Here is a 72,089-nt window from a genome sequence, read left to right as displayed (position 1 = left end):
CTGTGTTGGTTATTTTTGTTATAAAATGGTTGTAATAAATTATGTATTCATATGGTATGTAATAATTAAATAGATTAGCTTTTCTTGGTTATTTTTGTAAAGCAATAGATTAGTTTTTAGAATTAATTTATTTGTACAAAAATGTAACAAGAAATCAAGTTGGAATCATTTTTTGAAGACAAAAAAGCAATTTTCATGTCTAAAAGGTGTGCAGGATTTTCAGTGACATTTTTTGAAAGTGTCACTAATGTTGTTCACAAAGGGTTGTTGGCTTTTAGCGACAGTTGCTGAATTTTAGTCTTCAAGAAGTTTTTCCTATCTTTTGCAAAGCAATGAGTGTTTACTCAAGTGGGAGCTTCTCCAACAACATTACAAGAAGTTTTTGGTCCCCTTAAATGTCCCGTTAGGAATGGACTTTGCATTTTTGGGTTTGCTCACAAAAATATCATTAGTTGGTTATGTTTATGCACATATCTTTTTATACATGTTTGTGATGTTTATTTTATGCATTATTTTGTGTGGTTGATAAAATTAGTTTTTCACATGCTAAAATAATTTTGGACAAAAAATAAACATCACATGGAGTTTGGGTTTTCAAAATTGGACATAAGATGTAACAAGTTATTACTTTTAAAATAAAACCCGGTTTTATAAAATCGTTAATAACGACAAATTTTGAAATACTCCATTATAAGTTTTAAAATTGTGATTTTTATAACTTATACAAACTCCAAATATATAAGTAATAAAATGAGGTTTTATTAAAGATATAAATGATTCAAATGAATTCAAAGTTAATACCGGTTATTAAAATTGAATTGCGTCTAATTATATAAAAACTAGATTTTTATATAGAACCTTTAAAAGTGATTTTCTTTTGAAAGTTGATACCATGGTTTAGTATATGAATGTAATAACCATGATATCATATGTTTTTAAACTAGAATTATAAAACATATAAATGCCCTTTTTAAAAACATCAAATCTATGCAATCCTTTTGAAGAACGCTCGCACGTCTCTTGTATGCACTAGTGGGATAAAGGATACCTAACCGCTTAGTGTTATCTTTTGATGGTCGGGGTGTATTCGCGATTTCTATAACCAAGTTATAGGCCGATGACACAAGTTTTTCAAATTGGACGATTTGATCGGAAATCTTTTGTGATAAAGGATACCTAAGCAAGAGAGTTCCGAGGCATATATGGGATCAAACATGTCTAATTAAATTTGTTATTAGAGATCCCATAAATCTAGGAATTATATAGTAAGATATAATTGATAATGGATATCTACCGGGTTGAATTCAAATGGATGGGATAAAGGATACCTAACCATTTATTTGTTTTGCAACTTGGATCCTAGACTTTGATAATCAATGTTTTTGGACACTAAAAGGGTATTAATTATTAAAGATTAAATATTGAAAATACTAAATGAATTTTGTTAAATTTTGTAGTTAAGTAATCCATTCTCATTATCATGTATTTTCATTTTCTTTAATGACTTAATGAAACAATAACATTCAATAGATACAACTTCAACGAATGAGTTCATATCTTAAGAGACAGTCTCGTAAGAGATATGAAATTGTACACTTAAAGATCCTAGTCCTAAACTATTTGCTTTGAGCAATGAACCTGAACATGATACCTAGTAAAGGCATCATCGTGATGCTTAAGATGCTTCTAACATCAAGCTAGGAATAGTTATTCATGACTTCTAGGAAGTCTTGGATAATTTAAACATATATCTGATGATAAAACAGGTCAAGCAATATTCCAACAAATACAATGATATTTTATTTAAAACTAGTTTAAACAATGGAATAATGCAAAGCTAAAAGAGTCACCTAGTGTGATCTAAGAGGCCCATGTTTTATGGACTGAACACCTTTAAGCCCAAGAAATCTACTAAAGCCTACATAGATGGATCTTGTTTCTTTTGTGAAGAAACTGGACACTGGAAGAGGATTTACTCCTCTTATTTGGAAAGAAAGTCTGGAAGAGACTAGTACTTCTAGTATCTACTAGATAGAACTCATACTTTTCATATAACACTTAGGCACTTGGTACTTAAATGTTAATATAATATTTGTAAATGGCTTGCAAATATTTGTTGAAGAGTAACCAAGCTGAGCACAATCAAGTTGGAACTACACTCTCAGAGTTTAGCTTATTATTTATGCTTAGAACATAAATTACTTGTAATGTAAAACAATATTTGTTTTGGAACAAAGTATGTTTTAATTTGGCATGTCTAAATTTATGTCTCAGTTATTTTATTCAAAATTTTGATCATTTACTCAATCGTTTTTCATAACGATAATATTCATATTTTGAAATGATTAACTTCTATTTATGAGACTAGATCTCTTAATAGAATTATAGAGTAAATATCAACATTTTATAAATAAAATTAAGTTCTATGTGCAAACACTTTTGACTAAAACTTGTTTTAAATCAAACTCATCTTTGACATTGTTATCTTTATTATATAAAATGGCATTCACATATTCCAACTTCAAGAAAAGGATATTTGAAGGCAAATAATGTAGTTTATTTGACATATGTGAACCTTATTTATATGTAAAGAATTACTAATGATATTTTCACTAAGGTGTAGAGAAAATAATTAATGAACTATACACTTTGGTGTATGACTTCCTTTCTAATGAATGTCTGATATTAAGCACAAGATATCAAATCAACTTTATTAACAACTATAGTAGTTTTAATTATATTTTAGGTGGTAAAACATAATTATGAAATCTTGGTTGAAGGTTTCCAAAGGTTGAGATACAAACCAGTAAGAACCATCTAAGGCCTTAATGATAATAAATGATGAATTAAATCTTATTTGGTATGATTTACTTTCTAATTGGTAGAAATATCATCCTTTAATCTTTTTGGGATAATACTTCAATCACTATAAGTTGTATCTTGAATACAAATACCAAATAATAAGTAGATTAAACACTTTATAGGATTTAGTATGGAAAGGCTCCATCTTCATCTTACTTAATGTTCTATGGATTTGAAGTCGATGTTGGACTGAAGCTTCTAAACCCAAAATCTACTAAATACATATTTGTATAATACTCTAAATGTGGCTTAGATTATTATATGCAAACCCACCAAGAATAAGTTCTTTTATTCTTGTGAAAGCTAAGTTAGTAGTAAGCAAGCTTCTAATGGCAAAGCAAGTGGGAGGTACATGGAACTTGAAGCAGCTCAAGAACCATAACCTTATGTAGTAATAGTTGGCACTAGTTTTAACAAGGATTGTTAAACTTGAATAATAGCTATTCATAAACACAAATTGTTCGCATTAATGGCAGAATTCATCTATGATTTGAGAAATGTGGAATCTCTCATTGATGAACTTTTACTGATGGTGTCTGGAAAATCCATCAAATACCAAGATGCTATGTCAGATCTTGAATATGATAAATGAATTAGATTCATGAACATGAGATGTAATCCATGTATAAGAATCAAGTATGGGCTTGATTAAAATTTATCCCTATAGTAAGGCTAGAATGAGTAAATAATTCTTCTAGAAAGAATAAATTACATAGATTAACCATACACATTTAAAGAAAGACTTGTTATAAAAGGATTTTCTCATACTCATGTCATTGACTATGGTCCTCATCAAACTCATGACATTGACTGTGATCAAACCTTTTTCACAAGTAGCTATGACTAGATCAATAAGGATATTGTTTACTATAAATTTATATTCTTAATATGAGATATAGTAAATAGATTTCAAGAAAGACCGTTTTTCTTAATAGACATCTACTGGAAGATATCTATATAGATTAGCCTGGAGGTTTTCTTAATCCATGTTATCCTAAAAAAATGTGTAGAGCTTTAGATCCATTTGTGGATATAAAGCAAACATCTCAATGTTGCAATCATCATTTTAATGTAAAACCACAAGGTGTGTTTTTATATCAAAATAAATAGAACATGTGTGTTTACTAAGAACTAGTGGGAGCATAGTGAAATTCCTAATCTTGTATGAGTGAGACATACTTAATTATTTGAAATCACATTCGGACTAAGCAAGTTTATTTTCACCTTGACTCGGAAAGTGTTTCTAAAATGAAATACTTAGGAAGGAAAATCTATAAGGGATAGATAAAATGAATGTTAAAATTTTAATGTCCTTATACATATATAGGCAATATCTTGAAAGGGATCAAGACACAAGATTCTTTTGAAGAATTCTTGGCATTGTCATATGGCATCATTTTGAGCTAGCCTCAAAAGTACATAGCTCATAGGCTTGAACTAGATGAAATGATTTATATTCTATTTGTTTGGCAAATGAATTCATCATTTATGCCATATTACACATAGGATATGGTATTTGATCATGTTGTAAGCATGTCATTGGATGCTAATTGAATACATGGTTAAGTCATTGGATGACTAAGAAAACATTCTAAGAGTACTTTAGAAGAACTAAGAGGATGTATATGAGACAATCAGTTTAGAAATGATCTTTATGGAAAGAGCTACACAAGATGTTAATTTCTAAACAGAGATAAATAATTATGATTGGATTTTGACTTCATTATGGAATGAAAGGTAAGTTTTGTTGGAATGAGGTCCAAGAAAAACATAATGACACAATCTACTACAAAATAAGAATACACTACTTTACAAGTTGAATTCAAATATGATTGGATGAATGAGGTCATTGAAAAACTATGTTGATTTTTGCCATTCGAGAATCACATAGAAAATTTTGTGACTTTGAGAGTATACTTAATCAAGCTAAGAGACTCTATGTCACTAAAGAACACCAATCATATTCTCCAAGATATTTAACTATACTTAGAGTAAAGTTAAGTATGGAGATGAAAGTATTCACATAATTCACACAAATTAAATTTTGACAGATCCATTGATAAAGTCATTCTTTTGAGCTAAGTATGATTGGTCACACTTTAGCTATAAGACTTTATTATTCTAGAAATGGATTTTTGATTTGGATTTAGTATTTGGATATTGGAACATTATAACAACAACTATTAGATAATGTTATGATATATTGGGATATAGTCATCACATTAATACTTGTTGTGTTCTATATTAACATGTTTAATCCATGAATAATGTTATTATTCTAAAGGTTCATAGTCGGTTATAATTGTGGGAAAAATTATGAAGTAAGACTAATATGAATTGGATTGGTTGACTCTCACTAGATGAAAGTAGGCAAATGGTTGTAACTAAGTTTCATAGGTACTTGTCAGAGAACTAGTATTGAACTGACCTACATCAAGATTATCTCATGGATCGTTATCGTGAATGATACTTGATTAAAAGGTACTATCTTTGTATCCTTAATACTTGAGATACATAGTGGGACTTGATTGTAGGGAGTACTATGCTTTGATAATGGTCAAATGTTGTTCCTTAACCGGGCAGTTATAAAAGCCTTTTTCAGGTATGGTGTGAACTATGCAAGAGGCTTATGTAGTCAACATGGGATTTGTTCCTCTTATGTGTTGAGAGTTAGACATCTAAGGCGCCTTACCAAAAGTTGAACAACTAATGAGATTGATCGCGATCCGCATCTCATGTTCAACATGATGTCTGTAGCAAAGGGATAACTGATAAACTTACCTTATACACCAATTGTAGCTTTGAGCTTTTTGCGAATTGGGCGTTGATGCAGTGAAATGTTGTTAGACGTTCATGTCACACCCCAAAACCGTGATGGCGGAAACGTTCTGGGGCGGAGGACGTCATGCGTAGTATCACAACAATTGTATCATAGCAAGCATAGTAACACAACCAAATATTGAATACATATATGAAAAAGGTTTACATTGTCTTAATACATAGTTTAGTACATATCAAAAGTAAAATGGAAAGACGTGACTCTAATGCTCTGACTTCTCCAAATTCCTGGAAGTACCTGTCTACTAATTCCCTGAGAATACAAGCAGTTTTGAAAGAATGTCAGCATAAAGCTGGTGAGTTCATAAGCATTTAGTTTTGGTGGAAAATGTTCTTTGATCCTTTTGAAAAGTGTTCCTCAAGAAAATCCTATATTTTCTTATGAAAAGCAGGTTTGAAAACTCGTTCCTTCCATGACTTCCCGGTTCGCACCAAGTACGCACAATCCAAGGAGTCATGGAATGAATACGAACATTCATTAGTAGAAAATAAACCATCAGTTTTAGAAATGTCAGTGTTATCCTGGAAAAATCCTATATTTTCCCTAAAAAAACAGGTTATCCGTCCTAGAGGTAGAGATGCCAGTTTAGAAATCCGTGATTACTATCAGCATATATAAAAGTAGTTTTATTACTCAAAATAAAACAAATGAAGAATAGAGTCTGTAAACCAAAGTTAGTTTATACTTATTTGCGAGTCGTATAACCATACTTGATATGACCGAGAGACCTTTACAACGTTCTTCAGGCGTTAAGCTAAATGACATTTGTTCACCCCAGGCATGCATGCCTAACTGTATCTAGCAGTTCAGGTGTGGGATTGTCAGTCCCGAATAGATCTATTCACAAATCTCACGCTCTCCCTCCAAGAGACTCTGGTTATACTAAAAGGATTTATCCTTGTACACCTAAGGGTACAGTATTGAAGTAGAGCCTCACAATTTTGTATAATCTAGTTTACGCGCTAGAAACAGTATAAAACAATAAAATAATTGTATTTTATACTCCTGAGAAAAATATATAACATAAACTAAATCTGTCATAGTTTATATATATTCGTTAATGAAATCTGATTTGGTAAAAACTGCCTAGAAGGTTATCCCAAACTATACCCATTATAGTTTATTAGAGTTGATATGGAAAAATGTTTTGTAAAAACCTTTCTGAAATCATGAAGTTAGATTTCCAAAATAAAAGCTTCCCTTATGCTCAACTTAATACAAAAGGGGTAAAATATCAGAATATTTTATTGAACGTGGAAATCATTGAACTGTATTAATAAGTTTAAAACTTAATAAAATACTTTGAGTTTGGCTTGTATTCCACCCCTGAAAACATTAAAAACACGGAAAATGTAGGGGTATGAACTCACCTCGGGTTAGTGGTTTGATTGAAGGATCGATACGGAAGGCTGGATGTTCAAGTGAAGTCTTGAACACGATTTGATCCTAATTAGCACGTAATGACACATAAAGGAGTAAAATGAAGGTATTTCACCACTAGATGCGATGGAGAACCACTCTAGGGACTTGGTACTACTTGCACTAAGTGTTAGGACCTTAAAGGGTTGCATGAGGGAGGTGTATGGCCACCTTAAAGGTATGTGCGGCCATGGGTGTGCGGCCCAAGGGGTGTGCGGCCATCACTCATGTTAGAAAGTGTCTTTGAGGTGTTTCAAGGTCCATACTTGCATCCATGAAGTGTTCTAGGTCTATACTCAATTGTAGTGCAAGTTAAGGGTCATAGAAGTGGGTTTGCGGCCCTAGGATGAGTGTGTGGTCGCATACTAGAGTGTGCTGCCGCACACAAGGAGTGTGCTACCGCACAAGGGTGTGTGCGGCCGTACACAGGTGTGTGCGGTCGTACACCCTACAAGATGATGTTCAAAATGTCAATTCCAAGGTGCAACAAGGCTAGGGTCATGTCTATCTCAAATATGGAAGTCAATCTCTCACTTTGGAGGGTATTTTAAGAGTGTGTGGCCACCTTAAGCGGGTGTGCGGCCGCACTCACTTCCAAACACGAAGAACATGACGAATATTACACACTTAAGGCTTAGATAGAGTGGTCTTTCATGGTTTGCAAGCTAGAGGATAAATTACTCACGTTCTTGAAGCTTTGGAGGGTTCACGGTTGAAGAAGCTTGAGAGAAATGGTGTTGTGTGCTGCCAAGGTGTTAAAGGAATGAGAGGAAAGGGGGCTACCCTTTATATAGGGGTAAGTATGCTGCCTAAAAGTGAGTGTGCGGCCAAGAGGTGAGTGTGCGGCCGCACACCCATGTGTACGGCCGTACACTCCCCCTAAGGGTGTGTATGGCCCGGTTTTGACACTATACGACTTGCTGACTCATTCCTAAACTCAACCTTGGTCATACTCAAGCTTAGAACACTTAAATGAACCCTTAAGCAGCATAAGAAGTCAACAAAACAAGTTTAACATTGATTGAATTGACTAAGTGTACAAGATAGAAGTTCCAGGTTGTCACAGTTCACCACTGTCTATATTAGTCTAATATGAGGCTTGCACAAGTGGGAGATTGAAAGATCTAGTATGCTCAAGAGTCATATTAAAGTGATATTGATAAATACATATGATACTAATGAGTCATACTAACAACAACTTGATACAATTGATTATTTATTAGAAATTGATTTTAATAAATATTCAATAAAACTCTTATAATTAAATTGGAAATTATTTGTTTCATGGAAATAATAATTTTCATTAGCAAGTAACATTATATTATTTCATATGGTATGAATTAATAAGTCATGCATAACCTTTTTGGACTAGTTGAAAACCATTTGTCTTTTACTTAAAAGACAAAATTTATATTTTATAAACCTTGAGTTTATAAAATTTAAACTAACTTTTCTCTTATTTATGCAATTTTCGAGATTTGCATAAAAAGAAGAAGAGTATGGTTTTTTCATTAGTTTATTCAAAAGAAATCATGCTTTAGAAGCATGCTTGGACATGCTTATGACATGGGGACATTTTTGTCTAAAGTTGAAGGAACTAATGGTTATTAACTTCACTTTATGCATATGAATAAGAGGCTTGCATTTGGCTAGAAGGATCATCCCTCGCTTCTTGCAAGTGGCCGAAACTCTTCTCTCTCTCTCTCTCTCTCTCATTCTCTCTAGTTTTGCTTTGAAAACTTGGATATTACTTGCATTTATACTCTCTTGAAGTTCATACTTTGGTTATGAACTTCAAGCTTAAGAGTTTAAGAGTTTTGGACTAGTATCTACATCTAGTTGAGTCATTGTTGGTGTCTCAAAGGTTCCACATTCTTCATCAACTTCCAAGCCTCCCATGAGGATCCAAAGAACTACAAAAGTTGTTATTTATTCATCATTTCTATTATTTGGTGTTTTAATCTTTCTACAACTTGCAAAAAGATCATTGGTGGGTATAAAATATTTATGTTAATTCAAAATTAAAGTCTTCCGTTGCCATATTATTAAAGTTTTTTAAACTATTTTTAAACTAAAACTCTAATCATATTCATCTATAAAGTGTAAAATAAAAGGATAACATGTGAATCCAATATGTCTTAGAATATTAGTTATTTCAACTTATTGCCTACTCCTTTTCCATGATTTATGTTAATATACATAACATAAAGGAGGCATATTAGGTCACGAACAAGAATTGCGTCGCTACCATGTAAAAGGTGTACTTAAGGATCGAATTGAAAGGCATGAATAAGAATATAGGATGCCACATCACATGCAACTTGAGTCTTGAATAGACGTGTTTTTTTTTTCAAAAAAGAAGCCTCATATTCTTTCTTCAACAAATATATAAATTTTGCTCAAAATTAATTATGGCCACGCGTTTGACGTATGTTGATGCGTTGGCAACTTGGCATGATGGCTGCCTGCATGCACGTGTTTTCATGAGTTGGCACCTAAACCACATCTTGACGTTGACGGGGATACCACGGTTTTATTTTGGACGTACGTTATGTACGTACGTTGGGTTTTCAAGAATATGCATGGGCATGGCTATATATGATTACACCAAGAGGCATGGGTCCACAATGAGATGCGGTGGTGCTTACTTGGCATTATGGTTGATGTGGGACACAGCCTCATCTTCAAAAAAATCACCACGCGTTGAGGCCGTGAGGGTGGCCGCACAGGAGAAACCCACAAAGCTATCGCCTAAAGTTTTAAAAATCTGATTCGGACCGGTTATTGAACTGGTTCGATGGTTCAACCGGTTTAAACGGTCGGACTGATCCAAAAAATCGAAGACGTTATTATTACATCATAATTATTTTAAAATTATAAAATTCAGTGAGAAAAAAATAAATAAATAAAAGCTACCAATTAAAATTCCAAGTCGTCGATGTTGACTGTTGATCCCGAGAGGCTGATAAAATTAGGTTAGGTTTTAAATTTTAAGAAACTTATAAAAATAAATAAAGAAATAAAAACATATTTTTCTAAAACGGTCTTTTAAGTGGTCGAATCGGTACGGATTGAATAGAGTTTTTAAAAAGAAAAAAAAAATTAGCAACTTTCGGTATACAACCGGTTTTTAGCCTTAAAAAAGGGATCTGACGCAGAAGTTAGCATGAGAAGAAACTTAACGGATACATTTTAATTTTTTCTTATTTATGTCGTTACAAATACCCCTTCATATATATATATATATATATATATATATATATATATATATATATATATATATATATATATATATAAAAGAAGTAGGTTCATGCAAAAACATAAATATCTTATAAAAACGCGAAAACAGATTTTATCTTATAAAAATCAAACACATGTACTATAAAAAATAAATTTATTAGCAATAAATTAAAGATAATAAGTTTACATTGGATTGTGTTATGATAATATAGATTTAAAAACGTTTTTAATAATTACTTTTTTTTTCACGTCCTTAACCATTTTTAAATTCACGTCCCATGTATTTCAAAGTTTGGATGAATTATTGTCCAAAATATAATGTTGAGGTGGCACAATCTCATAGGTTTTTCTTGTTTTCGCGTTTACGCAGATTATTTGCATTTTCGCATGAACCCTCCCCTATATATATATATATATATATATATATATATATATATATATATATATATATATATATATATATATATATATATATATATATATATATATATATATATATATATATATAAGCTTAGGTTATTTTGTTTTTACTAACTATTGTGTGCCAGAATCCACAGATCTAGACCACCGGATGAATAGAATCAACAATCATGATCCGATGGTCTATGATATTACAATAGGGTAGCATGTATCATACAATCACACAAATTTCAGCAAAAGGGTATTTTGGTCAATTAACCTATTTTAAAAAGGGAAATCTTCGGATTTTAAGGGATCATTAATTCCCTCATTTTTTAAAAATCTGAGTTTTTTAAATTAATTATAATTAAATTTTAATATTACTTTTAATAATAACTGATTTTATTCTGTGAGAATGACAAAAAGTCAACAATAAACTAGTAAATATATATGCGGTTTTATTTTTGCAGAATATTGTTTCATTCAAGATACTTTTTATATTAAACATGCTTAAAGAATTATACAAAATATTATCAAGAATAACATTTTCTAAAGAATACGGATTTTATTTTTTAAGAATCACTATTTACATTCATCAGTAAAGAAAAAGACTATAAACAATTATTACAATCATTCTAAAAAAATTATGACTAATAATGGTTTAAGGATTACATTTATTCTTAAAGATTAAAACTAAAAATGGTTAAAAAACATCAAAATCTAACAAAAACATTACTTTATTCAGAAAGAATATTATTGTTTAGAAACAATTTATAAATTCTGACAGAATACATTCTGTTAGAATACAATATCATTCTCCATGTTTTTTTCATTTTCCACATTAATGACAACCTCTTCAAAACCTAATTTCACAAGGAAAACATAATCAACTTTCAAATATTAAAATTTTTAGTGCATTAAATAGAATAAAACAATAAATTCTAATAGAATGTGATATACGTTCAAATAGAATATAACTACAACTTCTACAAACCAACATTAACAATCATCCATAAACTTGCAATGTATATTATTCTAATAGAATGTAATGTTTCATTATTTAGGATGTCATTCTATAAGAATCAAGACCAATAACAAGAATAGAAACCAAATTTATTCTGACAGAATTAGTTACGGTAATTCACTGCTTAAGGTGACAAGGAATTTAAGATTCTATTATGACAAAAATTAGAATTCGATTTTCCATTCTAGCAGAATGATCGACATTAAGATGCATTAAAAAAACTTAACAATCTAAATAGAAAAAAGACTATGAAATTGAAATAGCAGGATACATAGAATGCATAAACATATACACTTATTTGTTGGTTAAAAAACTGATGATTGTGTTCTAGAATCAAAATCAAAAAGCAATTGGATTAAAATCTATTTTCATGATGTGACATCCCCTAATTTCTCGGCCAGAAAAGACCGATTTAATTTATGCTTTTTAAAATAAAATCAGAGAAATCTTTTCAAAAGATGTTGTGGAATTGGTCCCCAAACAAAATAAGATAAAAGTTTATCAAAACCCTTCATTAAGAAGGTATATATGTAACAACGTAATTTTTTTTTTCAAAACAATTTTTCATTTAAAAACATACATTCATTCACACGATAATCATAAAAACATAATGTGTCCACTGTAACATAACAAAACATGTCCCAAGATCTCGATATCATAAACTTCATAAGTGTGTACGGATCATGCCGGCGCCTTCCCGCGGTCCTCGCTAGTACCTGAAACACATCACACAACAATTGTAAGCATAAACGCTTAGTGAGTTCCCCAAAATACCACATACCCCACATACGCCTTTCCAGGCCACAACTCTGTAGGATCTTCCGATCCGTGTGTCTCAGGGGACTTCCGTCCCAAATCCTGGTAGACCTTCCGGTCCGTACCCTCTTGACCTTCCGGCCCATATCATCTCGACCTTCCGGTCCTTACCATACGTAACATACATAGCACATACATACATATCATCTTGACCTTCCGGTCCTTATCATTCATAGCATACATAACACATACATATCACATAACCGCATATAGCACATACATCATAGCATACAAGACCTTCTGGTCACACATAGGTACCCTTCCAGGTACAGTATAATGAGAAGACTCACCTCAATGAAGTCGGATAACCTCTCGTGCTCAACGTCCCGACTTAGCCTCCTCCTATTATTCAAATAACATTCCCGATCAATACTCTCTCATCATCTCATCTCTACAGACTGGGTAGAAGGCCATTCTACCCTTCCCTGAACTCTCCTGAATCAGCCTTGACCAGAACCCTAAGGTCAACAAAAGTCAACGGTCAACTTTGACCCGACTCGCCGAGTGCACTAGGGTGACTCGGCGAGTACACGCCTGCCCTCTACGCCCCTGGTCCTCCCTTGACTCGCTGAGTCAACCTTATACTCCACGGGTCGTCACAGTTCGCGAGTCGCGGGGCAACCCGACTCGACTCGTTGAGTCTGCTCATGGACTCGGCGAGTTCATTCCATGCTCACACTCAAATGACCTTCTGAGGTCAGATCTGATCCTCTAATCCATAGATCTAACCTTCCCAAGCTCAATAAACACGTAAAGGTTCGAACTTGATACTCATGCAACGTCCAAATGACTCTAATTGATGATTTAGCCCCAAATACAACATCCTAAGTCCATTTCTTTCATATCTCATCATAAAGCAAGATGGATAAGGTCCTCTGGACCACTATGGGTCCAGATCTGAAGCCTAAACATGATAAGGGACCATATCTCCAACAAATCATCCCAAATAAAGGGTATAGAAAACCCTAGATCCATGGATTCTTTATCAAAATAGAAAGAGGATCGATATGCTACCTCAAAGATGATGCCCTTTGCTTGAAAACCACAGATGTGCAACCTCCTTGGCCTCCTCTAAGCTGGAATCAACTTCTTCTTGCAAAATCAACCCACAAAGGTCCAATAATGGCTTCTTCTCTCTCTCAAACGCTCGAGCACTATTAGTGTTTCTCTCAAGGGTCTGGTAGCCGCAAATGGTGGCTATAAGGGTCCTTAAATAGGTCCCAAACCCGAGGAATTAGGGTTACATTAAACAGCGTGGACTCGCCGAGTCCACGAATGGACTCGCCGAGTCCTTCATTAAATCAGGCCAACACATCGCGATCCAACTCGGCGAGTCTGGGCGCCTACTCGCCGAGTCCCCCCTCTAAAACTCAATATAAAATACTTAAAATAGGATACCTGGGAATCCGGATGTTACAATATATTTTCCATATATATCAAAACCTCGGGATGTCATGTTCCGATACAGATCAAAAGCATAAACAAGACATTATAAGCCTTACTACAGTTATTTACAACTACTGGCCTATAATCCAAAAATCTCACGTCATCCTCCGACTATGCTCGGGGTCCACTACCTATAATCATAAAAAAACTGAGTGGGTCAGGCTTGGGAGCCTGGTGAGCATATAGGGTTTTCAACCCACAGTAATAATAAACTTATTAAATTCATCAATCAATAATAACCCTGATTACCCGTTCCCGTTATCCTCACTTTACGTCCCTAAACACTTTTCACAAGGGACCTAGCCTAAAGAATATCATCGGGATGGACACTACTGCTAAGGGGTTTCCTTAGCCATACATGTCCTAAAGGCAACCATGAGGGGGATTGGAGTACAGCGAATAAACACCCAAGTTCATTAACACCTACAGGTTGCGGACCTGCTAATGTTTCCCACTCGACTGTCTAGAAAGTCCGTGGTCGTCATCCAAACTCCGCTAGATGACTGAATCACAAATCACATCGAGGCCTCTCATCACTTTTATTTTATCACACATCACTATCTACCCATGTTCTACCCAACATATTTGTAGATAAAAATACTTATACAGTTTAAAACTTGTATAAAGCATCAACTCAACAATCACCTCAAATAAACAATTAATATATTTACACAGAGCACGTATTATAAGGTAAATACCTCATATCTATGTGTAAAATGAAAGTGAGTATACACTCACTTGATTTAATGAAAATCGGGCAGCAATTCGTTTCCTAAAAACGATCGTTTCTAATAAAACCAGGAGTTTTATTCAGAAACCGGGCTCTGCGAGGGTCGGGCTTCGAAACCGAAAAGATAAATTTTTCGGGCTTCTCGGGCTCTTCGTGGCGTATTCCGGGGGTTATGATCGATACCGGGGCTTTGGGGGATGCTAAGATGAAGAAAATATGAAGAAAGGGGCTAAATATGGCAAAATTCCAAATCTAACCGGGAAGGCTCGCATACCCCTTCTATTTATAGGGGTCCGAAGTCGGTTCCGGTGGTGGGGTCCGCAGGTGGATGCACGTGGGCTGCGCATGCAAGGCCTCGGTGTCGCCTCCTGATTGGACCGCGGCCTAGAGTCCGAAGCAGCGAAGAGAAGACACGTGTTACCATCTGCGAGGTTTGGAGGCTAAGGCGGTGCGAGGCTCGGACCAGCTGCGAGCTTCGGATTGGGCCTCCCTTCGGTCGAATCAGAATCCGACACGCGGCTACTGTTCATGCGAGGGAAGGCGACACGTGGCTTGCATGACTCACCAATTTCGGACACGTGGCACTCTTTCAGCGAAGGTGACGTGGCCGAAGCCACCTATGTGAAATTTCTCGGTTTTCGTGCCAAAACTTCTAAAATCCATAATTTTCGCATACGAGCTCCGTTTTTGACGTTCTTTATATGCACGCGTAGGTAAAATTACGCTCTACAACTTTCGTTTAGACTTCGTCGGCTAATTTTGAATTTAATTTTTATATTATTATTTTTAACAGACCGGGACAGGAAATCCGTTAAAAATTCATAACTTCTTCATCCGACGTCCGTTTTCGTTAGACTTTTTACCGTTGTGCTACTAATGACGAGACCTTCGATTCTCGATTAGGTCGTGTCGGCTAAAAATCACTCGATCTAAAATTCGAGTTTTTAGTTGTCTACTGCTAAGCTGAAACTTCGAAAAATCATAACTTCCTCATACGAAGTCAGATTTGGGTGTTCTTTTTATACTTACTCTCGGTTTAACGAACACTACGAGTTTTATTTAGATCACTAAGGCCAAAAAGTAGTTTATCGAAAACTCACTTTTTACGACATTCGGCCCCGTGCCGGTTTGTCGCGAAAGTTCGACAAGTCATAACTTCTTCGTTATAACTCGGATTTCGGCATTCTTTATATATCCGTAATCCTTGTCACGCTCACTACAAGTTTCTTAATAGATATCGGCTTTATCTAAAATTTAATTTTTTGACGCTTATTTTTATTCTTAATTAATTAAGCCCTAATAATTAAGCATAAAACACATAATATTCACATAATTCCTTTTCATTTCTTCAAAATGAGTTACAAAGGTTAACCTAGACTATAATGTCAATATTAATGCCTAGCCTAGAAACACGGGCATTACAATTCTCTCCCCCTTAGGATGATTCCGTCCCCGGAATCACACATCAGCAAACAAATGCGGGTAGCGACTCATCATGTCACTCTCCGTTTCCCAAGTGAGATTTGGCCCATTCGTATGTTTCCAACGAACAAGCACTAAATCGACCATCTTGCGTCTCAGCTTCTTAGTCTTACGGTCAATGATTGCCTCAGGTTCTTCGATCAACCTCTTGTTTTCATCCAACCTTAACTCAGAAATGGGAATTATGTCGGGCACATCTCCCGTGAACTTTCTCAAATAGCACACATGAAAGGTATGATGAATACCCTCCAGTTCTTCCGGTAATTCTAGCCTGTAAGCTTGATTTCCGATCCTCTGAAGAACTTTAAATGGTCCAATAAACCTTGGATTCAACTTTCCTCTTTTACCAAATCTTATAAGTCCCTTCCACGGCGAGACTTTAAGTAAAACCGAATCTCCAATATCGAAGGATATCGGTTGTCTTTTCTTGTCAGCATAACTCTTTTGTCGATCTTGAGCAGCTAACATCCTTTCCCTTATCACTTTTAACTTTTCAGCAGTCTGATGGACTATTTCAGGTCCAATAAACTGCTTTTCCCCAGCTTCCAACCAGCATTATGGCGTTCGACACTTCTCCCCATACAAAGCGTGATAAGGTGCCATCTTGATGCTCGAGTGGAAACTATTATTGTAGGAAAATTCTACTAGAGGTAAGTGTTCATCCCAATTACCTTGGAATTCTAGGGTACATGCTCTCAGCATATCCTCCAATGTTTGAATCGTTCGTTCGCTCTGACCATCGGTTTGAGGATGGTAAGCTGTACTCAAACACAACTTGGTACCCAATTCCTCTTGTAGACTTCTCCAAAACCTTGAGGTAAAACGACTGTCACGATCGGATACAATCGTTAACGGAACACCGTGTAGCCTCATAATTTCCTTCATGTAAGAACTCGCAAGTTTATCCATAGACCATTTCTCGTTAGCGGCTATGAAATGCGCACTCTTAGTGAAGCGATCCACGACCACCCAAATCATGTCGTGATCGTTCCTTGTCTTGGGCAGTTTAGTCACAAAATCCATGGTAATGTCCTCCCATTTACCCATGGGTACAGGTAAGGGTTCTAAACTCCCATACGGTTTCTGATGTTGTGCCTTAACCCTAGCACATGTTACACACTTGGCCACATACTTAGCAACATCGAGCTTCATCGTCGACCACCAGTAATAGGGTTTTAGATCCCTATACATTTTCGTACTGCCGGGATGAATCGAGTACATGGTTTTGTGAGCTTCTTCCATCAGAAGACCTCTTACTCCTCCCGTCTTAGGTACCCAAATCCTATCTTTGAATACCTTCAATCCCTGACCGTTCGTATCAAACACCAACGTTTTTCCCAAACGTTCCTCCTTTCGGTCATTCTTTTCTAAAGCTTCCTCCTGAGCTTTCTTTATACTTTCCACAATTGTCGAGACGACTTCAATTCTCAACGCTCTTGGCCTTCTCTTTTCAAGATTTACCTTCCGACTGAGAGCATCAGCAACAACATTTGCTTTACCAGGGTGGTAAAGTATCTCACAGTCGTAGTCCTTGAGTAGTTCCTGTTGGATTAATGTCTAAGTCCATAACTATATTTGGTATGTACTTGACCCGACCCGGCATGGTCCATTTGGGTTGCACTTCACCGGCACAATTTATATGGATAGTCTTTTAAGAATAGTATATTTATGATTTATATTAATATATTATAAGTTCTAATATATTAATATGGAATCATATTATTTAATTAGTATTGATCAAGAATTAATTTAGAATTAATTAAGTGATCAAAAAGAACTAATTAAATATGGACTCTTATATATATGGAATGGGCCAAGTTCATTTAGGTTGGGCTAAGCTTTCATGGATGGTCCATGGAGCTTTTTGTTGGATTAATGTCTAAGTCCATAACTATAATTGGTAAGACTTGACCCGACCCGGCATGGTCCATTTGGGTTGCATGGCATCATGCATTTGGATAGACTATAATGAGAGAAATAACACTTAAGGTTGGTTAATATATTATAAGTTCTAATATATTAATAAGGTTATTTAATTAGTATTGATCAAGAATTAATTTGGAATTAATTAAGTGATCAAAAGGAGACTAATTAAATATATGGGTTGATTGTGTAAATCATTCATTCTTATATATGTGGGCTTGTGATCCAAGATTCCTTATGTTGGACTAAGTCCATGGGGTGACCCATGGATACTCCATGGAGGTTAAAATCCATGGAGCATAAGGAATGGGTAAAGTTATGAGTTACATGGTGTAACCCTAATAGCCACCATATAAAAGAATCCCATGGCTCAAGAAATCGTGCACTAATGTGTGAGTGTGAGGGCTAGACGATTTCAAGGAGTGTTCAAGTTTCTCTCAAGTTATTCCAAGTGTATTTGGTGTTGTGTGAACCATTTGAGGTGTCCCACTTGGGGCACTAGGCACTCAAGCTTCATGAAGACATTCTACATCAAAGAGGTATGTATTCTATCTTGTTATATTTATTATTTTGTATGCTAGATTAGGATAATACCTTGGATGTTCATAATTGTATGTATAATAGAGAAAACATAGATCCAAGGTATTTAGGGTTGCATGTACACTTAGGAGTGTTAGAATGCTCATAACCCAACAGTAGTATCAGAGCCTAGGCTTGTTTTCTTGTTATACTTGCAAAAGTAGCTGAAAAATCGAGTTGGATGCATATATTCGATTGTTTTGGCTGGAATTGGACTAGGAACATTACCCTAAGATGTTTTTGGACTTATAAACTTGTTTTTGATGTGGTAATGTTCATGCTAATCCAATTTCTAAGATAATTGTCATAATTTCAAGATTTGTATTAGTTTGTATGTTCATGCTAATTTCTTGAAGATTGATGATTTGAATTATCTTGTTCTTATGAGGTTCTTAGATTAATAGAAAAGTTGTGTGAAATAGTTGTTTTCAATCCATTTTAATCTAAGAGTTGATTCCAAAGTGTGTTTTTGTAACTTGTACTCAAGTTATATGAAAAGTCACATTTAAGAATCAAAAACTCATAAAAGTTGGCAAAGGTTACAAAATAAAGAGTCTAGTTCTAATTAAATGGTTTTATGACTCCATAACTTGTCCTCAAGTTATGGAGGTTCAAGAGTCTCTTCATTAAATTAAAAAAAAAAGTGTAACCTTAATTAGTTCCATAAGTTACAATAAAAAAAAGTTATTTTTTTTAATTAATTAGTTTAAAGTCTTCCATAACTTGTCCTCAAGTTATGGAACTTGAAGAGTTTTTTTTTTTTTTTTTAATTAAAACTACTTTAAACTCATAAGTTATGGAATTAATTAGTTTTGAATAGTTTCAAAACTTGCCCTCAAGTTTTGGAATTTGAAAAGTTTTCACTTATGAATACTTTAATTCCAAGTTAGCCCTTAGAATTTTAAAAGTTAAAATTCAACCCTTATACTTTATAATATTATAAGTTAATAATATTTATATATATGTATAAGAGTAAAGTCAGTCTTACCGTTAGTAGGCCTCATTCACGAAGCCGGTCTATAAGGGGGTATAAGGTTACTGCCTATAAAATGGCAGTTTAATGGGTGTCCACTCTCACCCACCGCTTCCTTAACTGGTGGAGGGTCGTTAGCCGAACGGGTAGGACAAGGACTATAATTCTCCTTTCATTAAAAGTATTAATGATAAATACTAAGTAACTAAACTCTTATTAATACCCAATCTTAGTTACTTAGGAAAATATGAATTTGGTGCTAACCCATGAAATTACACTTTGCACTTTGCTTAAGTCGTTAGTGGAGCGTGTGTGGTTAACCGGCACACTAACCTGGACTTAACAAGGTAGGCAAAGGGTAACTTAATATTTATCATAGTATCGGTGGAGCGTGTGTGGTTAACCGGCACACTGATTAAGGGGTAAATATTAAGGGTACCAAGTATATTTGCATGGTTATTCACACCTTGTTTTGTGATCCTCGGCATCCCAGTCACAAAACCTGAAGGGCACACTCGAGATTGAAACATGCCTTTGAACAGTTCAATGAATCTCAAAGATCTAGGACTTTCAAATCCAATTAAAACCTAATAAATTATTTCATTTTTCATGGTGGAAATTGGTGAATCGTCATTCACCTACCTTCAAATATTTTATAGCTTGGATTACGGCATCCCTCTTCTAAGTTATAAAATAGTTTGTTGGGTCCTAGCCTTAATATTTCATATTGGGTGTCATATTAAGGACTTTAAATCAACTATCTTGAATATCTCCCAAAAAGATGTCTGGTCTAGACATTTATGATCTTCCCAAATCTCTTGAAACAAGCTTTCCTAAATGAAGATGATGTCCCATGGATATCATACTTCTTTCACCTCCTCCAATTATTCTCCCTAACCCACAAGTTCCTAAAAAGTTTAAGGTCACTCAAGCCCTATTGGCAAGGCAAGGTCTAGGTGTGATCACATCTTGGAGATGTAGTCACATATTGACAAGCCGGGAGAGTTGGGTGTCAAAGTCTTGAGAAAGTTGGTGGCTCAACTACTTTCTAAGTCACATAGTGAGTTCTTTTGGGAATCCTATGAAACAGACTAAGACAAGACCCTTAATGATCTTATCTATTTGCTAAGATCAACTTCCTAAAACGCTATGGACATTGACAATGATGACATTGGATATCCAGTAAAGCTCTCTATTCCCAATGGAAAGGGATCGGCCATAGTCAACTCGGTTGACCCAATGGTAAAGAGAGAGGCGAAGTCTGAGATAGTCCCATTATCAAGGGTCCATAGGTAACTATTGCCAAAGGAAGGGGCATTGGTTACGAAGCTGCCAAATTTACCTAAGGATGTTAAAGTCAATAAGTTTGGCTCTACTTCAGGTAAAGTCCATTGTCTAACTCTATTAAGTACATGCTGATTCTGATCGCGAAGATGGATTTCAATCGCATGGTTCGGTGATCAGAATTTTGGGCTATTACTTAAGAGTTATGATATTTATATTGCTTAGGAATAGATAACAACAAGGTTTTCATATGGATTGTAAGGATAAGTTTTTCTGCAAAGTTTTAAAATAAAAGAAAAAGGTTTTGATTTTATTTATTTTAAGTATCCTTACAATGACATTTGTGAAAAGTTGTTGCTTATAAGATTCCATTGATAGCAATATTGGAAAAATGGATTTGATTCTTTCGGTTGTGGTAGTGTCTAATATTACCAAATAAGGAAAGATTCTCATCACCCAAGGTTCAATTGGACCGAAACTTGGAATCATGCAAGTTGTATAGTATGATGAATGAGAACTTTCAGCTTGGAAAATTAAGACTAATTCCTTATGTGAATAAGGAAAGGACTAAGGGATCGAGTACACATTCTTGTGCACTGGTCAAGTCCACCACAAAAGATCAAGAAGACTATTCGTCATGATTTACTTAAGTTTAGTAAATATGGTTATACTTATAAGTTTAAGTATAAGTCTGTAGCATTGGAGAAGTTTCAATGTGAGACAGAACGAATAAGAAGAATCAAAGTATGGCAGAAAGATAAAAGTTTCTCAAATCTGAAAAGATGGGAGAGTACTTTAGTATCATGTTTATGATCATCTTAATGATTAAGATACCATATCACAATTGGTCCTCTAAAGTCATCTTAGTACATTCTTATGACTAAGAAGAGGAGTCATGAATTGTTGAAATGGTTAAATCAAAAAGATGAGTCATACTTCGTTCCAAAACAATTCTTAGAGTCATACTCCAAGATTGTAACTTGAGTGACATATCTTAAAGAGGGTTTGTTAACACTAGTCAAATGTAAGAGTAAAAGGTTATCTACTCTTGTACATTTGAAATTGGTAAGTTGTGATGTTTTGGATAAAACAGAGACCAACTTAGGCCAATTGTGTAAAGTGTTAGTCTTGATAAAGAATCCGCACTATCTCTTGAATATTTGACAAGGGAGTCTTATATGTCAAGAGGACAGTGGGAGTCTTAAAGCTCTTGAAAGTTTCAAGACTTAATCAAGAATAAAACCTAAAGTCCTTCACTAGCACACGACTTGAGGTTTATAACCTATCGTGTTGAAATTTTTGTGCCTATTCAAGTTGGCTTTGCATAGGAGTTATGAGAGTTCTCAATTGGTTGCACAACTACTTGGAAGCAATGGCAGGCACCTGAGCTGCCAAATGGCAAGAATTTAAGATTGCACAAGTTTAATCAATATGAGTTTGGATTTGTCACTAACCTTGTCTTGTGATTATGGTTTTGACAAATTCACATGGATAAGAACACATACACTATTAAATCTAAGTGTCATAAGGTTTCTCTCCGATTCATGAAAATGACGGTGAGGAAACACTTTCACTAAGTAGATTTTAGCTAGATAGCAATTGTGATATTTGCATTCTCAAAGTCGTTAGTGGAGCGTGTGTGGTTTACCGGCACACTAACATGGACTTGTGAGAAGTGGCAAAGGTCTAAACAATTGAGACTATGATTACGGCATCCCTTTTCATAGTTCTAAAATTGTTTAGACACACATGTGAGCTAAGAGAGGTGTATGATTTTGATAAAGTTTTATCAAAACAATCTAGTATCAGAAATCTGAACTTTGGTAAGAAAGTCAGCTGATTTTTGAGTACATGTCAAAGCTAGTGGGAGCATAAGTGTTATGCTAATAATCATCATGTTAGTGGGAGCATGATAATTATGACAAAGGTTGCAAGTTAGCAATGTTAATTATAGAAAACAAAAGTTTCAATTCGTGAGGTTGCAGGGGTTGAAAAAGTTGTTTTGCTATAATTAAGGGAGAGGAAATTATACTTCATTTCAATTCTAAAAGCTTAGATTGAGATTTTAATCGTATTTAATCAAGGATATATATAGGAATTTCATGTTGGAATGGCTCAACATAAGGAAATTCTATATATGGGTCCATTATTTGCGTTCTAAAATTCGATTACGATTACGGCATCCCTTTTCATAATCTGAATTTTGAGAACTTGGCAAATTGAAATGGAAATATTATAGCAAAAGACTGGTTTAATCTTTATGTGAGACATCATGAATCGTGTCCCATATGCTTCGGATATAGGATCGATTACATGTGCTATATTCATCCTTTCTAAAATTTTCCAAATGCCTGGGGCATTATGAAGGAAAAAGGTCTAGAATTGGATATGACTAAAATGATTAAGCAATTGTCGAGGACAATCTAAGGTTTACCAAAGATTGGTTGCACAAGGACAGTTGGAAGTATAATGTTAATTCTGGAAGGACCATATTGACATAATCTGTAAGGAGGCAACTCTTGTTCAGAAGTGATAGTCAAAATGGAATATGGAAATGTTTCAAAGTTAAAAATTATTCAATCTGTGTAAGATTAGGAAACTTAATGAAAGAAGGATGTTTCCAAGGAGCTAATCTCCTTTGGAATGCTCTGTAATGATTGTTGTCAAGTCTTTCTGACTTCGTGCATAATCATTAAGAGGATCAATGCATATAAGTTTAGAATCTAACAGATTTCAGTAAATGGCATGAATTTGGAATTCTTGCATTTGCAGTAAGGATTTGGGACTGTGAAAAAAGGATCATTGGAGTGATGTTCAATTGATATATTTTACAAAGTAAAGATCATAGACAAACATAGTATGCATACTTGGTGTATGGCATGACTAGTGTTTAGAAAACATAGTGTACATGCTTGGAGCATGGGACAACTATTGTTTTAAATTCAAGTATAAAGTTGATAAAACCGAAACAATGAATAATGAGTAATCAGTATGGTGATAAATAAAAGTGTTTATTTATATTCATAGGGTTTGATACCATATTTGATTCATTTATTCTTGTGTTTCACTTTGCATGTTTTGACTTCCAGAATAACTAAGTCGCTCTTCCTGAATGATTAAGTTATTCAAACCATCCACAATCGGTCATATGTTGGAAGTAGATATGAATCAAGATTGTCATGGGTTGGTTTGTAGAGGTCCAAGTTGGTGGACAAAGTGGTGCTACAACACTCATGAGTGTTCATAAGTTCTGAGTATTGGATTCAACCCACGCTCATTTGAATCACTTCATGGATTTTATCACGAGTGATCATGAGACGATAATATCTTATATTCTTAAAACCTAGAGATATGAGTTGTTACTATGAGTTGGTTATACATTGATTGCACGAAAACGCATTGGTAACTCGATGTTATAAAACGTGCCTTTGTGTATGATTCAACAAGTAGTAGAACAAGCCATATGAGTCGAAGTTTATCCATTCCTTTTACCTTCGGGATAAAAGCGATATCTGTGGGCCCCTCGATGATTTAGCGATGACACATGTGAGTGCTTGGCCAAGCCAGGACTGATTTGATTTGTTCAATCAGTCAGTCATCATAAATCGAAAATCGGGAAACAACAAATGGACAGAGAGTGGGCCGATTTTAGTGTGCATACATATTCTCTCAAGTTCTTCCAAGGTGTTTGGTGATTTGTGATTCCATTTGAGGCTTCCACACTATTGGGGCTAAGCTCTTAAAGCTTGAAGACATCAAGCTACATCAAAAGGTATGTCATCTAACTAGAACTTTGTAGTATATGTGCTTCATAATATGCTAGTTAGGATGAAACCTTGGAATAGTTAATATTTGCATGTATAATAGAGAAAACATAGATCCAAGGTTTATAGGGTTGCATGTACACCATAGGAGTGTTAGAATGCTCAAAACCCAACAGTTCCAGCCAGCGCCGCTGTCTCATGTTCAATTCCTTCTGATTAAAGAGATATTGAAGATTCTTATGATCAGTGAAAAGTTTACACTTAGTACCATAAAGATAATGCCTCCATATCTTTAAGGTGAATACTACCGCTGCCAACTCCAGATCATGAGTGGGGTAGTTCTTTTCATGCTCTTTCAACTGCCTCGATGCATACGCTATCACTTTATCCCTTTGGGTCAGAACATATCCTAACCCAACTCCAGAGGCATCACTATAGACTGCGAAGTCATCAACTCCTTCAGGTAAAGAAAGAATCGATGCTTCACACAGTCTCTTCTTTAACTTTTCAAAGGCCTCCTTATGCTTTTCATTCCAAGCATAAGTAGCTCCTTTGTGGGTCAAAGCTGTTAATGGAGTAGCGATCGAAGAAAAGCCTTGGATAAATCGGCGATAATATCCGGCTAATCCTAAAAAGCTTCGAATCTCCGTAGGACTTTTTGGTTGTTCCCACTTCATCACAGCTTCAATCTTTGTTGGGTCAACCATTATTCCTTCTTGGTTAACCACATGACCTAAAAATTGGACTTCTTGAATCCAAAATTCACATTTGGAGAACTTTGCATACAACTTCTCCTTTTTCAGAACTTCTAGCACTTCACGCAGATGCTTGTCATGCTCCTACTTGCTTTTCGAATAGATCAAGATATCGTCTATGAATACTATCACGGATTTATCAAGGTATGGTTTACAAACCCTGTTCATCAAATCCATGAAAGCTGCTGGGGCATTGGTTAATCCGAACGACATAACCAAAAATTCATAGTGTCCATATCTTGTTTTGAACGCAGTCTTTTCGATATCCTGCTCCCTCACCTTCAGTTGATGGTATCCTGACCTAAGATCGATCTTCGAGAAGTAGCTCGAACCTTGCAACTGGTCGAACAGGTCATCGATCCTCGGCAACGGATACTTGTTCTTTATTGTCGCTTTATTCAGCTCTCTGTAATCGATGCACATTCTCATGCTCCCGTCTTTCTTCTTTACAAACAACACAGGGGCTCCCCAGGGTGATGAACTAGGTCGAATGAAACATTTGTCCAATAACTCCTGAAGTTGTGTCATAAGTTCTTTCATCTCGGTTGGCGCTAACCGATACGGTGCTTTTGCTATCGGCGTCGTTCCTGGTAACAAGTCGATACGAAACTCAACTTGTCGATCAGGGGGCAATCCGGGAAGATCTTCGGGAAAGACTTCCGGATATTCACACACCACCGGAATATTCTGCACCTCTTTCTTTTCCTTCTTAGCATCGATCACGAACGCTAAATATGATGTACACCCCTTGGCCAAACACTTTCTGGCTTTCATTAGGGAAATGATTCCAGAGTTTACTCTGCGTTTGTCTCCGTACACCATAAACGACTCTTTCCCTGGCGGGTTTACTTTTACTATTTTCTACCTACACAATATTTCGGCATCATTGGCGCTAAGCCAATCCATTCCTAAAACTATGTCGAAACCATTTAACTCGATAGGCAATAATTCCTCGTGGAACTTATTCCCATCCAAGTCAATGATGATGTTTTTCATACAATGGCTAACAAGTACAAACTTGCCACTAGCAATTTCGACTAATAAGGCATTAACTAGTCTATCAACAGGCAAAGCTAGTTTTCTACCAAATTCATGCGAAATAAAGGAGTAATTGGCTCCAGAATCAAACAAAATTTGGGCAGGCAATTCATTTACGAGAAAGGTACCTGAAGCGACATCGACTTCTTCTTTTGCAGCTTCAAGGGTCATCTGAAAGGCTCTCGCCTTTGGCTTTGGTGGTAGATTGGGCTTTTCTGCATCCTTCCTCTTTGGACAGTCTTTAAAAACATGCCCTTCTTCATGGCACTCAAAACATACCCTCTTGTCGGATGGACACACGTTGGCATAATGCCCAGTCTTTCCACATTTGTAGCAAGTCACCCCCTCGCTACATTTCCCAGAGTGCTTTTTCTTGCACTTCTCACACCATTTCACTTCGCCTCCTCCTCCTCCAAACTTCTTGGACTTAGAAAATTTGCTTTTCTTGTTGGAACCTGGAGTTCCTTCAAATTTTCTCTTTTCACCAACTTCTGCCCTCTCCAGACCCTTCTCCCTGATCTGAACCTCCACATTCTTAGCAGCCCAGATGGCGGCTTTCAAAGTGGTTGCTTGCTTAACCATCGGACCAAAGTCCACTGGTAATCCAAGGGCAAACTTGTTAACCTTAGAGAGTTCAATTGGAACTAGGTAAGGAACAAGCTTCATCTTTTCAGTGAAACTAGCAGCGTATTCAGTAACGCTCAACTTTCCTTTTTTCAAATTCTGGAACTCATTGTTGATTTCCAGAAGATCCTGCTCAGAGCAGTATTGCAGTTTCAGTTGTAGCACAAAGTCTTCCCAAGACGTCTTGTTAGCTTCTCCCTTGAGCATGGAATCAGCTAGTAACTTCCACCAGCTCAGTACACCAGATTTTAACAGAGGAATTGCAAGTGTGGTCTTTTGTTTGTTGCTGCACTCACAGCGTCGGACTCCCAGATAGACACGGTGGTTTAGATGCCATGAAATCTTTGTATTTGCACCCGCGTTCATCAACTCCTCCATCCGGGTTGTTTTGTCTATCTATCGGTGGGTTGGCTTGACCAAGAGTCCCACTATAGTTCCCTCCTACTGATTGCCCTTCATTCAATACGGGTTGTTCAACAGGTATCGTAGTTTCTTCCCTATTTTGTTGTAGTAATCGCCTCGTCTCCTCCATTTGGCGATCCAACATCGTCTGTATCATTGCTTGTACCCCAGCCATCGTCATTGGCTCAGGTGCAGCTCCTACAACAGGTACTTGCTCAACTACTTGAGGTTGAGGCTGTTGATCCCTATTTCCGTTTGCATTTGCAACTCCACTGCGAGTTCTTGCCATTACAATCTATATACTAAATAAGGCGAATTTAGGTCTTTATCCTTGTTAGACATTTCAATTCCCTTATCACTCCGAAACGTTTACATGTTAGTTCTAATCTCGTAATAATACGCTTAGAATCCTACACACATAAGGTTTCCAGATCCGGTCGGCAACAGACCATAGATCCGAACAATTAATGGCACACATGGCAAACACATAGCATTTAGCACATAAGGGCATTTTAGGCATCTTTCCTAAAATAACTAGTGCTCGTGTCTAAAATATGGTAGACACTCATCTCACAATCATCACTTAGCATTCTAAGTTTAAGTCTAGAAATCCTACAATTTCTTAGTTCGCTTAAACTAATGCTCTGATACCAATTGTGACATCCCCTAATTTCTCGGCCAGAAAAGACCGATTTAATTTATGTTTTTTAAAATAAAATCAGAGAAATCTTTTCAAAAGATGTTGCGGAATTGGTCCCCAAACAACATATGATAAAAGTTTATCAAAACCCTTCATTAAGAAGGTATATATTTTCCATATATTTCAAAACCTCGGGATGTCATGTTCCGATACAGATCAAAAGCACAAACAAGACATTATAAGCCTTACTACAGTTATTTACAACTACTGGCCTATAATCCAAATATCTCACGTCATCCTCCGACTATGCTCGGGGTCCACTACCTATAATCATAAAAAAACTGAGTGGGTCAGGCTTGGGAGCCTGGTGAGCATATAGGGTTTTCAACCCACAGTAATAATAAACTTATTAAATTCATCAATCAATAATAACCCTGATTACCCGTTCCCGTTATCCTCACTTTACGTCCCTAAACACTTTTCACAAGGGACCTAGCCTAAAGAATATCATCGGGATGGACACTACTGCTAAGGGGTTTCCTTAGCCATACATGTCCTAAAGGCAACCATGAGGGGGATTGGAGTACAGCGAATAAACACCCAAGTTCATTAACACCTAAAGGTTGCGGACCTGCTAATGTTTCCCACTGGACTGTCTAGAAAGTCTGTGGTCGTCATCCAAACTCCGCTAGATAACTGAATCACAAATCACATCGAGGCCTCTCATCACTTTTATTTTATCACACATCACTATCTACCCATGTTCTACCCAACATATTTGTAGATAAAAATACTTATACAGTTTAAAACTTGTATAAAACATCAACTCAACAGTCACCTCAAATAAATAATTAATATATTTACACATAGCACATATTATAAGGTAAATACTTCATATCTATGTGTAAAATGAAAGTGAGTATACACTCACTTGATTTAACGAAAATCGGGCAGCAATTCGTTTCCTAAAAACGATCGTTTCTAATAAAACCGGGAGTTTTATTCAGAAACCGGGCTCTGCGAGGGTCGGGCTTCGAAACCGAAAAGATAAATTTTCTGGGCTTCTCGGGCTCTTCGTGGCGTATTCCGGGGGTTATGATTGATATCGGGGCTTTGGGGGATGCTAAGATGAAGAAAATATGAAGAAAGGGGCTAAATATGGCAAAATTCCAAATCTAACCGGGAAGGCTCGCATACCCCTTCTATTTATAGGGGTCCGAAGTCGGTTCCGGTGGTGGGGTCCGCAGGCGAGGGTCCGCAGGTGGCTGCACGTGGGCTGCGCATGCGAGGCCTCGGTGTCGCCTCCTGATTGGACCGCGGCCTAGAGTCCGAAGCAGCGAAGAGAAGACATGTGTTACCATCTGCGAGGTTCGGAGGCTAAGGCGGTGAGAGGCTCGGACCAGCTGCGAGCTTCGGATTGGGCCTCCCTTCGGTCGAATCAGAATCCGACACGCGGCTACTATTCATGCGAGGGAAGGCGACACGTGGTTCGCATGACTCACCAATTTCGGACACGTGGCACTCTTTCAGCGAAGGTGACGTGGCCGAAGCCACCTATGCGAAATTTCTCGGTTTTCGCGCCAAAACTTCTAAAATCCATAACTTTCGCATACGAGCTCCGTTTTTGACGTTCTTTATGAGCACGCGTAGGTAAGATTACGCTCTACAACTTTCGTTTAGACTTCGTCGGCTAATTTTGAATTTAATTTTTATATTATTATTTTTAACAGACCGGGACAGGAAATCCGTTAAAAATTCATAACTTCTTCATCCGACGTCCGTTTTCGTGTCGGCTAAAAATCACTCGATCTAAAATTCGAGTTTTTAGCTGTCTACTGCTAAGCTGAAACTTCGAAAAATCATAACTTCCTCATACGAAGTCAGATTTGGGCGTTCTTTTTATACTTACTCTCGGTTTAACGAACACTACGAGTTTCGTTTAGATCACTAAGGCCAAAAAGTAGTTTATCGAAAACTCACTTTTTACGACATTCGGCCCCGTGCCGGTTTGTCGCGAAAGTTCGACAAGTCATAACTTCTTCGTTATAACTCGGATTTCGGCATTCTTTATATATCCGTAATCCTTGTCACGTCCACTACAAGTTTCTTAATAGATATCGGCTTTATCTAAAATTTAATTTTTTGACGCTCATTTTTATTCTTAATTAATTAAGCCCTAATAATTAAGCATAAAACACATAATATTCACATAATTCCTTTTCATTTCTTCAAAATGAGTTACAAAGGTTAACCTAGACTATAATGTCAATATTAATGCCTAGCCTAGAAACACGGGCATTACACATGATTGAGGTAAATAATTTCTACAGTTAAGTACAAGTTACTACATCACATAAACAATCTTTTGTTTTCCAGTTACAAATACCTAGATTTCAACTATGCATTTTATTGAACACGTGGTGTGCTTCTTCAGTTTCTTCAAAAAAAATAAGTGAGAGTCTTACCAATACAGTTTCTTGGTGGTCGGGAACTGGAGATACGGAATACGACTTCTACGACTTCGGGTCTTCAACAGTGGTAAGGTAATTTGATAAGGACCTTTTGAATACTCCAACCAACATTAATGGGAAAAGAGCGAAAGAGTAGAAGAGATGGCAATGGGTTAAGGGTACTGAATCGAAGATGACGAGGGTATACGGTTAATGATGTACGACTGAAGCCCTTTAAACAAAGTGTTTGGATAGAATTCAGGGTTTTGAATTCCATCGCATTTTTTTTTACAAAAATCAAAAATTAAAATTGTCTTACCTGGTAAAACTTTAGAAACAGAATCTGGAACGAAGCCTCATCATGAACAAATTCGAGAGGGTGGGGGAGGCAAGAAAACAAGAGACGATGTAAGAAAATAGAGAGCGTTACCTGAGTCGGCATCGGCGGTGATAGATGCAACGTGAAGAATTTGTTTCCTATTTTTTTAGGTCAAACTTAATTATTTTGTTTCCTTAATTAAATGGATTTAATTAAATAATTCTATTAATTGAATGTGTCAAAAGCCCAAAAATACCCTTATTCATTTAATAAATTATTTAATTATTTGCTAAATTGTGATTGGTGTATTTAGGCACACAATATTTGCTAGAAACATTTGAACCTAACTCTCTCTCTCTCTCTCTCTCTCTCTCTATATATATATATATATATATATATATATATATATATATATATATATATATATAAGGTTAATTACAACAATAAATAAAATAAATAATAGTACAAAGGTTTTAAAAAATATATTTAATTTTATTTATATGCAATTAGAATATGAGGGTAAAACGGTTTTGAAATACAAATCGTCTATCTTATCGTGGAATTAATATAGCTTCGGTGGTGATTTGCAGGGAATGTAACATAGAAGAGGAATTTACTGGTTTGGTTCATTCACTAGAGTTACTTAGGAGTGAATTTTTTATATGGTGTGGTATATCGGTGCCCCATTCCGGTAAAACAAATGAGGTGTTGGAGTTTACTACAGCTTGGGGAAACTACGCAAAAAAGAAAAAGGTTTTGGTGGGTATTTGTTACGGAATTATTTGGTAGCAAAAAATGAAAGAACTTTCAATCAAACTCGGATTAGTCCTACAAAGGTTGCGGATATTATCAAGTCAATAGTGTTCATATGCTTCAAACATAGAAGCAATGGAGACGCTTATAGTTGGATAGATTGGTGTATAAGTCCATGCATGTAATAATCTTTTTGTCGAGGCTGTGACTCGTGATTTGTTTGGTTTTGCCTCTCTTCTTCTCTCACTTGTTGCTTGCTAGGTGGAGTTCTTTCTCTTTCTTATAAAATTTGTTGGTTAAAAAAAATGATATATAATATGATAAAATAATCATTTAATCTCGGTTTATTCGGTCTAGAAAATAAATTGGCCATCTACATGACCCTCGAATAAACTGAACAAATAAAAACCATAAAAGCAACTTTCTGTCAATTTTAATACTTGATATAAAGTGATACGCACATTCATTATGTGCTGGTGGGATCGAGTAATGGTATATGCCCATAGGCCATAGCTATATGGTTATGAAAAATTATAATTCCAATTGACGACGCATCAAACAATCTCAAAATTATCATAAAGAATATAAATGTCAAAAATGTTAGCAAAAATTAAGATGAAAAAAATAATAATAATAAAAATAAAAAACTCTTGAATCTTGAAGAAGCCGAATATACTACTCTCTTGTGATGTAATGTCACCAGATTCTTATTCCAAGCAGCGCATAGATAAAGGTGGAAGCTGATGCAATTAATGATGTTCATCAACCTCATCAAGTCCATCTGGAAGTCCACCTGGGCCCACCACTTCCAACTGTCAAACATCACCATGACAAAATAACATTTATGAATGCCACGTGTCTTGAGTATTTTTCTTCATTTTCAAGTAAGTACATAAAACGAAAATGAATAAACTCACCTTGAAATATTGTGAGCAAACTGGGCATTCATGTGGTTCACCTTTCTTTAGCCAGAACCAAACAACATCATGCTCATCCTCTGTTTTCAAAACATCCAAAATAAATTAATAAATTAAATTATGTTGCTATTTCTTGTATTTAACCTGATAAGAGTTTTAACATTCATTATCATGAAAAAAAGTATGAGTAGGTGACTCACCACCTTCAGCACCAGGGCACCCAACAATTCTTTGGTCATAGTATGATTTTACCACTGCAGGTGCTTCCTACATGACACATGAAATCTTTAGCAAAATCAAAAAAAAAAGAACATCAAGCATAACTGTTTTTAGCAAAATAAGAAAAAGATAAAGAATAAGTGTCTTTAGCTAAATCAAAAGAAACTTTTAATGGGCATATAGTATATGGGTCTTTAGCAAACTGGTTGAAAGTAAGAGAAAAACACGCATTATTAAGAGAAGCTGATATAGTAAAAGAGTTTATGACAGAATCAAAAGAACTTTGTGTGACTAATCTTTTAGACTAATATCTGATCTGGGCATCCTAAGTTTCTAACTTTGTGTGTATATAATATCCTGCATAAAAAGAAAAACATGAAAGAAGATATACATACAAACTTTCTTCTTTCTCTGTGATGATGATGATGATGATAAATTTAATATGTAACATTCAGTAGCTATAACATTACATACAGAAGATACGACATTGAAACTAGCCTCTATGATCAAAAGAATGAAGGAATCCATTATACAGTGTCATTAAATCAAAGAAGATACAGCATTAACACAAGTCTCTAGTCAATGAACAGAAGCCCTTACAAAACCTGGAATTGTGTCATGGTTATTTATTTGGATGGATATTCTTATTGATTCTAATAATAGTTCTCTGGCATGAAAAACTTTGTATAATGGATCATATTCCAGTAATTAAGTTTATAAAACATTGTAACAGTAATTGTTTCCATAAATTAAATTCGAATACACATCAGAAATGATATGACCACCAGAATTCGACAGAAACACCATTTTTCTATGCCTACAAGCGAAGAAACTTACCTTGGTACCGAAAGGACCTTCAGGAAAGTTGATTTCCAGAATATCCCGTCCCTAATTGTACAATAAAATACACAACCAATGGTAATTTTAATCAAAATAGAACTGAAACTGAACATGCAGCTACACAAACTGAATCGCAATACAGAAACTGACCTCAATCTCAGCTTGAAGCTCCTCACGCTCGTGACCAGTCGCAATAGGCACTATAGCTTCAACTCTCTTATTAGAAACATTTCCTACCATTGATAACATAAGTGGTATCAGATATCAATACAATCTCAAAAACGACTGACATGTTGACAATTAGATAAAACTTCGGACTGCAAATCAAATTACGGTCTAACGAGATGAAAAATGCACCTGTTACCGAAGAGATGTGACGAGAAATAAGAGCGGAGGATGGCCTGAGAGTCACAAGCAACGGAGACGAAGTGGTTATGGCATTAGATCTCTGAACAGATCGGAGAATACGAAGTTGAGAAGACAGTCGTCTCCACATGGTTTCACCACCACCGGAACACTAGGGTTTGGTTTGTTGAGCAAACGTCGGCGAAGCGCCTTCGTTTTTAGGAAATCACCAAAGAAAAAGTCTATCAATCTCCTGTTCTTGAAATTGGAAATGGGGGAATATGATCGGTATTTGCGACTTGCTAGACGACTGTGGTGGCAACCGGGTAATGCGCATCATAGAACCCGGTGATGTTCACCCGACAGGCCCAATGGATCCGGTAGCTCTTTTTCTATATATAGTCACGTGTTAGTTTCCAGGGAAGAGTAATCTAACTAAATTTTGAATGTTTTTTTTTATAAAATAATAAATTGTTTTTGCATAATAACCATTTATTTAGAATGGGTATTTCAGAGTAGATAAAAAGGACCAAACCCAATCTTATAGCCCGATTGTATATATATATATATATATATATATATATATATATATATATATATATATATATATATATATATATATATATGGACTCACACATTCATATACCTCACAAACCATTTCGGGTCATTCCGAAATTCCTGCAACCATAACATCGAATCCTTTTTTAGCGTTTTCTATCATAGATTCAACAACCATATTAGTTCTATTGATTAATGTATTTGCATTTAAGTTTATAAACGGTTTTATATACTTAGGAATGCGTATAACTATTACGGAACGCGTGAAACATCTTTGGGATGACAAATTGCATGTAGATTTATTGTACTTTTAGTCATTATGGCCATATAAGTAGCTTATAATCAGGGGTGGTTCTACTATGGTGCTCATAGCGGCACCGACAAGCTATGTTTTTTTCGGACGCAGTGTAAAATTTTTGGATTTTTCGTTTTTTCTACTATTGTGTCATTACGTAAAAAAAAATATGCTACTGGCAACACCTACTACGAAATCTTGCGTCCGCCCTTGCTTATAATATGTTAGTATTACTCTGTAGATAGGAAATAAGTATTATGGATGGTCCAGAGGAAATAAGTCTACATTACTTATTGAATTTGATTCTGGAAAGTGAATAAGAGTTCAGAATGCCTACAACTATTATGGATTGTCCGGAATACAAATAATTTATCCAAAATGTCTTTGTGGTACGTTTGCTTCCTTTTGTTTGTGACATCTTTAAGTTAATAAGTAATATTGTTTTGTATTAAACCAATACCTCTGAATAGTTTGGAATCAACCAGTGTGTTTGAAGATTGCCATTTTGTGTGGATGTTGCTAAAAAATATATATCATGTCCTTAATTATATGATCCTCTACTCTAAATTCACATATATATTACTTGCATTATTAATAAAGATCAATTAAGTGTTCAAAGCTTTTAATATACAAAATAACCTTTAATATACAAAATAACAGACATGAAACCATTTGTTATACAATCTCATCCAAATTAGTTGACATAGGACATTTGTTTCCCAAACCCTTCAAAAACACCATAAACATCACTAGAAACAAGAACAAACAAATTATGAGACAAAATAAAAAAGTTTGTACCAAAAAAAATGTTTGTTGGATAAGAGTTCTTTTAATAAGATATGTTTTTTATTGAAAAAAAGTTGTTAGTTACCAAAATATTAACGATAAACCTGCTAAAAGAATCGGACGAAATTTTTTTAAAATTAGGAGGTTTTGTTGAAAAAGAAAAGAGTTATGTTTAGACGGACAAAATACAAAAATATAAAATCTTTTATAATATTAATAAATTTATTTTTAAAACATATTCATGTTTGTGTTATAAAAAATAACTTATAAGACCTATTTTGCTTCAAAAATTAAAGTTTAGGACTTATTAGTTATTTATAAGAAAGTGGAGTGCATGAGCATGATTGGTTATACAACAAAAGGGGTAAATCATAAATGTAAACAAACAAAAACTAAACAATACAAGTTTTGATGCGTAAATTTTTCCTCCGTATTTCAATATTTTAATCCCTCTATGTAATCTCTGAAATCTGAAGTCACAAGTTAGTCCATCAAATCAACTTCTGTTTGAGTCTCCTGGAATCGTTCCCTTGCCCTTGATCTTCCACAAGTTTTCTCCTTAATTTTTTCATGTCTTCATCGGTCACCACACCGTTCGTTTTCTTGTTCAACTCGTATGCTGCAGCCAGCTTCCTCTTGCATTCTTTGATCGCATCATCATGACAAATTACTGAGAAAGCACAAATGATCGATTTGAATTCGAAAAGAATCGATTAAGCAGAGGAAATAATCACTACATGAAGGATTACACATTTACACTGACCTGGTTTTGGATAATCTTTTCCGATGATACATTTTGCTTTCGTTTGAACGCTTAAAGGAGCCTTCCATGGTTCATAAATATACTCCTTCGGCATATCTGTATTAAAAACGATGAGAAGTTTAAAGTTTCCTACTAAAATTAGCTAGAAGACCAAAGAGTACTCTCACCTTTTAGAACCGGAAGGAAGTGTCTGATATATGCGCCAGTCGGATCGTACTTCTTCCCAAATGAGATCGGAGAATAGATGCGATTATACTGACCAAATGGTAAATATACAGTTTTAGATCGATATTGTTTGTAGTAATCGGTTGAATTTAATGCGTAATTGATCATATATATACCTGGTAGAAGAACGACGAGCACGAGAGCCATAACCAATTTCCATTGTTAATCGCCCAATCTGAATCGATGAGGAGTCTCTCGAAAACATCACGACCTTTTTCCCAATGAACAAACTGTGAATACAGAGTTAGGGTTAGCGATTAGAAGATATACGAAGATGAAAGATGAGGGGATGATATAGAAACTCACCAGATCTCCACGAGTTAGAAAACATGCGACGGAATGGCGCGCCAGATGATGAATCCAACCCCATTTCCGAAGCTACATCAACATCAATAATCTTCAATTCAAAATTACTGGATTTAGCACAATTTCAACAACTTTCGACACAAGATTTGAACCTGAACCATGATGGCATCGATCCAAGGAAATCCAGTCCGAGCATCCCGCCATGCTGCTAACAGTTCGTCATCGTCATTCCAAGGTATCTAACAAAATTGCATTCATATAGTAATCAAAATGCAGAAACTGTATAAATCAAGTTTGTAAACAATGGCAATCAAACACGATGATTATCTCCGATTTCAACTTTTTCCTAAAATTTTGAGATTTTTACAATTTTCTTTCTGGTAGTTTCTTAAGTAAATAAATAAAATTGAGGATTTCATTTTTTTATTATTACTATTCAAGCATTGTACTTTTAATCTCGTTAGGAATTAGGATATTATACTTTGAAAAAATTACACAATCATGGCAATGAAAATTATTTTGTATCAAAACGACATTGCTATAACTGGATAGATTTTTCAATATAATAACACAAAATAGTAGGATGCTATAATAAACAAATATATGAATGTACATTGTTAAACCAAACAAGTGATTACCTGTTTGCAAATCGTATTACCACTCATACGATCAAAATTAGGAGTACCAAAACCAACAGTATAGAAAAAATCTCGCCATAACAACTGTATTATATAGATATCAAAATCACAAATCAAACCACTAAATTTGCAACCATTAATCTCTAAAAACAGATTGATTCACATTCACCTGCCCAATAAGTGAAACCGGTGGAGAGGTGTGATTTTTGACCTCTTGTTGAACCTCTTTGATGCACTGATAAAAGTACCTAGTAGATAGACAACCAAACTTCCATACAAATTGTATATAAACAATATTAGAAACTTACAAAGATTATAATCCAAAAAATAAAATAAAACTAAATCACTGACCCACTTTTAAATAGGGAGATAACATTGTTGTTGCAGGCTTTATAAAAGCAGAAGGATCACCCTTCGGTTTCTCAAATTTCGCAACCCATTCCTGAAATTATGCAATTATAAATCCCAAAAGGGAACTAGTGTGGGAGTTTCAGTTCCAATGTGTATTCTTGTGGCCATTGGGCTCTTCTGGTAAGGCAATTTACTGTGTATTCGATTTACATCCAGGACAGTGTGGGCCAGCTCAAGGGTGGGTGGCATAAGATATAACCCTTTTGCAGAAAAAAGGGTGCAAGTAGAAGATATCTCATTTTTACAAAACAAAAATTTACTAAAAAGATTGTGACCTTATTATTAGTTGATTCTTGCAGCCTCCTTAATGCTTCGGATTCACCACCTTTAAATAGAGGTGGGTCCGGGTCCTCCTACAAGATAATGATTCTTGTAAGATGAAAAGACTAAAATGGGTCTGTTAATAGGTAGGCTAATTGCTAATATCCATACCTCTTGAAAGTGTTCATACCCAAGTTGTTCAACTGTTGGAACTTCTGAAACCTCACAATTTCCAAGATCCCCAATTGGAGGAATTGTAGCGGGTGTGGTACATAATGAAGAAATCAACCAATGAGGTTCGCCAGCGAGTTTCAGAAATGATTGGTAACTCAGTGGTGGCTTTCCTCCATTCTGTTTGTTAAATCACACCATGAGGACAAAATGGTCATTTACCCATGCACTAAATAAGAAAAAAGAAAAGGGAAATAGGCGCTTAATAATGAGAAGCACCTTTTCGATAATCTCTACAGGATTGACCAATGTATGAGTAACCGGAGAGAATACTTCTATGCCATTCTCTAAAGCGTAGTTCTGAGGATAAAATGTCTTTTTTATTCATCAAAATCGAAATAATTTCAAACTAATATGAGAATATAATAAATATAAGGTTTGTAGAGATGAGATTAGAGAAAATGTTACCTTAACTTTAGCATCTAAAGCTTGATAATATGGTTCAGTGTCATACTCAAAGCACAACCTTTTTATGTCCCACTGCAAAAATAAAACGTATCTTAATGGACTAAAAGCACAAAATTGTTAAAATCTAGGTTCTGAATTTCAGATTTGCGAATTAATTTCTATTTGTCATGTTAAAAACAGGCATCTTATATATCATCTTGAAGCACTGAATCTCATACAAATCACAAGTAAAACCTAATTCTAACACTTTAAAAACTTGATTACATAATTACCTGCTTTAAGCAACGAATCAAAACCTCGCTAGGTTCGCCATGTAACACCAACAAGCGTGAACCGAGTTTCTTTAGACCGGAGTCCAGATCAAGTAGACTTTCGAGCAAGAACCGGATCCGGTTCAACCCTGCAAGGTTTGAACCGGGGGAGAAGGAATTCGGGTCGGGTTTCATGTAATGTGGGTCGATGACGAAAACAGGGTAGACGTGGTTAGAGTTTTTTGCAGCGTATTCAAGGGCTGGGTTGTCGTGGATCCGAAGACCCTTTCTGAACCACATCAAGGAGTTCGACCCGGATGTCATATTCGTGTTTCTATGAATAATGGGTGAAAGAGAGAAGCGGGTGAAGAAGGTGTGAGATGTGGGAAGGAGTTGCAATTGCATTTAAGAAAATGGAGGGAGAGGTGACACGACGAGGATTTTGAACCACTTTCTTTAAATTAGTTGAGAGAGTGACGTGGCCTTCAGCGGCTAACGTGCGTTATGGGATACATCCACCAATACAGAAATCCATCGATTGGTGAATGATGAAAAGAATAGGGACATATCCCGACCCAAAAAGGTGCGACCAATTTAAACCGGAGAAGAAAAAAAAGAGAGACAAGTTTACTTTAATTTAATATTTGCTATAAATAATTTTAAAACTTTCTTGTGTTGCAAAATAACCACAAAAATGGTCTATTGTGAGCTCAAGAACTAAGTATTGAACATGAACTATTTCAAAATAACTTCATGAATTACTATTAGGAATGATACTTGATAAAAGGTATTACAATTATATATTTTAGACCTGACATATATATATATATATATATATATATATATATATATGAGACTTGAATGTATGGAACATGATTTGATATGGTTAAAAGTTGTTTTTTTGACCAAACAGTTATGAAGGCCATTATTAGGGATGTTGTAAACTATACAAGAGGGGTATATGGTAAAGATGATATTTGTTCCTCCTATGTGTTAAAAGTTAGACATCTAAAGCGATTTACCAAAAGTTGAACACGAAAATGAGATTGATTGCTATCTATATTTCATATTCAACATGTTGTCTGTAACAAATGGATAACTAATAAACTTACCTTATACGTCATTTGGAGCTTTAAGCTTTTTTCGGAATGGGATGTTCTTGAATGACACTTCGTCATGTGTTGTTAGGTGCAGTGAAATGTTGATTGACAGTTCATCGTCCTTTATATCAATCTATAATGAGGTTGTGTTTGATATTGGTCTAACTGAGTCGGCTCAGACCTTTTTGGCTGACTCGGTCAGCTATATGTGTTTGATAAACATTTTATGCGGGTCTGATTCGAAAATCTAAAGCTGATTTGGAAAGAAGTTGGAAATCAGCTGACTGAGAAAAAGAGAAAAGTTTCCATCGGTGCCATTTCTTCTCCCCTTTCAGCGACTCCTCTTCTCCAGCAACCAACAAGCAACATCGACCTATTTCTTCCTCTTCCAACCGCCGATCGAAGCTCATTCCTCGTCTATCAGGTACATTTTTGTTGTTCTTTTCTTCTCCAGCTGATCAAATCTCCTTGCCCTAAAACTTTCGATTTTGGCCATAGTCAACCCCAATCTTTCTGTAAAAGTTTCAATTTATGTTGTTGAGATGGATACAAGTTTCGATTTTTGTTGTTGAATATTCTTTGGCTGTTGAGAGAGATAAAAGTTCTGATTTTTGCTTCAAGTTTCAATTTTTGTTATTGTTAGCTGTTCCTCCATGTTTCCTGTTGAGAGAGATATGTATTGAACTGCTTTTGAATCAAAATTGATATTCAAAGCATTAGTCAAAGCAGTTCTTGCATATATTTTGGAAATTATTTGTGTCTTTCAGTAAAGATTAGGGGGAAATGCTCATTAGATTCCCTTTAGTGGATAAATGCTCATGGGTCTAACTGGTTCTTGGTCTTATATTATAAAAATAAAAATTATGTCTTTGAGTCAAGATTAGGAGCAAATGTCTCTTGAATTCCTTCTCATCATAAATGCTAGTATTGTATTTTTTTTTTGGTGGGTCAAACCTCTTATTGCCTCATATATTATTCCAGTTATGTCTTTGAGTTAAGATTAGAGGCAAATGGTTCTCGGATTCCCTTTAGTAGATAAAGGCTAATGTTGTTGTGCTATCTTGTCTATGTCAAACTGGTTATTGCTCTTATCTTATGGAAATTATATATTCGGGTCAAGATTTGGTCCAAATGTGCCTTGTATTCCTTTAACTGATCAATGCTTAAATTATTATTCTATTCATATTGTAAACATTCTAACAAAGTATATGTAGGTCATATTTTAACCCTATGTATAACATGTATGAGATGTGTGGCATATGTGCTCAAATGGAGTGTCGAATATACCTATCAATGCTTATATTTTAGGTTGTTGTGTTTGATATTTATCTCATAGATAGAGTTATGGATGACAATTTTTATTTGGGTTTTAAATAATTTATGTGTAATTTATATTTTGTATGACAATTTGTATGTTTTTATAATTATTCAAAACTACATCCATCACTGTATAGAGTAGAAGGGTAAAATAGTCATCTTTCATCAGTCAGCACATTCAGTCAGATGTACAATCAAACAGTATGGTTTCTTACTCACTCAGAATTTATTACCCAGACAGACATTTCTCAATCAACACTTTCTCAGTCAGCAACTATCAAACAGGACCTGAGTCTTGTGCAAGTGAGAGATTGCTAGATTATATGCACAAGAATCATATTAAAATGATATTTGCTAAAAACATATTATCTTATAGGTCACACCAATAACAAGTTGATATAAATATAAAATTTATAAGAATTTGATTTTTGATAAATAATTATAATTCTTGTAATTAATTAGAAATTATTTGTGGTTTATATCATAAGGTCTGATATACAAAGTCATGTATATTTTTTTGGACTTAAATGTTTTTTTGTCTTTTAATAAGATGCCATGGGTTTATAAAATATAAAGGTTTGGAAGAATTTTTTATAAAACTCTTTCGTTCTTTTATATAAAATCCAAGATGTGGGACAAGTTAAAAGCCAGTTTCTTTAATAAGAAAAGACAAAACTGTACAAATGGTCGTGTGGTATGTTGAAAAATATCACTATGGTCCAAAAATGTTTGGACTAGCACCAGTAGTCCAAAACTTTCATTTTGTTGCGTTTTTGGTCCAATCTTTTATGATTATTTTCAAAATGACGGATCTACCCCTGTTAACATAATTTTTTTTCTTATTTTCTGATTAAAAAAAAACAAAAAAAATAATAATCAAAATAAATCTCTCTCTCTCTCTAAAAAAAGAAAATAGATATAAAAATCTCCCCTCTCTCACGCTTAGAAAATCTGCAACAAGACCTAAACATGGTTTTTGAAGATCTGGAGTGTCGTCCCTTCTCGTTGGACATCCCTTTCACAGATCGGAGGCATCAAACTCTCCACCTCTATGCCCTAGCTTCCTTCGTCGGAGGAGACGATCTAGTATAGCCGTCAGAGGAGTCGATATAGCACCGCCGTCGAAGGAGACGATCTAGCACTAACGACCGGAAGGGGAGAGACCACCAGTGTAGATCAAGCTTCGATTAGGGTTGTCGTCTTCAGCCTCATCGTCTCCGCCACCACCAACCTCTTATTTCAAAGCCGTCGTCACCTACATAAAACCCTAATCGATATGAAGTCGCCGCCATCTAAATAGCTAGGATTTCGTTGCCATCGGTAATCTGTAACCCATGCACCTCCTCCCACCTCTATGCTAGTTAGCTTGTTATTAACATTAACAGCTTAAATTGTAGGGTGGTGGGTCTCGATTTACTCGATTTATTTGAAGATAGATTTGCAGGTGGGTCTCGATTTATCTCTCTTCTTTGCTACCAGATTACCCAAACAAGGAGACCCCCAAAATACCTAGTTCCTTCATCTGATTTTGAATGTTTATGTACTTCAAAATCGATGAACATTCATAGATAGATTGGTGATTTTGAGTTTTGAATCAGATTTTGGTTATGAATGCTAAATATTTGATGATTTAGATCAAATCAACTTTTTCTTTTGCAGGAAGTTGAAACAAGAAACAAAAACGATTTTCGGTTTCTGATTTTTTTTATAGTGGTGGCATCCGGTGGTGGTGGTGGTGAGAGGTGGTGATGGTAGCTGTAGGTGGTGGTTAAAGAAGGAAGTGGTGGACGGTAGTGATTTAGATAGTTGAAGCAGATGAAGACGAGCACATCTGTTGTTTCCAATGGAGAGAGAGATTTATTTTTACTTTTTTGTTTTAGAGAGAAATATTTATTTTTATTTTTATTTTTTTGTTTTAGAGAGAGAGATTTATTTTTATTTTTATTTTTTTGTTTTTTTTAAATCAGTAAATCAGAAAAACAAATAAGAAAAAAGAGAAAATCATATTAGCAGGGGTAGATCCGTCATTTTGAAAATAATCAGAACAGATTGGACCAAAGACGCAACAAAATGAAAGTTTTGGACCATTGGCACTAGTCCAAACCTTTTTGGACCAAAGTGACATTTTTCGACATACACCATTTGTGCAGTTTTGTCATAAGAAAACCATTTTTTAGAAGCATGGTAAGATATAATGATGAAAATAAGGTCTTAAAAGTGTTAAAACCAAAGGATAATGGTTTGGTAAAAGATTTAAGAAAGGCTTTCATTCTCCTCTTTTATTTTAAACCATTTTTTAGAAGCATGGTAAGATATAATGATGAAAATAAGGTCTTAAAAGTGTTAAAACCAAAGGATAATGGTTTGGTAAAAGATTTAAGAAAGGCTTTCATTCTCCTCTTTTATTTTAATGCTAAATGATGTGAGTTTTCTTGGATTTTCTCCCATCTCTTTTGTTTTTAAAGTTTTAAGACATAAGTAAAGATTGACTTTTGTTTTTAAATGTCGTAAGAGCTCATTTTGCAAGAAGAATGATTAGCATCCAAGCCAAATTGGTTATTATTTGTGGATTACTTTTAGAGGAATTATTTTTTGAATTTTTATCATTCACTCCATCAACTTCTAACCTTCCAAAATGATCAAGGTTTTCAAATGTAGTAACTCTTTCTTTATATGGTTGTATTAGTATTAATCTTTCTATACAAGAAATGATCATTGATGTGAATAAAATAATTTTATCTTTATACAAGATTTTAAAGTTTCTTTTGCACTTTTTAGTGTTTCTAGAAACCAAATCTTAATATATATATATATATATATATATATATATATATATATATATATCTTTCGATGCACATTTTTCACCCGGGTTCGAAAGTAAATTCACCGCCTTGGAGACAACAAAAAGGAAACAAAGTGACGTCGTCATCATCAACACTAAATGAAATCGTTGATCTCATCAACGAAATTGTCAGCATCCACATTATAATAAAGCATATGCGAAAGAGAAAAAATGATATTGCGATGAAAAATTGTGTATTGTACAATAAAATGAACAATGAAAAAACATAATTGTTAGAGGTGGAGATACATGAGACAGATATGTAGTTTTTTCTCGGCCTACATGATCACCTGATAGGAGGGGTTCTTCAAATGGTACTTAAACGGGAACGATTAGTTGCTACAAAATATGGTCGAGAGGTTTAGAATATCATGTATTTTTATGGGTGTTATTGTATGTAGCCCTCATGATTTATGAAATTCCTACATCTCCGCCCCCCTCCACCCTTCCCTTTTTGTCATTTTGTTGTTTTTTTATTTTGTTTTTGTTTTTGTTTTGTTTTTTTTGTTGTCTTTCATTATTATTATTATTATTATTTAATTAAATTTATAATAATTATAGTAATTTAATAATAATAAAAATTCATTTTTTTAAATCTTTATTTTACCAACTACAATAATTAAATATTCCTTATCTCGTTTGGTTTCGTGATGTGGCTCTCCGGTTATTATCTATCGTATTATTTCATAAATAGTTGATTTGATGTCACTTTAATTTTATCTTTAATAATAAAGAAATTGATTTGATGTTTTGTTTTCTTCTATTACTACGTATATATAACACGATCAATCGATCGATTGAAATCATTCAAAAAAAATTCGTATCCCATATCTTTGTCTAAGTCAACGTATCTACAACGATTGAATCATATGGCGGATTATCAGACTAATCAGGTTTGTTTGTTTTTAGATAGTTTTAGTATACTAATACGTTGACACAATTACCAAACTGAGCATGTATGTATTTTATTTGTCAGGTGTTTAGTACTCGTGAAAATCTAAAGGAGTGGGTTGACAATGTGGCACGAATTCTCGGATATGTGGTCATTACAAAAAGATCAAAAACGAAAACAAGTGGTGGCTATGTTTCAAAACAAGTGGTGACAATGTATATGGAGGGTCATGCATTTGGAAAACGGCTGACTATAGATGAACGTCGTATGGTGGAAGACATGACAGATAATGATGTCCGTCCACGTAATATTCTTTCGATCTTGAAGAGTCAAAATGAACACAATGTAAGTACAATAGACACCATTTATAATGCACTAGAAAAATATTGATCACAAATGCGTGCAGGTCAAAGCGAAATTGCAAGTTGTATTCGAAATTTTGCAATTAAAAGGATATATATATATATATATATATATATATATATATATATATATATATATATATATATATATATGAGTATCATATAGATGATACGACAAATGAGTTGGAAGACTTGTTTTTTGTTCATCAGACATCATTGAATATATGGCGTGCATTTCCACAAGTGTTAATGATGGATGTCACGTATAAGACAAACAAGTATAACATGCATATTCTTGAAATTGTTGGTGTCACTTCAACAAACAACACATTTTCCATAGCTTTCGTGCTTATGGACGAAGAGAAATAGGCAAATTATACTTGGGCATTAAATTGTATGAGGACCACATTGGGTGGATATGATGAGCCATATGTAATCGTCACAGATAGAGAATTAGCTTTAATGGATGCATGTGAAAATGTATTTCCCGCTTCCAACCGGTTACTCTGTAGATGACACATATCTGAATGTATAAAGAAACATTGCAAACCAAGTTTAAAGTCCAAGGGTATTTGAGGATCATATAAGAAAGTATGGGCGAATCTAATTGAGTCATCAACAAGGAGATCATATTTAGAAAATTATGATCGACTTCAATCAATACTGGAAGACTGTCCAGGTATTATTACGTTATTAATAATTACTAGTCCACTAGTTTTACTGAAAGATAATGAAAAGTTCGTCATACACTGAAGTATTAATAATTACAATTTTTAATCATCATGAAACCAAACGGGATATACACCGAAGGAATATTACTTTATTAAGACACACATCAATATCTTTCGGCTCCTAAAACTTACATTTTCAATCCCTCAACTTTTATGATATATTTTCTTTGTATCTTTTACTTTTATGATACATTTTCTTTGTATCTTATGATATAAGCTTTAGGGGCTGAAAATGAAATTTCTTTAAGAAAACGTTGATTTTATGTGAGCCGAATTCATTTTACAGTGAAAGGAGCATATATAACTCTATGAATTACTTTAAATATGTCTTTTTTGTATACGTTATCAATTGTTTGTTTAGTTTTTTGTTTTCAATTATCTTAATCAAACTTGGTTGGATAAATACAAAGAAATGTTTGTATCATTATGGACAAACAGAGTTTTACACTTCGACAACCACACGAATAATAGAGTTGAAAGTCAACATGTGAGATTTAAAAACTACTTGGATTCAAATCACTCAAAGTTGCATAGATTTTTTGATTATATTGACAAGACAGTTGAATCACAATACACATCCATAAAAGGACGTCTTTGAAAAAGCAGAATCGAAGTAAAAGCATTTCCATAACATAGAAATTTTCAGAAACTTATTACGTAAAGTTTCACATCATGGTTTACAAAAATGTTGCAAGAATTAGATTGGCCCAATTTTCAAAATATAACTGAGACAAACTGTGGGTGTAAACTACGTCGTATTTGTGGGTTGGCTTGTACCCACAAAATTTTAGTTTATTACAATACATGATAGCAAATACCTTTGGAGTCAAATGATTTTTTTGGAGAAGACTTGATGTAGAGAGAGTAGTGTCGGTCACTCAATATGATGAATCAACTTTTGATGGTGAAGCAAACCTTTCAAAAAAAAGCTACAATAAACAGTCAAATGATGTGAAGACTAATTATCTTGAAAAAAATGATGAATATATGGAAGTCATCACCTTCTATGGCTTCAGAGCTTGTTGTTCATACAAATACCCATATACGTCCATGTGCGAGTACAAAACCATCAAAGCAAAACCTCCGGTTCGGCCAACTCAATATCCATCAACTCAAGATCCTCATAGAGGTAATTTTTCTTCGTATACAACAGATTATATGGGGTCTAAAATGTTTGATTTAAACCAACAACCGAAACCGGAGAGACACAACACATATTCGTTTGGAGAATCTTCAATGTTCAACCAAGAACCAACATATCAAAGATCCTACTTCGAACATGCACTTATGAATGAAATTCCAAGTGAATTTCAACCATACAAAATGTGGAAAAGTGAATTTCAACCATACAAAATGTGTCACACATACAAAATGTGGAAGGAGATGGACACTGTGGATTCCGAGTAATAGTTGTTGTTCTTGGTTTTAGTGAAGACTATCGGTATCAAATTCGGACAGACTTATACGGAGAGTTATTGATGCACATTGATGATTATAGAGTGGTTTTTGAAAATTACATAAACGTCATTAGTGAAGCGTTGAATTTCTATGAAACACCTGTGATTCGAAAACATTTGATGATTATGTCTGGTATTTTAATTGCTAATAAGTATGGTGTTATTGTTCATTTCTTAAGCAAAGACGAATCTTCAACGTCTTTCCCACTTTGGAGTGGTCCACAAGATTTCTCAAATCATCCAATTATAAATATCATCCTCTTTAACGGTTGTCATTATATTAAGGTTGATTTACAAGAGGGTCATCCAATGGCTATTGTTTCTTGGTTATGGAACATGCACAAATCAACACGTTCTACTAGATGGCAAACATAGCTCGATTGTCTGCTTACGTTCGACCATATAGACAATTCAATAATCGTCGTACCGAAAGAGTGAACGTATCATATAATTAATGAAATGTAAATTTCAATTTGTTTAATAATAACATTGTATGTTTAGGTTGTATCACACTCGATTGTAGTTATTATTATTGTCATTATTTTTAAATCAATTAATTAATTAATAATAGTAATAAAATAATTATTATTATAATTATAATAATAAATGTAAAAAAACAAAAAGTAAGAAAAGACAAAGAGGGGGTAGAAGAGAGAATTTGGGGGTACATACAAAAAACCTCATTTTTTATATTATCGTGAAGTTTTTTTATTATCTTGTATTTTTTGTTTTTTTTCTTTTAATTATGGTGTATTTTTTTATTTGTACTAGCTTTTTTTTAATAAAAAAGTGTTATTTTTTATTTAATTTTATATTTCTAATTTAATTAATTTAAAAATAATGATGTGGAAAATGAGTTGAACGAGGTTTTAAGACCGCGCGTTGCGGCGGATGTTTAAACATTTTAAGACCGCGCGTTGCAGCGGATGTTTAAACAATGCTTTTTGTTGAAACTGCATTGCTCTAAATGGAAAAAGTAAACTCATTCATGGTCATTTTAATGAAGTTTGCAAATATGTTTATAACATGGATCTCAGTAAAATGTTTAGCTTCCTTTCCTTCCTTTCCATAAGGATAACCGGCAACTTCATTGTAGAATGATGTTATAGGGCCACAATCTACTTCTTCGCATTGCCATTTAGTTGCTTAGATATTTTGGTTTCAGTTTGTTGTTCTTCCCATTGATGGCGCCTAGTTAGCAATCAAACAACTAAATTAAGGGAATTTGAAAAGTATAGCAACATACATTACTTTTGAGCTTTGATTACTAATATAGGTTTATCCACCATATCATTGTACTTTCTAAGTATAATAGTTTAATAAGAAAAAAATATATAAATAAGAATAAGAAATGAAAATAACATGCTATATTAGACAAAAAAAATAAAAGTATAATGTTATTTCTTGCATTTGGCCCTGATTGGGCTACATGCAAGAAAAAAACAATTTACTTTCATTATGTTGTCTAATATAGGATATTACTTTTATTTAAGCTTGTTTCTTTTAGATTGATTTAATGTGTACTATGCTAGAATTAGTTCCATTGCTATTAACTCATTGGACTTTGAAAGTACAATGCTAGAATTTGGAAAAAATTTATAAATCATACTCTTTTTAGAATCCTATTTTATTTTATTTTAGTTTATTGAGTTTTGACAACTGATGACGTCTTACCCACAAATCACAATAGCATTGTACATCCTAAGTATAATGGTCTAATAAAAAATAATAATAAATTAGAAAAGAAAATAAGAATATGAAATATAAGTAACATGTTATATTAGAAAATAAAATGAAAGTATATTGTTATTTCTTGCATTTGCCTCGTGATTTGATTGGGCAAAATGCAAGAAAAAAGCAATGCACTTCCATATTTTTGTCCAATATAACATCTTACTCTTGTTGTGATTCTTTGATAAACATAGCACCGAATCATTTTCACTGCATAATTTTACTCAAAATCCAAAACTCGACAAAAGTAGAAGTTTAAAGATTTACTTGAGAGTAAAATACAAAATGGTCCCTGTATTTTTTTTTAATTAACTGTGTTTAGTCTAAAAATTGAATCTTTTTTTTTTTCAATTCACATCCTATTTTTCAAAATTGAATAATTGTTCAAAGTAAAGTGCTAACTATTCCCTGCTATAATGAAGTGAAAGAATGGGGCTCTAATGCATAAAAATAAAATTGTAAGTTGCTATTGCTTGCATTTGACCCAAAAAAAGTTAAATAGTAATTACAATAATAGTAATATTTTTTTGTTATTTTAGAAAATAAAATTGTAATTTAATTAAAGTAATAATCTTCTTTAAAAAGATGCACGCCACTTAAAATTACACAGAAAAAACAGGTTATATTGTAATTTTTCATTCAATTCCAAGATGGAATGAAAAAAAAACACTACTTGCATGACAGTGGCATCCAATAATAGACAAATAAACAAAAGTACATTGTTATTTATTGCATGTAAACCTAAAAAAAACATTATGTGTTAACATTTTTTACTATTAAGACATTTTATTTTGAATAGACATTTCATTATTAAATTCTAAACATTCATTTTACTATAGCATTATACTTTGAAAACAATTGTATTATGAAAGTATAGCAAACCAATAGTTTTGGTAAATACTTCTTGTAATCCTATTACCATGGCTGCGATGGTTGTTGTCTAAATGAATTAACACTAACCATTAGAAAGTTTCATATAATACCGACCATGATGTACAACTCCATGGCCATACCAAGGACTAACAATGTGATGTTGCATGTCGTACGGACTATTAGGTACAAATGATCCAGACCCATAGTATAGATCCACTCCACTCTACCCTAGACCTGAAATGTGTAAGTTGTAACAACGGCATACGTGTAATAATTACATACAAAAATTAATAATTCATATTTGATATAACTTGCAACTAATCCATCACATACCTGATGTACATGCCAGGTTATGAATTTCTACTATAACCCTTGTCAAGGTTTCCAAATTCTTTAGTATATCGTATTGGTGTTTCAAAATAAAAAATTAATACAAAGTGGAAGAATATACTACAAAACTAAATAAATATATAAATAGAGCCTAAACGACTAAAAAGTTATTAGATGTAATATAATATATAATTAAAGTATGTAATTATGTATAATCACAAATTAGTATGAAGTGGAATATAGTTTATTTAAATGTATAGAACTTACATCATGGTAGTATAAGATCATTCTTTGGTTTGTCAATTTCAAGTGTTCTCCACACTATACCAGGCTACCAGCAACAAAACGTATCGAAAGACAAAAATACCCTTGGCCTAAAACCATGAATCCTAAAGGATATGGGTAAACCTGATTGCTTTCTCCAAACCCTTTTTTCCTTGTAAAAGCCAGTTTCCAGTGCTAATCTTGCATTCATTCCTCACCTTAAAGCAATAAATACAATACAATGATCGTTATCATATATTGTAATTAAATGTTTTGATTATTACCTCTAATATTGTATTTGTTAATAAAGCAATTTCACCATTATAAAACTTTGATTTTCTTTCAATGGCTTCTACAGAAGCTTTTTGTGTTTTGGACGTGGACCATATTGCTTTTTACTCCTCAATTTCAAGAAGCGCATTAGTAATTTGTGGCATGCTATAAAATGCAAAAGAAAAAATCAAGTATGAGGAAACATTGTTATAAGGTTGATTGATAATAAAATAAACACTTTTCTTAAACTAATTACCATAGCCGATTCTTTCTTTTCCTCCACCAACCTATTAGTAGAGAATTTTGCAATCTAATTTTGTAGTGTTGGGTATTCCAAGTTTGCCCTCTGAAACAATAATAAAATCATCATTATAAACAAAGTAATGAAAAAAACCATGAATTTAAAAAACATGCAATACGCAATTTTATGTGATGATTTAAGGTATGATTGATATAGTTGGATCTTGAATTGGATCTTCAGATAATGGGATAAAGAAATACATGTGGTTTTGATTTAAATTGTAAAGAACCCTAGTTTCAGCAAAAAAAAAAAATCATTTTTTATGCTTTTCTAAGAAAGGGGTTGGGTGGAAGAAAGAGAGAAAGCATGAGGCGACTCGTATAGACGTTGAACCATCATGTTTACTCCTTTTCTAGATCCTCGTAAGTACTATAGATGCTTCTTCTCAGTCTCTACCCTCCACGCCGACCGTCGCTTCTTCTCCATAAGGTACTGTGGATTTGGTTTCATTATCGTTGGATAATAAAGGTAACTATCATCTTCACTACTGGTAATCTTCCCGGAGCAGATCTTGTGGTATGTTGATTTGGTGCTACCGTCAAAACATTGAAAAATCCGAACCTAAAAAGGCATATATATAAAAGAAACGCAGTTACAAAAACAAAAAGAATCAAGAAAAGATGTAGAACCTTTAACATGAATCCATCTTCTTGCTCTGAACCCTATAGGTTAAACCATCTTTGTGCGTGTGTCTGTTATCACCAACCAGAAATCCAAAACACCCGAACTAAGATTTTAGGGGAAGCGAAGGCAGATAATTAATGACAATGGATACAAACGGTGGTGACGATGATATCAGAAATGATGGTAATGGTGATGGTGAAGTCGGTAAACAGCGGTAAGATAGGGGATGGTGCGGTGAAGCAGATGGAGAGGTGTTCGTCAGGTGGAAAGTGGTTTGAGGTCATGAGAGAGAGTTCTTTCAAATTTGAATGAGACGTGTAAGAAAGGAGCACAGTCGAGAAAGACATGTTCAAGCACAGTGGAAGCACTGGAGCATGATGTGCTCTTATGCACAGTGTTTAACATTTTGACAAAATGTTAATGTTTACAATGAGTTACAGAATATATAATTTCAATGTGGTGTAAAGATGAAAGAAAAAAGTGAGATTAAAACAATAGGGAAAATGACACATATAACCCACAAACCTTTTAGGGTTGACTCATTCGGTCCTTAATGTTATTTCTGTGTCTTTTTAGGGAACAAAGTTGGTTGTGTCGGGTCTAAAACGTCCTGTTTGAGAAAACGCATGGGTAACCCGGTTACACCTTATGATAGCTCATGTACTTTTACATTTTAATAATTAAAAATAATATAAGGGGCCCACAACTAACTCTCTCTCTCTCTCTCTCTCTCTCCTCATACAAATTCTTTCCCGACGACACAACATAAACGTCACTCCTCTCCTTACCATTACCTCTACCTTTTTAAACTTTCTTCTCCACCCTCAAGAGGCTTATCTTCTGCATAAGTTCAAACAGATCAGAGATGAAGACATGTGAAGTAATAAATGACAATGTTAAGGGATTAGCGGACGTGAAGGTCCTCATCCTTACCGGCTACATAGCACAAGCAAAGCATTAGTAGAGGTGGAGATCCCCATCGCTACCACCGCTCTCTGGTAACTCCTACTTCCATCATCAATGCATCATCTTTTTTGATTTTTTCCCTCCAGGTAACTCCATCGTCGGTGGACACATAAAAAATCAAGAACCTGCAACAATTTTTAATTCATTGTTCTTCTGATGCCATTAACAGATCAAGCCTCAATAGAATCACATCTCACTGATGAAGAGTTGTTTCGCTCCATATGGCTACATCTCCTGCTCTTTGTACCGCCACGACTGATTTGGGTTTTATTCTTCTTAATCGTCATATGGCCCCTCAAAATTAACAAGATTTGAACCAGATTTTATCTTTCAAGCTTTCAGCTTGGTTAAATACGCACACAATTAAAGATCTGAGATGAGTTGTTGTCGCCAGTGGAGGCACTTGTGGAGATGTCGATGAAGGTTGTGGTAAGTTCCTGATGCACGTGGTAAATGAAAGGTCGACGATGTGTGTGGTTTTCGATTTTTTCTCTCTATAATTTATGGGTTTTTGATTTTGTATGTGGAGATGTGAGTTTGAATTGATGCATTTTTATCAGCTTGCCATTGGAGTCGATGAACACAGATCTAGTGAGGGATAAATAAAAATGTATTATTTTGAATCTGATGTGGTGAGTGTGTGTTTTCGGTTCACCGGTAGATTAATCAATATATGATCTTTGGGTAAATTCTGAACGGTGTATCCACCTAAACGGATCTCTCCATCGAAACAATCCTGACAAATTTCATAACCATAGCTAAATCCGAAGGGTAGGAAACTGTATTTCGCCAATCACCGCTTTCACCTCTCCAAACTCGATTATAGTTTGTTTGAGCAGATGTTAACGATGACGATGAGATTATTAGAATCACGAAAAAGAAGAGTAAGTGAAAATCATGTTTGAATACGTTCGGAATTGAATTGTGGCAAAAATCTGATCGGGTCGTTGAAATTGAAAGAGAGAGAGAGAAAACGTTTGACTTTGATAGGTCATAAAAGCAGTTTAATTGATGTTGTTGAGAGAGAGAGAGAGAGAGAGAGAGAGAGAACAGGTTACCCACAACTTAGTTCCCTCATAAAGCCATAAAAGAAATTAGTGACTAAAAGGGTAAACCCTAAAAAGTTCATAGGCTATATGTGTCATTTTCCCTAAAACAATATAAATCTAATATCATAATGACTTGAATGAGTTAGAAAGGTTTTATTCCCTCCACTACGATTTATTTTCATACAAGAAATAATTAGATATACAATAATTAAAAAGTACTTTTATTCGTATAATTTTCACTAATAAGTTTTGTAAATAAATAAAAAGTTAGTTAAAATATTATTGTTTAAAAATGAATAAAAGTTTTTTTTGTTGTAATTGTATTTTGAAATTTCAATAGTATTTTCTTATACCTTGTAAAAGATTATGTTTAGGTGAAAGATATGTATTTTCTATTTCCTTGATATACATAATTAGCGTATAGCATATTAAACAAAATGGTATACAATCATATACAATTTTATTTAATATTTTTATATAATTTAATTTTATTTTTAAAAGTATTTTTTATTTGTTTATCAGTCTAATTTTATTTATGAGAAATTAAATATCTTCTTATTGTTGTTCCTATAAATCCTCATACCCAATTAAATGATGAAACGTGTCATATTAGTATACTAAAATATCATTAAATTTCATTAAATGGGTATTAAATGTGACACATGTCATTATTTAATTAGATAGAAATATTTGTAGGAACAAAAAGTAGGAGAATATTTAATATCTCCTTATTTATTGTTTCAATTTATAAACAACAAAAAAAACATGTTTAAAAACTAGACAACTTTTCATTCCTTGGAACCAACAAATATAACAATTAATTTCATTATTACAAACAAGCATAAGCTATAATTTATATACTATTTAGTATATTTAGTATTTTGATTACAAGGGCGAGCGCTTTGGCATACATCAGTAAACTTGTTATATTTAGGGAGAATTTCGTATATGCCCTTACTAAACATCTAAATATCGTATTTGCCCGGTCTAAACTCTAAATATCGTGTTTGCCCTTCTTAATCTTTGAAAATATCGAATTTACCCAAATCTATTTTTTTGATTATTTTTTATTGATTTATAATTCTTTTTTATAACCTTAAATCATTATAATTGAAAATAGATATTAAATGGACAATAATGCCCTTACTGGCAGTACATCACATAATAACGTTGATTGCAACCTCTATTTTCCTTACGATGGTATCACACTTCTTCCCTGTTGTCGATGTTTCTTCCCTTGTTGTGTCGCACGCACAGGTAAATAAAATGCGACCCTAATCCTAATTTCCCTCTCTACAATTTCTTTTGTGATGTTGTTTGATTTGTTCACATCAATTTTTTGAAACCCCTGCTATTTTGATGTTTCAAAAAGGGATTTATAGATGTACCTTTGATAAGTGTAGGTGTTATGTACCCTTGTTATAATCCCCTACTTTTCATGCTTGTATTGTACCATAAATGACGTAAGCAAAGTTAATTGCACTAACGAGAGATGATCAAAGTAAATGGTTAATATGCTATAAATATTTGGGCACAAATAATGATAAAGTGCTTCAATTAATCCACTGAGATCCTTCTGTTGTAAAGCTGTGGCTTTGATTGGAGACTATTGTTCATGGTTAGAGTATGATAGATTATTACATCTTCCCAACTCTTGCAATGGGTTCTTCAAATATTTTATGTTGAACTATTCTTATTGTCATCCCTTTACGACCACCAGTCAATGTTGATTTCACGATTTGAATTTTGTATGAGTTGGAATTGTACAATGCCCACCCCCAAATGTATAAATTTATCAACGTTTAAATCGAAACCATTTTCATTTTATGGCACTACTCATTAGTGGGCATAGTGTCCCCCTTAAAAAACTAAAGAAAGAAGTATCTACGTCTTTAGTGCCAAATGTAATTGGTAGCTTATTGAGGAAACGAGCATGACTAGAAGCTGGTCATGAGTTGAAAATGTAACTGTGGTTCATAATCCGGATAGAGAATCAAAATCAGGTCCGACTGTCAACCGACGTCGAGGTGGATTGAGAACCGAAGATGATTGTGTGTCTTCCCGTCCGGATGGTATGATAAAATGATATCTCATAGGACTGGTCTAACATGGAGTAGGGCTAGGCGAGATATCTCCTAACAGTTATCATATCAGTATGCTACCCATGTTCGGAGAATAATCGGGAAAGAAAAATGTTTGAGGCACCGACAATTTTTGCAGATAAATTGTCGATATTGAGTCCGGAGGTTGAGTGTCGGGGCCGAAATCAGAACTCCATAGTGACAACAGAAGGGGAAAATCTCCAACTCAAAGCGAGGTATGGTAGTGAGATGATACGCCCACAACACCGAAGGCAAGGAGGTTTAAGCAAAATACAATTAAAATTTGCATCATGAAATTTTGATCGGTGAACATCCCCACTATTTGATTTTCTCAACATTTTTAAGTTTATGTTTTGCACCAAAAAATCACTTCATCTTCTTTGAAAAGAACTGTAATCACACACACATACACATCTAAGGAATTGTACTATTTCGTTGAAAAGAATGTAGTCAAATGTATGGTTTTAATATTGAAGGGCAATTTAGTCAATTAGCATTTTCTCATAAATTAATACAATTAAAAATATATAAAAACTTATTAAAAATGTTTAAAAAATAGATTTGGGCATATCCGATATTTTAAAAGATTAAGAAGGATAAATATGATATTTAGAGTTTAGATCAGACAAATATGATATTTAGATGTTTAGTAAGGGCATATACGAAATTCTCCCTAAAATTTAAACCGACATCCAACTTGCTCCAACTTCGCGAGAGTGTGGGAGGTTGATTTATCATAGGAATGTGATATTTTCATGGGTAAATTATACTATTCGTCCCTCCCTCGTATATGTGCCAAAACGCATGTTTAGTCTCTATTTTAAAAAAATTAACTCAGATCATCAATCGTTTGGTTAAAACTTGCACATTTCATCCCTCTGGACATAAAAGACTATTTTGCCCTTCTTTATTTATTTTTTGATTTATTAATTAATTATTAACCATTAATGCATTAAAAATATTATTTATTAAATACATGGGTCATTTGTATTCAGCCATTGGAAAATTACCTCCGACCACAATCACCACTAGCCTCCGGTCACCACCACCACTAACCTCCGACCACCACTACATTTGTGAGTGGAGAAAACACAATCCATGTTCTAATCCAGAAAAAATGCTAACCCAAAAATCCATTAAAGACATCAATGTCATTTAAAAAATCAAATTCAGAAATCCATTCACTATATCAAATTCATAAATCAATACTTACATAAACTAACACACATTAATACATAGACAAAAAAACTACAAATTTGGATTATATCTTCATATGAATATGAAGAAGAAACCTCTGTATGAAAAAATAAATAAATAAATAAACACTTCTGATGCAACTTCGATTTCTAACGATTTGAAGCCTAATCAATTGGATATTGGTTCCATTTCTTCTGAACAATCAGATATGAGGTGCAATCATGGGGAGAAAACGAAGAAGAATGAGATGGGGGTTTGGTCGGAAACAACCAAGGCAACAACGAGATCTAGGGTTTGGCAACCACAAGTCGGGTTCCAGAAATCGCCGTTGTTCGTGGTCGCCAGATGGTTTGTGTAACACCCTGAAAACATGGATAAAATTTTCATTTTTGACTTAATTGAAAACCAATAAGTATTCATAACAATCCTAAACAAATTATGTCAAATGAGAGTAATCATCGGAGTACAAATCCAAAATCACAAAGAATATATGGAACATGGGTGGATGCGTTGCGATCATGTCGGACCTTTCCCTTTTATACCGAAAATACCTGAACCTAAAAACATAACTGTAAGTACAAAGCTTAGTAATGAAACATCCCCAAAAATACGGTCCAAAAATTTCGTTTTAAAACATTTAAGAAAAACCATATTTTATCAAACACCATAATAACAAAACCACAAGTATCAAAATGTCATAAATCATGTATCTCAAAAATCTCATATCATCTATCAATGTATCAAAATCACGTGTCAAAATATCAGAGTGAATCCTCCCAGGCTAAAAGTTGTGGTGTGTGCCATGCAGTCATCCCGAGCTCTTCCCTTTACTAGTGGAAGTACCTGAAACCAAAATTGAAAACTGTAAGCATGAAGCTTAGTGAGTCTCCCCAACTACCACATACTATACACATATCACATAAACATATCTTGGGCCCCGCTCCTGCTACATTGAGTCGGGATCGGCATCGACTTTCCCGACATCGAACCCTATTCGGCATCGGGCCTCGCCCGGCATCGAGCACATCTTGGAATGCATGTGAACACAGTCATATAATACACATAAACCTAAGCATATATCATTAACATTTGAACATTCCTCGGGCCCCGCCCGGCATCATACCGTAGTCCGGAACCATACTAACATTCCTCGGGACCGCCCTGACATCAGACCGAAGTCCGGAAACATACAAGTACAAACACATGCAAGAATCACAATGACATCAAGCATACAAGCATTCCTCGGGCCTGCCCCGGCATCGGATCGAAATCCGAAAAAGCATATAAACCTACACCGGGCCCCGCCCGACATCAGACCGTAGTCCGGAACTACTACTAACTAAACGGGCCGGCCTTGGTGCCTTACACCCATTCCTACTGGAGGAAACTCACCTCGTATGCTAGCTGTGAAATCTCGTGTGAGGAATCTCTGACGGCTGGTCCAACGACTCCCCGACTATCAATTTCACAATAACACTTAATCAAAATCTGATAATCCTTCTTAGGGTAAAATGACCATTTTACCCCTGGTCAAATTCAACGTCCTGGTCAAGTCAAAGTCAAGGTCAACTCCCAGCCGACTCAACTCGTCGAGTTACCTCCTAACTCGACGAGTTCCTATACTAATCAGACTCGTGATCAACCGAGTCAACTCGTCGAGTCCCTTCACAGACTCGTCGAGTTCTACCTAGCATAGAATTGGGATAACCTGACTCAACTCGTCGAGTCCCTTTCTGGACTCGCTGAGTTCCCTTGTCTGTTTGGGCTATCTTAATGGATTAAGCCCCTACACTTCAGATCCAAGCTTCACACTTCACAAAAACCCTTACAATGCCCTTTTAAGGGTAAAGTTCTAACCTTACCCATTAATACCTCTTCTTAAAGGGTTTAGCTCAAACCCTAATTCCTTAAGACCTAGAACTTGGTCCTTATGTCATCCTTACACCCAACTAAATCTTACAATCTCAGATCTAAACCCCTAACACTACTTGGATACGTAAAGTTCCCACCTTTTTCCACATGCATGTCCTTCGGGGCTAAAAAGGCCAATATGACACTCTATGGCTTGCATGGGGGCTCTAATGGCATAAAGTTTGCACCTTTATGTCATATCATCCCCTCTAGGTCCTAGATCTGGAAGAATACCAACTTGGGTCGATCATTCTCCAAAAGCTATCATTCTTGGACCAAAAACCCTCATAAAGATGGACATAAAGAGATCTAATGAACTAATAGCCAATATAGAAACTTGATTACCAAAAAATATAGCAAATGGTGTGTAGTTTCTGGATCTACTATTTCCCTCTTGAGCCCTCTACCTTCTTCTTCTTCCACAAGCTTCAAAAGTACACAAAGATCACTCAAAATGGCTCACACTCTCAAATAAAGCTCTAGGGTTTCGTGGATTAGGGTTTGGGACAGGAAGGATGGAAATGAGGCCAAGGGGTGGGGTTAAGGAGCTTAAATAGGGTGCAAAACCCTGAAATTAGGGTTTCACTCTGGCCGAGCTACTCGCCGAGTCGATGGCTCTTGACTCGTCGAGTAGATAGCTTAAAACCTGCATATAATCTGTCCTCTACTCGACGAGTTAGTGCCACCAACACGTAGAGTTAGCCTTTCAAAATAAATAAATCAATGAGTTAAATGCATACTAAGAACAAGGCATTACAATTCTCCCCCACTTGTCTTAGACTTCGTCATCGAAGTCTGCTGCGTCTGAAAACAACTCCGGGTAGTGCTCCCACATCTCTTCCTCGGGCTCCCAAGTCCACTCAGAATCCTTGCGGTGCTGCCACTGCACCTTCACTAACTGAACAACCTTGTTCCTCAAGGTTTTCGTCTTACGATCCAGAATCGCCACCGGTATCTCAATGTAGTTCAGGCTGTTGTCAACCTGAATATCCTCCAAGGTCACAATCGCTGAATCATCCACTAGGCACTTCCGCAACTGGGAAACATGGAAAGTGTTGTGGATCTGACTGAGCTCTGCTGGAAGGTCCAACCGATATGCCACCTTGATCACCCGGTCTATAACCCTAAAAGGACCAATGTTCCTAGGGTCCAGCTTGCCTCGCTTCCGGAACCGGATAACACCTTTCCAAGGTGACACCTTCAGGAGGACCATATCGTCCACCTGAAACTCCCAGCTCTTCTGCCGACTCTGAGCAGTCTGAAGCCTGCTCCAGACCTGTTGGATCCGCTCTGTAGTCTTGAGTACTACCTCAGTACTCCCCATGACTCTCTGACCAACCTCGCCCCAAAAGATTGGGGGTCCTACACTTCCTCCCATAGAACATCTCGAAGGGAGGCCGGTCTATACTGGCGTGGTAACTTTTGCTATACGAAAATTCCGCTAATGGAAGATACGTATCCCAACTGCCGCCGAAATCCAAAACACATGCGCGTAGCATGTCCTCGAGAGTCTGTATCGTCCTCTCTCCCTGTCCGTCTGTCTGAGGGTGGAAAGTGGTGCTGAAATGGAGACGAGTACCCATCTCCTCGTGAAACCGCTTCCAAAACATGGAAACTGGCTCGACTATCGTAATCAAATGAGGCCACTCGGCCTACGATCCGCCCGCACTTCCGGCGCTCCTCCTTCAGGCCCTCTACCTATGCCTCTCTGATCTGCTCCAGCAATGGAGTAATCATTTTCATCCTCAGACATATATCTCAAATCGGGGCTGCTGCTGCCTTGCGGCTTAGAGCATCGGCCACCACGTTGGCCTTACCCGGGTGGTAAAGGATCTCACAATCGTAGTCCTTCACCACATCTAACCACCGACGCTGCCTCATGTTCAGATTCAGTTGATCCATGAGGTACCTCAAACTCTTGTGGTCCGTGTAAATGGTACAACGGACCCCGTAGAGGTAATGCCGCCAAATCTTGAGGGCGAACACCACAACATCTAACTCTAAATCATGCGTTTGATAGTTAGCCTCATGAGGCTTCAACCGCCACGAAGCATAAGCTATCACATGACCCCGCTGCATCAAAACTGCATCCATGCTCATAATCGAAGCGTCACAATAAACCAAAAAATCTTCGACGTCCTCCGACAAAGTCAGGATCGGTGCCTCGCACAACCGCTGTCTGAGAGTCTCGAAAGTTGTCTGCTGCTCAGGCCCCCAGCGGAATTTCACCGACTTCTTGGTCAGTCGGGTCAAAGGAACAACGATCTTGGAGAAATCCTGGATGAATCTCCGGTAATAACCCGCTAGACAAGGAAAACTCTGAATCTCAGTTGGAGACCTCGGAACCTCCAACTGCATCACGGCCTCTATCTTGGCCGGATCGACCAGAATACCCTTCTGGTTGACAAGATGCCCAAGAAACTGCACCTCGCACAACCAGAACTCATACTTAGAGAAGCTTGTAAAAAGTCTCTCCCTCCTCAGAGTCTCCAGCACCTCCCTCATGTGCTCCTCATGTTGCTCCTGAGTCTTGGAGTAAACCAAGATGTCATCAATGAAGACTATTACAGACCGATCCAACATCGGTCTTCACACGCGGTTCATGAGGTCCATGAACGCGACTGGAGCATTGGTGAGCCCAAACGGCATCACCGCAAACTCATAATGACCATAACGAGTCCTAAAAGCTATCTTCTGCACATCCTCATCCTTGAATCGTATCTGGTGGTAACCCGATCTCAGATCAATCTTGGAGAACCAAGATGCACCCTATAGCTGGTCAAACAAATCATCAATCCTCAGGAGGGGGTAACGGTTCTTCACCGTTACCTTATTCAACTCCCGGTAGTCTATACACATGTGATGTGACCCGTCCTTCTTCTTCACAAACAGGATCGGGGCTCCCCATGGCGAACTACTCGGCCTGATAAATCCCTTGTCTAGCTGCTCTTGTAGTTGCGTAGACAACTCTTGCATCTCGGGAGGAGTCAACTGATATGGTGCCTTGGCTATCGGAGCCGCACCAGGGACTAGGTCAATCCTAAACTCGACCTGTCTCTCTGGAGGTATCCCAAGAAAATCCTCTGGAAATACATCTGGGTACTCTCGCACTACCGGTACATCATCCACTATCACCTTACCCTTATGTCGGGTATCCATAACATAAGCGACATAACCTGCACAACCCTGCTGAAGGTAACGCCTCACCCTCGCTGTTGAACATAAAACCGATCCGCGTTGTGGGCTCTCGCCTTGGATCACTAATCCTCCCCCACTAAGACTCCGAACCCTCACTAGCTGCTGCTCGCAGTCGATCACTGCCCCATTAGGGCTCAACCAATCCTTACCCACTATAACCTTATTCCCTCACAGGGGAATAGGAACCAGATCCACTGAAAACTGATCACCAAATAAATGTAGTGTACAACCTCTGTGAACTCTCGCAACCCTAACGGTCCTGTCATCTACTATCTCCACATCCAGTGGGCAATCCGGCTCCCCCGGAGCTCCTACGAATTGCTTGCTGAGTGCGAGCGACACGAAAGATCGGGTTGCACCCGAATCAAACAGTACCAAGGCTGATATATCGTTCACTAAGAACGATCCTATAACAAACACATAAACATAAGAAATATTCAAAACAAATAAAGTGATAAGGAGAGAATACATACCCGTCACAACATCGGGAGCCGCACGTGCCTCCTCTGCAGTAAGCTGGAAAGCCATGCTCCTAGCCGTAGGCGCCTCTGCCCGGCCCTGACGGCCATCTGTAATCCTCAACGTGGCAGGAGCAGGTGTCGCCACCTGTCCTGTTGCTGCTAGACTCGGACGGAAGCAAATCAAATCTGAATCTGCTGTGGTGGTGGTGGTAGTTGTACAATCCCTGCTCATGTGACCAGTTCGGCCGCACTTGAAGCAGCCCGAACTCCCCGCCCTACATGCCCCCCCGTGCATCTTGCCGTACTTTCCACACCGGTTGCGGCCCTGCTGGCTCCTCAATCTGTGGTCTGATAACTTGGGCTTCTTGCCCGAACTGCTTGTCTAAACCTCATCTGGTTTCCTCTTCCTCTCCATCTCCAAATCCAACTCCCTCTCTCGAGCCCTAGCAATCATATCCTACAGCGTTTTGCAGCTGGAGCGGCTCACAAACTGGCGGATATCACTCCGCAACATCTCATGATATCGGGCATTTTTCATCTCCTCGTCTGCCACGTACTATGGAACGAGAAGGGCCCTCTCCTTAAACTTGGTGGTGATCTCTGCCACTATCTCTGTCGTCTACTCAAGATCCTGGAACTCCCTCGCAAGCTGTTGCACCTCAATCACAGGTGCAAACTCGGCCCTGAACCTGGCCAAGAAATCACTCCAGGTCATAGCATCTAGAACTGTATCATCCCCAATGGCTCGTCCAACCTCCTCCCACCAGTCACGTGCCCTGTCCTTCAGAAGACAGGATGCAAGTCAGACCTTTTCCCCCTCATGACATCTGCTCGTATGAAACGCGTTGGCGAACCATCTGCTGCTAGCAATGGGGTCCTGAGCCCCATGATAGTTGGGAGCTCTATAAGCCCTGAACTCCCTGAAAGTTAGTGTGCGCAACCCCATCATGGCCGCCATCCTGGTGTGGAAAGCGCTCAACTTCTCATCTAGAAGCTCCAAAATGCCCTCCTTGACCGAACCAAAGATCACAGGAGTCTGGTCTAGAATGTTGTGTGTGATCTCAGACGAGATGAACTCCCTCGTCTGCTCATCCAGCTGCCCGGCTCCAGAGCCCGAGCCTGATCCCTCACCAGTGCCTGAAGTGCCAACTGGCCTAGTGCGTAGCGTCACCATACTAAAAATACACCATAACAAACATCAATACCCTCATCATATCTCAAGGGATCACATATACTACAAGTTTCCTGGATTCATCTCAACCTTCCTTGATTCGAGTACGGATCCTCTGCTTTCAGTAGTACGGGCCCATACTACATTCCACATCTATCTGTAATTTCCTCAAGAACTTCCTTGACTCCACCAAGTCCCTTCTACTACTACTGTTTCACGTGCTAATCTCATCCTAGGCTTTCCCTAGGGTAATCACCAATCCACTATCCGCCACCAACTGTTGGATTAGGTGTCTAAGCCCATAACTATAATTGGTATGTACTTGAACCGAGAGTAGCATGGTCCATTTCGAGTTGCCTTCACCAGAACAATTTGACAGGATGGATATTTGAGAAAGATGTTATTTGTGATTTATTAATATATATTAAGTATGATATATTTATTGAGAAATCATATTATTTAATTAATATTGGTCAATAATTAATTTAGTGATCAAAAGAGATTAATTAAATTAAGGGGACTGATTAATTAAATCAGTAATACATATAGTTTGGGCCAATGATCCATGATTGATTAGTGATGGACTAAGTTTATGTGAGAGTCCATGAAGTGTTAGTCCATAAGGCTTATCATATGGATTATTGGATTAAAGGCCCAAGGAATGATTTAGGGTTTACAAGTTGAAACCCTAGGAATTCCACACTATAAAAGTAACCCCTTAGCTCCAAATTCACAACCCCAAGGGTTCTAAGAGAACCCTAGCCGATTTTGGTGGTTCTAGCCTCTCTCTCAAAGTCCTCCATTTGTTCATGGTGTTTGTGACTTGTTTGAGGCATCACACTTGAGGTGCTAAGCTCTTGAAATGCCAACAACTACAAGCTACAAATAAGAGGTATTCTTCTAACTAGTTTCATGATTCATGTACCAAATTTGTATGCTAGATAGGTTTCATGCTTTGGATAATTTTTGTTGCATGTTTAACTACATAAAACTTAGATCCAAAGCATTAGGGTTGTATGTGCACCATAGGAGTGTTATAGTAACCCAACAGTGGTATTAGAGCCATTGGTAGTTTTCTGTTATATAGATGCATTGTTTAACTGTTCAAAGTTTGAAAAACCTGAAAAAATTATTGTCTGACTGCTGGACTCGGCGAATCCCATGAGTGGACTCGACGAGTTGGCTCACATGACCATGTACTCGACGAGTCCATAGTCTGGCTCGACGAATTGGATCATTAGATGGCAGATTTTTCGAGTTTTTGGCCTGTTTTGGATTAGGATCATTACCACAAAATGTTTTGGCTCATAAAATTCGATTTTACTGATATGGTAATGATTGTCCCCATCCAATAACATGATGATTGTCAAATTCTAAGATAATTACTTGATTTTGTGAAAAACTAATTATTTGTAGAATTTGAAATTATCTAGCCATATGAATTGAATTAGTTCAAATTAGTAAAAGATAAAATTATATGATTATTTTATTAGTTTAAAATTTGAACTAAATGGCTTTGAAGAGTTTCATAACTTGCCCTCAAGTTATGGAATTTGGAAAGTCTCTTTTTATGACTAAAGAGAGTTATAAAACTTGCCATCAAGTTTTTGAACTCAAAAGGTTTTTTAAGAGTTACAAAAACTTGTCATCAAGTTTGGAATTCAAGAGTTTTTGAATTGAGTTTTGGAATTTGAAAAGTTTAATTAAAAGGTTTTAATTTGAAATATTGAATTTTAAAACATCTAGTAATTGAAAGGTTTCAAAAAGGTGCATTTCTTGGGTTCATAACTTCAAAATTAATTAAATAGTTTTTAATTTTGAATTATTATAACCTTGATGCTTTGAATAGTTTAATCACACCTTATGGACTTTATTAAATTGATTAAAGTGTTTAATTAAAAGAGAATTAACAAATCCATAATCATATGGTTTAAAGTTAATTATATTAAGAGTATAATTTATTAATAGATTAAACCACCAAGTATTTTAAATGTGTAAAATACACCCTTATACTATATAACATTAAAAGTTTAATATATTATATATGTATAAGTAAAAGGTCAGTCTTACCGTTAGTAGGCCTCATTCACGAAGCTAGTCTATAAGGGGTGTTTAAGGAAATTATCTATAAAATGGCGATTGAATGGGTATCCACTCTTACCCACCGCACTCTTGACTAATGGAGGGTCGTTAGCCGAACGGGTTTGACAGGACATTTAAATCCTCATTAAAAGTATGATGAAATATTGAGTAACTAAACCTTTTATAAACTCTCAATCTTAGTTACTTAGGAAAAATGTGAATTTGATGCTAACCCATGAAATTGCACATTGCACCTTATTAGTCGTTAGCTATGCAGTTATCGCGGTCAAATTTTCAATAGCGGTCACAGGCCGCTATTTGAAATCGCGGTTTTCGCGGTGGTATAGCAGTGCTATAGCGGTTCTTTTAATATTACATATAATTTAATAATTTTATATTATATTTAGAATTAATATCATAAAACCTAAAAAGTCTATATAGAATTAATATCATAAAACCTAAAAAGTCATACAAACATAACATAATATTAAAAATATTTTAGTTAATATGTTAGATGTTCCAATCAAACTAATATCATTTATAAATTATAATTATAAATATACTTGTTAAACATAGATGTAAGAAATAGATCAGTGAAATATATCATATTATATATGTAAAATTGTGTGTATAACAGATTAACAGTATAAAATCAGAGAATGACATCGTGTTGAAACTTGAAAATTGTAAGTGTAAAATACTAAAATCTACTGAATAAGTGAATATACATGTGGGCTGTGGCTAATTCACAAACTATGTTGAAACTTGAAACCGCAATGCAATGTGTATGTCTCTACTCTCTACTGTCTAGAAAAGAAAGCATTAGGCTGTGGCTGTTACCTGTTAGGCTGTTGGAAGCCAATTAAGGGAGAATGGAGTCGAAGCTATAGAGGTCGATTGAAGGGGGTGAAGACTAAATACTGAAGAGTGAAGAGTTGAATACCGAATTCAAGCTTTCTTGGTCGATTAATTAAGGAATTAGGTCGGAAGAAGTAGCCTCGCAGTTGCAGGTGTGTTCGTCTTCGTCAATCGTCATAGCAGCTGCAGCTCGAGCCTCAAGCCCTCATCAAGTCACGTTCGCGTTTCTATTGTGATCAAGTACTTTGTCTTTGAATGATTTTAATTATCCAATTAGGTTATTTATTGGGCTTTTTAAAATGCAGGTACGGGACTCACTAAAACTTGTTTTTTTCATTTACAAATTAATCAAATGGCCAAAATTTGATTCAAAATCCTCAAATACGAAAGAAAATGAAAAAGCGGCAATAGCGGCGTTATCTCGGTCCGTAAATAGCGGTTAATTGCGGCGCAAATTGCGGTACCGCTATTTGAAAACGCTAACTTGAAAATAGCGGTTGTAGATTACCGTGAACCGCTATAGGGGCGCTATAGCACTACTATTGCGCGCAATCGATAGCATAGGTCGTTAGTGGAGCGTGTGTGGTTAACCGGAACACTAATATGAGACTAATGAAGGAGGGCAATGGGTAGCTCGTAGTTTGTCATAGATCAATGGAGCGTGTGTGGTTAACCGGCACATTGATTAGGTGATAAACGACTTCGAGAGTACCAAGCTAATTTGCATGGTTATTCACACCTTGTTTGTGATCCTTGGTATCCCAGTCACAAACTTGAAGAGCATAATCGAGATTAAACATGCCATTGAAAAGGTTCAATGAATCTCAAAGAATCTAGGAATTTCAATTCATTTAATACCTAATATTCATTTTCGTTTTTCATGGTGGAAATTGGTAAATCGTCATTTACCTACCTTCAAATATTTTACAATTGGATTATGACATCCCTCTTCTGAATTGTAGAATATTGTGTTGGGTCTTAGCCTTAATATTCCATTTTAGGTGTTATATTAAGGACTTAAATCAACTGACTTGAATTTCTCCCTTGTAGATGTCTAGTTCTGACAACTATGGTCTTCCCGAATCTTATGGAAAAAGCTTTCCTCATGAAGATGATGTTCCCAGCAATCATAATTCACTTCCTCCACCTCCTCCAATAGTTCTTCCTATCCCACATGTTCGTCGACTTGAAAAGTTCAAGGTCACTCAAACCCTATTGGCTAGCAAACACCAAGATGGAAGGTCTGTGTGTGCACATGTCTTGGAGATGAAGTCACACATTGACAGGCTAAGAATGTTAGGAGTCGTTGTGTCGAGGAAGTTGGTTGTTGACTTGGTTCTCTAATCACTTCCTAAGTCATATGGTGAGTTTGTTAAGGACTACTATGTGACAGATCACGACGTGACCCTTATTTATCTTACCTATTTGTTAATTGTTTATGAATCGACAATGATTTGGCGCACTGGTAAAGCAAATTTGATTGGAAGATCTACTTCCCAAACTTCCATGGTCATTGACATTGGAAACATTGGAAGTCCAGAAAAGATTTCTCTTCCCAAGGGAAAGGGAAAAGCTAAGTCTGAGATTGTCCCATGTGCCATTCCAAAAGAATTTGTTTTCTTCTATTGCCAAGAGAAGGGACATTGGTTGCGAAGCTGCCTTATCTACCTGAAGGATCATAAGGATGGTAAAGTCAGAGTATATAAATCTGCCTCAGGCAAGCCCACTATCTAATTCTATTAAGTTCCTATTTAGAGATTCTTAATACATGATGTGATAAGATTACATTTTGATGTTTTGTAGGATCGAAGAAGAGAAAGGAAGCTTAAAGAAAGAGCATGTCTTGGAATCATTATTGGCATATCGTTTGGAAGGATCATTCGGAATCGGAACTGAAGTCAGAAGCTATGCAATCGGATTTGGCACTTAACTGGAATTATTTAGGTGTGTTCGCCATTTGCAGGTCATACCTCAAAGTCAAAATCAGTGTGAAAAACCTTACGTGCGAACGAGTGAAATCGGAGTTGGACTTTAATTAGGAAGAAGACTGATGGTTTGTAGTTGGTGTAATGGTCCTGCAAGCAGAATGTGTTTGTGTATCTGTTCGCAATTGATAGTTAAAGGCACATTCAGAAAAGTCAAAATCGACTGCGACTCAGATGTGAAACATGGTTCCGAATTAACGTTGTGTTTGATCGATTTGGACGAACGGGTTCGTTGTTGGATACTTGACTAATCTCAGATTCGTAACTTCCACAATCTTTAAATGCGAACCTGTGTTCGGGACCAAGTGCTCGTTGATCGGGTTGTTCAGATTTTGGAATTTATTTGGAGCTAACGATCTAGGAATCGGGATGGAATTTTGGGCTCTCACTCTATTCCCCTACGAACGTCAAAATCGAACATGTGCTTGGATTCATAGTCGACATAGATTCACATTGGGTTATAATAGCTTGATTTGTAGCGAGAGGTCAAGGATTCGGGGTGCCTTGATTCGCAGCGAACCTTTGAACCGGGTTTCGCAGCGAGACTGAAATTGTTCGTGATTCGCATCGTGATGCTCGGAACGAACCTGGATTCGTGTTTGTATTGGTGGACTCGGTATGAAGCTTTGCTCGCAACTCCAGTCGCTGTGTTCGTTCATCAATTCATCAGACGCTATATTGGGGAAGACGACTCAAATTATATTTTTGGTCCCTGCAACATCAGCTAATTAACTCTTTTGGTCCCTGTATTTTTTGTGACTTGGCACTTTTGGATTATATTCAGAAATTGTTACAAATGAAGGGAATATTGATGCAGAATTACCATTTCAGTCCCATAATTTCAGCAAAGTGACAGTTTCAACCTATTTTTCGAAAAGTTTGCAAATTTAAGGGCTGGTGAACAGTTTTGGATTTTTTTTATCGCACATATTTTTTCATGAACAGAAAAATAAGGATTCCATCAAGTCTGGGCGGTTCGGAAAGTCGTGTTTCGCAATAACGTCAAATTTTCTCGAGTTTTTCAGATTTTATACTTCATCGTTTATATCATTTTGTCACGGGGGAGCATAACAATGTTTTTTTTATCCATTCAAGATCATTCTCATGACCATTTGAAGGCTTTATAATTACGTTTTTGATTATAAATCGGGGGAGAATTTGGTATGGCCATTAGAAATTGGATTTGTGACTTTTAAATTTGAAGATTTTTGATAAAGCTTGTGGTAGAATTATGAAGATAGCTTTTACAGTAGCAGTTCTTCATCGAGCTCTTCTAAAGCTTTTATAGAGAAGTATCCTTTACAGTAGCAGTTCTTCATCGAGCTCTTCTAAGGACTTGTTATATCTCCGACTTCTAGTATTTTCTCGATCAAGTGGCGTTACGAATCTTAAAATTTGTGTTGTTCCATGATAATTTTTGGTGGCTTATATCATTATCTTATTTGAAGATCATTGTGACTTGGAGGGGGAGTTCTTCAAAGACAAGAAGTGATTCGGTTTCTTAATTCTAAAATGGGTTTTTATGGCGGGTTTGGCTTTCTTCAAGATCTTTGGGATTACATTAGAAAATGAAGTTTAAAGAAATTACTTCAGTGCTTAGTTCATATATCCTAGAACCCGTTTTTGAAGACTATTGAAGAATCAAGATTCGTGGATTGCTTCAAATATTCCTCGTCGCGAGATCATTTTTTATTTGCTAGATGCTTGTTTTGGAAGTTTAAGCATTGTCATCCATTCCATACTTTGATTGGGAGATTGTAGGGTTTCAAAGTACTCCATGGATTATGGCAATGGGCCCCCTTGATGAAGTGTAGGTTAAAGCCCAAGACTTGTATTTTCCCTATAAATAGTCATGTATTATTCATAATTAGGGTTAAGAGTGAGGCAAAATGTAGCCGCCACGTTGTGAGGTTTCTTATGTAGAGTTAGATTATTTAGTCTATTCTGAAAGTGTAATTTCTTCCTCATGTTTTGAATAAATCGAGTGATCATTCGACATATCTTCATTATTTGTGTTTGTTCTTATTTTCCGCATCTTGTTCATCAAATCACAATCAGGGTTTTAATCCCAACAAGTGGTATCAAAGCGGGTGTTTGAAGATCTATTGATTTTTGCAGTATTGGTTATTGATTTGATGATATTCTGCACAAGTTATTGAAGATTATTGGTGTTTTGGCGTTTTGGAATCAAAATTCTATTCAAGCCATGGAGAATTATGTTAATGTTCATCACTGTTTATCTGGGTATTTTTTATCTTTGCTCAATCTGATTCGTATTTTGTTTGGATCTAATCAATTGTTTGGTCCAAAATTAATTTATTGCCTCATGGATCAATTTCTTCCGATTTAGCCCAAAGATTTACTCGTTACTGTTCATCCGATTTCTTCAAGCTCAAGTTTTTTTTACTTCCTCATTCCAGTTACTAGTTTTTATCATCCATCATCGACAATATAGTCTTCCAACCATGGTTTCTCATTCATGTTTCGATCAATTGATTCATGTTTGAGATTCGATTGTTCATATAGATTCGTATGTTTTCTTCAATTTCTTATTTGTTTCAATGTTTGATGACCGGATCTGAAAATCGACTGTGATGTGTTGGACATTCAAATGTTCTTGTTTGCGAATTGAGTCTCATCCATCTTACGTTTGTTAAAAAATCGAACCAACTGGAGAAGATTTCTTATTCTAATTTATTGCAATTGGTTGTCTCATGGATTTTTGAGATTTATCGTTTTTGGTGAACGACTACATGGGTCTGGATGACGAAGAACATGTGAAGGTTGATTGAATGTG

The 72,089-nt window shown here is 35.7% G+C and overlaps 2 protein-coding genes and 2 long non-coding RNA genes across 12 annotated transcripts; 1 reads left to right on the top strand and 3 right to left on the bottom strand.

The window, feature by feature from the left end:
- Positions 1 to 32,304: 32,304 nt before the first annotated feature.
- LOC145168771 (cytochrome c oxidase subunit 5b-2, mitochondrial-like) lies at positions 32,305 to 34,451 on the bottom strand. 2 transcript variants are annotated; one of them, XM_079087473.1, is made up of 6 exons: positions 34,095 to 34,451; positions 33,888 to 33,970; positions 33,735 to 33,785; positions 32,879 to 32,945; positions 32,679 to 32,758; positions 32,305 to 32,573 (listed from the first exon to the last, which is right to left on the bottom strand). In XM_079087473.1, the coding sequence occupies exons 1-6, from the start codon at positions 34,231 to 34,233 to the stop codon at positions 32,511 to 32,513; spliced, it is 483 nt and encodes a 160-aa protein (XP_078943599.1). In that variant the 5' UTR covers positions 34,234 to 34,451; the 3' UTR covers positions 32,305 to 32,510. The 2 variants fall into 2 exon arrangements, with proteins under 2 accessions (XP_078943599.1, XP_078943601.1); XM_079087475.1 differs by having other exon boundaries at positions 32,882 to 32,945.
- A 1,558-nt stretch (positions 34,452 to 36,009) lies between these two features.
- Positions 36,010 to 39,760, bottom strand: UVR3 (DNA photolyase family protein). The gene is made up of 14 exons (XM_079045126.1): positions 39,237 to 39,760; positions 38,965 to 39,036; positions 38,776 to 38,856; positions 38,497 to 38,676; positions 38,340 to 38,417; positions 38,009 to 38,095; positions 37,823 to 37,921; positions 37,654 to 37,737; positions 37,168 to 37,254; positions 37,016 to 37,087; positions 36,826 to 36,939; positions 36,652 to 36,739; positions 36,485 to 36,580; positions 36,010 to 36,391 (listed from the first exon to the last, which is right to left on the bottom strand). The coding sequence occupies exons 1-14, from the start codon at positions 39,618 to 39,620 to the stop codon at positions 36,213 to 36,215; spliced, it is 1,701 nt and encodes a 566-aa protein (XP_078901252.1). The 5' UTR covers positions 39,621 to 39,760; the 3' UTR covers positions 36,010 to 36,212.
- Positions 39,761 to 42,517: 2,757 nt separating this feature from the next.
- Positions 42,518 to 43,650, top strand: LOC145108132 (uncharacterized). 2 transcript variants are annotated; one of them, XR_013708082.1, is made up of 3 exons: positions 42,551 to 42,952; positions 43,030 to 43,076; positions 43,292 to 43,650. It is a non-coding gene; the product is annotated as an uncharacterized LOC145108132 (long non-coding RNA). The 2 variants fall into 2 exon arrangements; XR_013708081.1 differs by having other exon boundaries at positions 42,518 to 43,076.
- A 5,230-nt stretch (positions 43,651 to 48,880) lies between these two features.
- Positions 48,881 to 52,709, bottom strand: LOC145108130 (uncharacterized). Of its 7 annotated transcripts, XR_013708080.1 has the most exons (6): positions 52,318 to 52,709; positions 51,644 to 51,733; positions 51,434 to 51,552; positions 50,854 to 51,332; positions 50,635 to 50,754; positions 48,881 to 49,107 (listed from the first exon to the last, which is right to left on the bottom strand). It is a non-coding gene; the product is annotated as an uncharacterized LOC145108130 (long non-coding RNA). The 7 variants fall into 7 exon arrangements; XR_013708075.1 differs by having other exon boundaries at positions 50,608 to 51,332; XR_013708078.1 differs by having other exon boundaries at positions 50,635 to 51,332.
- Positions 52,710 to 72,089: the final 19,380 nt, after the last annotated feature.

Source organism: Lactuca virosa, chromosome 4, assembly GCF_052849685.1.
Source record: "Lactuca virosa cultivar CGN04683 chromosome 4, Lactuca_virosa_CGN04683_v6, whole genome shotgun sequence".
Lineage (NCBI taxonomy): Eukaryota > Viridiplantae > Streptophyta > Magnoliopsida > Asterales > Asteraceae > Lactuca > Lactuca virosa.
The sequence above is the reverse complement of the archived record's forward strand: the minus strand, read 5'-3'. Positions and strand labels throughout refer to the sequence as shown.

What these genes read in the sequence shown, in the direction of transcription:
- LOC145168771 (XM_079087473.1), bottom strand. Translation starts at nt 34,233, where the DNA reads ATGTGGAGACGACTGTCTTCTCAACTTCGTATTCTCCGATCTGTTCAG. An exon ending in AGCTTCAAGCTGAGATTGAG is followed by an intron (nt 33,786 to 33,887) that starts GTCAGTTTCTGT and finishes TTGTACAATTAG; the next exon opens with GGACGGGATATTCTGGAAAT. An exon ending in GTGCCCTGGTGCTGAAGGTG is followed by an intron (nt 32,759 to 32,878) that starts GTGAGTCACCTA and finishes TTTTGAAAACAG; the next exon opens with AGGATGAGCATGATGTTGTT.
- UVR3 (XM_079045126.1), bottom strand. Translation starts at nt 39,620, where the DNA reads ATGCAATTGCAACTCCTTCCCACATCTCACACCTTCTTCACCCGCTTC. An exon ending in TTCTAACTCGTGGAGATCTG is followed by an intron (nt 36,940 to 37,015) that starts GTGAGTTTCTAT and finishes CTGTATTCACAG; the next exon opens with TTTGTTCATTGGGAAAAAGG. An exon ending in AAAAGATTATCCAAAACCAG is followed by an intron (nt 36,392 to 36,484) that starts GTCAGTGTAAAT and finishes GTGCTTTCTCAG; the next exon opens with TAATTTGTCATGATGATGCG.